Source organism: Phyllobates terribilis, unplaced genomic scaffold (genome assembly GCF_046119375.1).
Source record: "Phyllobates terribilis strain yellow unplaced genomic scaffold, ASM4611937v1 Scaffold_2__4_contigs__length_985480577, whole genome shotgun sequence".
Classification (NCBI taxonomy): Eukaryota; Metazoa; Chordata; class Amphibia; order Anura; family Dendrobatidae; genus Phyllobates; species Phyllobates terribilis.
Window position 1 is genome coordinate 661,873,799 of NW_027362762.1, and position 72,089 is coordinate 661,945,887.

The 72,089-nt window shown below is 46.1% G+C and overlaps 2 protein-coding genes across 2 annotated transcripts; one reads left to right on the forward strand and one right to left on the reverse strand.

Annotated features, from left to right (window-relative positions):
* Positions 1 to 1,972: 1,972 nt before the first annotated feature.
* On the reverse strand, positions 1,973 to 20,505 carry PSMA5 (proteasome 20S subunit alpha 5). Its single transcript, XM_073666809.1, has 9 exons — positions 20,349 to 20,505; positions 18,053 to 18,119; positions 15,907 to 16,033; positions 15,100 to 15,167; positions 14,914 to 15,021; positions 14,776 to 14,834; positions 14,015 to 14,117; positions 2,557 to 2,643; positions 1,973 to 2,191 (listed from the first exon to the last, which is right to left on the reverse strand). The coding sequence occupies exons 1-9, from the start codon at positions 20,375 to 20,377 to the stop codon at positions 2,114 to 2,116; spliced, it is 726 nt and encodes a 241-aa protein (XP_073522910.1). The 5' UTR covers positions 20,378 to 20,505; the 3' UTR covers positions 1,973 to 2,113.
* Positions 20,506 to 23,126: 2,621 nt separating this feature from the next.
* Positions 23,127 to 52,549, forward strand: SYPL2 (synaptophysin like 2). The gene is made up of 6 exons (XM_073666808.1): positions 23,127 to 23,841; positions 23,931 to 23,999; positions 42,531 to 42,661; positions 46,478 to 46,676; positions 48,625 to 48,816; positions 52,138 to 52,549. Exons 1-6 carry the CDS (start codon positions 23,776 to 23,778, stop codon positions 52,267 to 52,269), a joined length of 789 nt encoding a protein of 262 aa, XP_073522909.1. The 5' UTR covers positions 23,127 to 23,775; the 3' UTR covers positions 52,270 to 52,549.
* Positions 52,550 to 72,089: the final 19,540 nt, after the last annotated feature.

Genomic DNA, 72,089 nt, shown 5'->3' on the forward strand with positions numbered 1-72,089 from the left:
CCAGACTTCTGCACAACCCTATTTATAAGAAATACAGAAAAATCTTTAAATGAGGTGTGTCCAAACTTTTGGTCTGTACTGTACTTTTAAAGGAGAAACAGAATATAGTATTTGTGTCCCATTTGAATTGCATGTATACAGTCAGACCCCCAACCGATCTAGTACTTCTCACCAATCCTGTGGATAGGCGATACTTGTTCCTAGTGGAATATCCCTTTAACTCCACAACTATCCTATAGAATATGCCAGATTCAGGTGGATTTTTGGCACAGTATAGAATGTGTGTAGTTGACACAATGGAGCTTCTTCTGACATTTTTACAAATGGAAGATGACTGCATCATGTGAATTCATAAAAAATAAAATAAATGATTTAATAAAAAGTGGGCAAATGATTTAATAAAACATGGGTATTTTATGTGCAATGCAATGACTGATGCATGGGATGAATTTGATACATCATTTTCTGCAAACTGAAATCCTTTCCATACATGTGAATGCAGCACATGCACAGATTTTTTAATAAAACCACATCCATGTATGCAAAACAATTTCTGCAACAAAATTGCCATGTGTGAACCTGCGGTGACAGCTGTCACATTTAGAACACTTTGCATTTAATAGTCCACATTGTTCTTGCCCATATTATTAGATATGACATAAAGACAGGACCTATAGGCTGGAAACCAGCATGTAACTATACGATGGGTACTAATACTGAGCAACATCCTGGATGGCAGATCGGCTCCTTATGGGACGTGGCATTTTAACCATCCCTTGCATCGCCAAGTATGGCATTTCTCTGCGATTTGTAATTTTGTTGTCATTAAAGGTTATGTACGCACGTTAAATATTTGATTGCAGAAATTTCTGCAGCATTTCTGTATCTCTTGGCAGGAAAACACAGCCTCAAAAACGTTGCGATTTTCAGTGCATTCAATGGGTGAAATCACACAGAGAATTGACATGCTGATTATTTTCTGCACCAAATCTGCAAGTCACAAATACTCAACGTGTGTATGACACTTCAGGTTTCTCATTCACTTTGCTGGCAACAGGTTTGGTCACAAATCTGCGCAGAAAAAAACGCGACAAAAAAGCACCAAAACTGCAACGTGTGCACACAGCCAGAGTTTCCTGAAGCGATTTCCACTTGAAAACATCTTCAGTTTTATCCTGCTCAAAATACACAGCTTATATGGAAAATGCTGGTCAGACTAATACATAACATATGCATGCAATTTTTAAAGACACATTGCAATTGTTTACAATTATTTACATAGGAAAATGTACTTTGCCTTTAAATTTTAATAATTGCTGATGTATAGAAATAGGTGGCGTCACAGAAGACAATACAGAGGACTAGTCTTTATTTTATTGTAGGAACTTGGAAGACAATGAGGACCCTTGAAGTGGGTTGTGAACTTGGGTATTTTGGCCAGATTATTGACCAATATCTCATGCATTTTTTGTTCCATTTTTGTACAGGGTACAGCCAGGCCCTTTAGTGTTGTCTGGGAAAATTGGGGCCTGTCCTTGTGGGGTGCACTTATATAGTGCTGGGCAGCCCGTCTGATCGAATAGTATTGGTCTCACTGAAAAGTAAGCACACTACACGTATCAGTGTGACTGGTGCCCTACACAAGTCTTAGCCGTGTGCATTTATAATACTACCACCCCCATCATGGGTGGTCATTATGTGGTCATTATGCCTTTATCACTGGGTCTGCAGCACCTTGTAGTGCATTAGTTTTGTGACCTGGTGTTGGCAAATATAGCTGCCTTTTTTCTGTGATGTTTTTTGATGTTATGTCCTTTTCAATGAGTTGCTTTAACCAATATTAATAATACGCATTAAAAATAACATGAAGCATTAGTGCCAATGAATGCAGGTTTTGGCTTTTAGCAAAGCTACAAAAATGTAAAATGATCAGTCATAAGTTGGGTTATCCTACATGGATAAAACAAGACAGTTCTCAAGTATAAGAAAAAGGTTTATTTGAGACATCTGGAACCTGCATCTATATACAGATACAATTATATATATAAAAAAAAAAACATGGAAAATCAACTAAGGAACCGGCGTGGACCAATCAGCTGTGTGATTTCGATGCTCAGATGTCCTTGATAACCTCTTCCAGCTCTTCCTTGCAGTACATGTGAAACTTCTTCCCAGGCTCTACCGTGGCAAGCTGAAAAGGGGAGGAAGGAAAAAAAAAGGGAAAGAATGACAGTGGTGGGTGGGAGGTAAAGACCAGCAGGAGATGGACGGATCAGCTGCTGCGAGTGTGATTGATGTCAACAAAGAATCTGCCATTGCAATACCCCAAATATAGCTCCTGGCAACCAGAATAGCTCATTGGATAGCCCCCTCCTCATCCAGAGAGCATTCTGCGCTACAGCCGCTGAGAAATTAGAGCCGAGTTTTTTTACATCGGTAAAGCAATCTGGGTCCACTTCCTGAAGGCGGAGGGGTAAAACATAGAAGACATCACACTCAAGACACAGGGGAAAGTAGTGACAGCTACATTATATTCCACGGTGAAGAATAACCTACCTCAATGTTGGTGGCATTCAGCTTCTCTTCCATCACTTGCTTTAGGATTGTGAGCGATGATTTAATGGCTTCTTTTAGCGTCATTGACTTAAAAAAAAATACATATATATATTTAAGATCTCACATACTAGACATAATAATGGTAATTTTATACAATTCTTTATCATATCTGTCAATGCAGTAGTCATACTGGTTACAGCTAACCTACAGTAAGATGGAGCTCAGATAAACTGAAAAAGCCGTGTACCCAAGTCCGACTGACAAACCAGAACACTGTCACTGATAACAAGCAAAATACCTAATATATTAGAAAATACTTTCATTAAAGTGAACCGGACACGTGATACATGCTGCCCGATCTATAGGCACGATATACGGGCAACAGGCACTGGCTGTATTATCTCAGCCAGGTACGTTTAACCCCTTTACCCCCGAGGGTGGTTTGCACATTAATGACAGACCGATTTTTACAATTCTGACCACTGTCACTTTATGAGGTAATTACTCTGGAACGCTTCAATGGATCCCCCTGATTCTGAGATTGTTTTATCATGACATATTGTACTTCATGATAGTGGTAAAATTTCTTCGATATCACTTGCGTTTATTTGTGATAAAAATGGAAATTTGGCGAAAATTTAGCAATTTTCAAAATTTGAATTTTTATGCCCTTAAATCAGAGAGATATGTCACACAAAAGAGTTAATAAATAACATTTCCCACATGTCTACTTTACATCAGCACAATTTTGGAACCAAAATGTTTTTCTCATTTTTACAACAAAATTTCCAAAACCATTTTTTTTTTAGAGACCACATCACATTTGAAGTCACTTTGAGGGGTCTTTATGACAGAAAATACCCAAAAGTGACACCATTCTAAAAACTGCACCCCTCAAGGTGCTCAAAACCACATTCAAGAACTTTATTAACCCTTCAAGTGCTCCACAGGAATTTTTGGAATGTGGAAAAAAAAATCAACATTTAACTTTTTTCACAAAAATGTTATTTTAGACCCAATTTTTTTTATTTTCGCAGGGGTAACAGGAAAAAATGGACCCCAAAATTTGTTGTGCAATTTCCCCTGAGCACGCCGATACCCCATATGTGGGGGAAAACCACTGTTTGGGCGCACGGCAGAGAAGGAGCGCCATTTGACTTTTGAATGTAAAATTTGCTTGAATAATTAGCAGACGCCATGTTGCATTTGGGGAGCCCCTGATGTGCCTAAACAGTGGAATCCCCCACAAGTGACACCTTTTTGGAAACTAGACCCCTCGGAGAACTTCTGGATGTGTGGTGAGCACCTTGAACCCCCAGGTGCTTCACAGGAGTTTAGAACATTGAGCCGTAAAAATAAAATTTTCACATTTTTCCCACAAAAATGTTTTTTCAGCCCCCAATTTTGAATTTTCATAAGGAAAACAGACGAAATTTCACCATGCAGTTTGTTGCTCAATTTCTTCTGAGCAAGCAGATAACCCATATGTGGGGGAAACACCAAGGTTACTTACCGGTAGCCGGTTTTTCCTGAGCCCATGACAGCACACCTTGAGAGAGGATCCGCCCCACCAAGGACAGGAAACCGTCTGAAATAAAAGGGCGGTACCTCTCCCTCGCTTCAGTTGTTTACAGAGCATTGAGAGGACCTCCCTAAACAGGTTAGGCACATAACCAACACCACAATATACAAATACACACCACCCCACACAGTGCACACCAGGGTGTGAGAAACATAGAAAAAATAAGTGGGGGAAACTACGGGTGCTGTCATGGGCTCAGGAAAAACCGGCTACCGGTAAGTAACCTTGGTGTTTTCCCCTCCCCCATGACAGCACACCTTGAGAGAATTTTGGAGAATTTATGAGCACCCTAGGGAGGGACCACCGCCTGAAGTACCCTTCTCCCAAAGGTGAGATCAGAAGAGGATAGATCCAACCGATAGTGCTTAAAGAAGGTGGATGGTGTAGACCAAGTAGCAGCCCTACATATCTGCTCGATCGAGACGTCTGCTCTCTCTGCCCAGGAGGTTGCAACGGCTCTGGTGGAATGAGCCCTCACATTGTCCGGGGCTGGAACCCCTGTGGACGTATAGGCTAAGCAAATGGCCTCCCTGAGCCACCTAGAGATGGTACCCTTGGACACCCCATGACCTTTCCTATACCCTTGAAAGGCCAGGAACAGAGAACAGTCTTTCCTCCACAGACTAGTCATGTGAATGTACTGTAGCAGGGACCTCCTAACATCTAGGCTATGGAACCTGACTTCCCCTGGGTTCTTGGGATTGCTGCAGAACGAGGGTAGCACAATCTCCTGACTACGGTGAAATCTAGATACCACCTTGGGAAGGTATGCTGGATCTGGCCGCAAGGTGACCCTATCCTCAAAGATTTGTGTGTAAGGAGGATTAACCGAGAGGGCCTGCAGATCCCCCACCCTACGGGCTGATGTTAAGGCCACTAGAAGGATGGTCTTAAGGGTGAGAATTTTTGGAGAAACCTTGTGTAGGGGTTCGAATGGTTCACTAGTAAGAGCGTTCAAGACTAAATTCAGGTCCCAAGGAGGAACACCCATGGACCTAACCGGTCCAGCTCTGGCACAGGACTTGATAAACCTCGAGATCCACCTATTCCCAGCCAGATTACAATTGTAGAGTGCTCCCAAAGCTGAAACTTGAACCTTAAGGGTCCCTGTAGCTAGACCCAGGTCCCACCCCTTTTGCAGAAATTCCAGGATCCCTCTGATCGGAGGTTTGCTCGATAGCGGAATATCTATAACCTCTAGGAATTTACCCCAAACCCTGCTATAAATCTTAGTTGTAATCGGTTTTCTGCTCCCCAATAAAGTAGAAACTAAGCCTGGTGAAAACCCCTTGCTACTCAATAGCGACCTCTCAAATTCCATGCCGAAAGATGGAATCCCCTGGCCTGGGCATGGAATACTGGTCCCTGCATGAGAAGGTCCGGCCTCTCTGGTAGAATCCAGGGATCTGACACCGACATTAGCCGAAGCAGAGAGAACCAAGGCCTCTTGGGCCAAAAAGGGGCTATCAAAATCACCCTGGCGCCTTCCTCCCGGATCTTCCTCACCACTACTGGAATCATCACTAATGGCGGAAAGGCATAGGCCTTCCTGAACCCCCAAGGAATCTGGAGGGCATCTATGGCATGGGGATTTTCTGCCGGATTTAGGGAGCAAAATCTCTGCACCTTTCTGTTTGCCCTTGTGGCGAACAGGTCTATGTCTGGCTGCCCCCATAATTGGACAATCTGATGGAAGACCTCCGGGTTCAACCCCCACTCCCCCTGTCTTAGGGTATGGCGGCTTAGAAAATCTGCCTTCACGTTTTCTATCCCCTTTATGTGAAGGGCGCTGAGGGATAGGAGGTTTCGCTCTGCTAGACCAAGGATCCTGTCTGCCACCACCATCAGAGGGCGTGACCTTGTCCCTCCTTGGTGATTCACATAGGCTACTGCGGTCCGGTTGTCGGACCTGACCTGGACATGGTGATTTTGGATGTGAGGGAGGAAGCCCCTGAGGGATCTTTCTACTGCCCAAAGCTCCTTTAAGTTTGAGGATGATCCCCTCTCGTGGTAAGCCCAGTGACCCTGTATTGAGAGTTCTGCCAGATGACCCCCCCATCCGGAACTGCTTGCGTCGGTCGTAACTACCCGATCTATCGATCTGGACCATTGAACGCCTGTGGTCAGATTTCCCCTGACTGTCCACCACGAAAGAGAATCTACTACTTCTGGGGAGAGAGAGAGCCTGCCTTCTAAACGCCCGTTGCAGGACCTCTGTGCTGACAGGACCTCCCACTGAAGCCGCCTCATATGCCCCTGGGCCCACATTACTGCTGGGAGACAGGCCGTCATAGAACCCAGGAGGGACATTGCCTCTCTCAGAGACATCTCTGGAGCTTGAATGGCCTTCGAGACTAATGCAATTAACCTGCAGATTTTGTCCTCTGGGAGGAAGCAGGTTTGACGACGAGAGTCTAGGATTAGACCCAGAAAGGTCTGAGTCCTGGAGGGGGTTAGTCTTGATTTTTGGAAATTTACTAACCACCCCAGCTGATGCAACACTTCCGTGACCACTAGGAGCTGACTGGAGCAGTGGGCTTCTGTTTTCCCTATTATCAAGAAGTCGTCTAAATATGGCACGATCACTACATTCTTGATCCGTAGGAAGGCTGTCACTTCTGCTATTAGTTTCGTAAATATTCTCGGGGCAATGGAGAGGCCAAAGGGTAGGGCAGCAAACTGAAAATGCCTCAGCTTCCCCTGAATAAACAGGGCTACTCTCAGATACTTCTGATACTCCGGATGGATTGGGACGTGATAATATGCGTCCTTCAAGTCTATTACAGCCATAAAGCAGTTGCGATGTAAGAGCTTCACTGCCGAGCCTACTGACTCCATTTTGAAAGTCTGGTTTTCTACTACTTGGTTCAGACTCCTGAGGTTGATGATGGTCCTTAAGGACCCGTTTGGTTTTTTTATCATGAATAGTGGGGAATAGAACCCCCTCCCTCTCTGTGTTGCTGGTACTTCGAGAAGGACCTGCTTTCCTACTAACTCTAACACTTCTGTTTCCAGGGCTAATTGTTCTTCCTGGACCTTTCGTAGGGGGGTAACCACAAAGGTCCGCCAGGGGGTCTGGCTGAACTGGATCTTCAGGCCCCCACTGATAATTTTCAGAATCCATGGGTTTGTTGTTATCGCGTCCCAAGCTGGAAAAAAGTGGGAAAGCCTTCCACCCACTTCCAGCCTGGCGTCATTGGGAGGATCTCTTTGAACTCGAGGATGGTCCTCCAAACATGTAGCCCGATTCTTTTTTGGACTTGGCTTCCCATTTCTTTTTGTCTCCCGGAGGACGACCCCGGTTAAATTTTCTCCTCCGAAAACTAAATCTTCTTGGTTCCCCCGAAAATCCCGGGAACCCTTTGGTTTTATCGCCTGCTTTTTCTAACAGGTCCTCTAACTTTTGGCCAAACAGGAGTCTACCGTCACACGGGAGGGAGCACAGTTTCTGTTTCGAAGGTAGGTCGCCTGGGCAACCCTTGAGCCACAAGGCCCGCCTGGCTGCGTTGGATAGTCCCGCTGCCCTAGCTGACAGTCTGACCGAGTCAGCTGAAGAGTCGGCCAGGAAGGCCGATGCTGTTTGAATTAAAGGTAGCTCTGCAAGTATTGCCTGTCTGGAGACCTTTTTATCTTTAAGCTGGTCTTCCAGCTGTTGAAGCCACACCATCAAGGACCTCGCCACACAGGTGCTAGCCACCGCTGGTTTTAGGCCACCTGCTGCCGCCTCCCACGTGTGGCGCAGGAAGGAGTCAGCTCTTTTATCCAGGGCATCTTTTAGGACGCCAGAGTCCTCCAAGGGCAGGGAAGATCTCTTTGATGACCTTGCCACAGTCCCGTCCACCTTGGGGATCTTATCCCAAGGTTCCGCATCCTTCTCTTCGAAGGGGTACCTTCTTTTGGAGAAGGAGGGTAAAGCCCCTGATCTCTCAGGTCTCCTCCACTCCCGGTCAATGAGGCCCTGAATCTTACTGTTCACCGGAAATGAGCGTCTCTTCCGCTCTCCCAAGCCCGCAAACATGATGTCCTCCCGGGATTTAGATGCTCTCTCTTCCTCCAGACCCATGGTTGATCTTACTGCCCTAACCAGTCTGTCTGTATTCTCAATGGGGAAGCAGGGTCTACCGCCCCCCGATGAGGAAGAGGACGATGAATCCCACTGCTCCTCGGACTGGGAGGAATCAGAGACGGAGGAAACCTCTCTACGGGGCCTTTTCTTCCCTCTAAGGAACCCCTTCAGGGACCCCTGAACTTCTGCATGTACTATGGACTTTAAATTTGCAGCAAAATCCTGGGAATTCTCAGCTATGGTTTTGGTCACACAGCCCTGGCAAAGTGGTTTCTGCCACTCTACTGAGAGAGAAGCTTGGCAAAGGGCACACATCCTATGCTTTTGCTTGGCACTACTCTTCTTAGGCTCCGGATTCGGAGGCTGTCGCGGAACTGATGATTCCATTCTGGATGGTCCCGAGGCGCTCGAAGCCTTACTCCTGCGGCTGCCACTACGATTACTCGAGCGGCTGTCTGTATACGATGCATCCCTCTGCTTCTGTTGCTGAGGTGGGGGGGTAAGCTGCTGCTCCTGGCTATCTGGATCAGCCATGTCTCAGAAGCGCACCACGCTTCCAGGAAAGCTCCCCCCCCTTAAATATAGGGCCATCCAGCCTCCTCCGGTCTGTGGGTCCTCCCCCTTCACCAGGCCGGAGCTCCGTTGAAAAAAAACCGGCCTGGGACGCTCCGATGGGCGCCGCCATCTTGGATCGGCGCCGCCTCCTGACGTCACCCAGCGCGCCGCTCCCCGCGTGCCCTGCGCCGTGACGTCAGGCGCGTCACACCCGGAAGCGTTCCACACTGCAGGGGGAGGACGGCGCCGCGGTCTCCGGGAGGACAGAGCCTGCCTCACCGCGTGCGCCCCGCTCGGCGCAGAGACCCCAGGGGAAGCTGCGGACGGCGCTTCTGGGATACTGAACCCGGTGCACAGGCCAGTGCCCGCTCTTCCACACCGGGACAGCCCCAGGTAAGTCTTCTTTCTTCCAGACAGGTTCCCCATCAAGGACAGGAAACCAACTGAAGCGAGGGAGAGGTACCGCCCTTTTATTTCAGACGGTTTCCTGTCCTTGGTGGGGCGGATCCTCTCTCAAGGTGTGCTGTCATGGGGGAGGGGAAAAACCACTGTTTGGGCGCACGGCAGGATTCGGAAGGGAAGGAGCGCCATTTGACTTTTTGAATGCAAAAATTTGCTTGAATAATTTGCGGATGTGCCCCTGATGTGCCTAAACAGTGGAAAAACCCCACAAGTGACACCATTTTGGAAACTAGACCCCTCAGGGAACTTATCTAGATGTGTGGTGAGCACCCTGAACCCCCAAGTGCTTTACAGAAGTTTACAACATGGAGCCGTGAAGATAAAAAAAATATCAAACTTTTTCCACAAAAATAATGTTTTAGCCCCAATTTTTTTATTTTCACAAGGGTAAGAGGAGAAAATGGACCCCAAAAACTGTTGGCGTACTCAGGAGAAATTGCACAATACCCCATATGTGTGGAAAATACAGTGTTTGGGCGCACGGCAGAGTTCAGAAGGGAAGGAGCATTGTGTGACTTTTTGAACGCAAAATTGGCTGGAATTGAGAGCGGACGCCATGTCACGTTTGGAGAGCCCCTGATGTGCCTAAACAGTGGAAACCCCCCCACAAGTGACCCCATTTTGGAAACTAGACCCCTCAAGGATTTTATCAAGGGGTATTAGTGAACATTTTGAATCCAGAGGTACGACACAGAATTTGATAACATTAGGTCATCATATTGAATAAGTTGTCATTAGTCTTGAGTGCTCACTACTTGAGTTTGCATCGGGTACTCAGGTATGCATCATGTATCACGGGTGCTCGAGTGACAAGCTCGAGTCCCTGCTCGCATGTTTCATGGTTATTAGACACCCAAAAAAACAATGCGGGGATCGCTCATGCATGGCAGGCAATCCCCGTGAGGTTTTTTTTGGCCATGAAGCATATGGGGCAGAGACTCGAGCATGTCACTTGAGCACCCGTGATACATAGTGCATGCCAGAGCACCCGATGCAAACTCAAGTAGCGAGCACTTGCGCGCAACACTAGGCGCCATATCGTTGTAGTCTTTTTTTTTTTTTACTTTTGAAAAAAATCACAACCCTAACCCTAGAGTTTATTTTTTACGCCGTTCCTCGTGCGGTATAAGTGATTAGACAACTTTATTCTTCGGGTCGGTGTGATTACAGCGATACCAGAATGATATCGGGTTTTTATGACTGACAGCTGTCACACACTAAAAGAAGCATTTTTTTGCAAAATCTACTTTTTGCATCGCCATATTTTGAGAGCTACAATTTTTCCAGATTTTGGCCGACAGAGTCATGTGACGGCTTGTTTTTTGTGGAGTGACTTGACGTTTTTGTTGGTGCCATTTTCAGGCACGTGACATTTTTTGATCGCTTTCTATTCCGATTTTTGGGGGGCAGAATAAACAAAAAACAGCAATTACAGAATTTGTTTTTATGTTTTTTTTTTTTTTTTTATGCTGTTCCGCGTGTGGTAAAATTGATAAGACAGCATTATTCTTCGGGTCAGTACATTTACAGCGGTACCACTGTTTAGCCGCTTTTACACAATAAAAGCTATTTTATAGAAGAAAATATTTTTTAGCATCGCTTTATTCTGAGAGCTATAACTTTTTTATTTTTCGGATGATGGAGCTGTATGGCGGCTTGTTTTTTGCGGGACAAGACGACGTTTTCAGCAGTACCATTTTTATTTATATTCGTCTTTTTGATTGCGTGTTATTTCATTTTTGTTTGGCGGTATGATGATAAAGCATTGTTTTTTGCTCCATTTTTTATTTTATTTTTTTACCGTGTTCACTAAAGGGGTTAACTAGTGGGACAGTTTTATAGGTCAGGTGTCGTTCCGGACATGGCGATACCAAATATGTGTACTTTGTTTTTTTCATAATATTTATTGATGGGTACATTATATTTTTATTTTTGGTGGATTTTTTTTATATTTTTACATTTTTTTTTTCTTCATTTTTTTTAACACTTTTTGGACTTTTATTCTGTGTCCCACTCTGGGACTTTCACTTTTTTTATTCTGATCGCCTGTATAGCACAGGAATGCAGCACCATCCCTGTGCCATGCAGGCAGTCAGCGCTGCACAGGGAGAAGATAGTTTGGTCATGTACTGCGCATGACCAAAGAATCTTCCTGCTGTCTGGTGACCCGGATGTTGTCATGACGACATCGTGTTGTCATGACGACATCGTGTTGTCATGACGACATCGTGTTGTCATGACGACATCGTGTTGTCATGACGACATCGTGTTGTCATGACGACATCGGGTCATCATGGCAACATCCGGGAAGCCGCGGCAGACAACGCTGGAGACCGGAAGAGGTGAGTATTCCGATCACCTCCCCTTGCCACTGCAATGCTGCGATCGACTTCGATCGCAGCATTGAGGGGGTTAATGTGCCGGGAGCAGTGCGGGACCGCTCCCTGCACATAGTACCAGGTGTCAGCTGACACCCGGCGGTGATCGCCCCGCACCGCTTGTGTGTGGTGCAATTTCCATATGACCTAATAGTACGTCATTGGTCCAATCGGCCCAGGTCACCAAGACGTACCATTAGGTCATACGTCAGAAAGGGGTTAACTGAAAAGCTGCAAAAGTTTCAGAGGAAAATATCCTTTAAAAGCCTTCGGGGACAAAGTCCCACGGGAGACTAGTCAGACTAGTGGGTCCCCAGCGGCTTCTTCCCACCCACTGCCCTGGAGTGACTGCTCTCTCCGTATACGCACATGTAGGAATTGTCATTTTACCATTTTATTTTTCACAATAGACACAGCAGATTAGTGGTGTCCTGATATAAAATCACCAGTCTGATGGGTGCTGCTCTTATATGCAGAGCACACACACTGGTGTACAGGCTTAATAGAGACTCCATGGGTCTGTACACAGCTCTGAGAGTGGCGTACGGGCTCACGAGCGTATTATAAGCCGTATACTGCTATGTGCACACACTACATTCAAAAGCAGTGATCTTCAAAGCAGTATTTTGAGTCAAATGTGGGCTCAGGACTAGGACCACCACTGATTAGCAGTCATTTAGTGTCTATTATATATACCAAAAATGACAAGTGACAGTTACACTTTCCCTTACTTTTAACTGCTGTGTTGGGGACATGACTTTCTGACACCTAATATATAAATATGACAGGTACTTCTTGTTACAGAAGCTTTCCTTTTGGACTGCACAGCTCTGAAGAGTTAAAAATGGCTGCTGTAGGAAGACCCTGTGATCAGGCCATCAACCTCCTCCAAATGGATCATAGCTTTCTATGTGAGGTGTTATTCAGCAGCAGGAGGAGGCTGATGGGCCGATCAGGTCACCGGCTCCTCCACCAGCAGCCGCTGTGTGCAAACAAGTATAGTAGTAAGGCCATGTTCACACTCTCAGTATTTGGTCAGTATTTTACCTCAGTATGTGTAAGCCAAAACCAGGAGAGGAACAATCAGAGGAAAAGTATAATAGAAACACGTCACCACTTCTGTATTTATTACCTACTGCTGGTTTTGGCTTATAAATACTGAGCATGGCCTTGGGGCTGAAAAGTCATGTCCCCAATAAATCTGTTATAATTAAGATAGTGTTCAAGCCTTTTAAGGACGAAGCCTATTTTGACCCTAATGACCAAACTTTCTTTTTCAGTCTTTATTGTACAATACTTTTTTCCCTTTTTTGCTGATCTAGCCATATTACAGGCTGCAAAGTAAAGACTTAAAGCTCCTGCGTTGCGGGGTGTTGATGGGCTTACAGAGGGAGGGCTCCCCCCTATAACTGAGGGTTCATTCAGACATCCATTTTTTGTACACAAGTGCCATCCCCGTTTTTCATGGATAGCACTTATACCTGTGATATTCCATGGGGCCATGCACATGTGCAGTATATTCCTTGGACCGAGTGGTCAACGGAAAATATTGAAGACATGTCCGATATTGATCTGAGGGTCGGATCAAATTCAGCAATGCAAGTCAATGGGTCCATGAAAAAAAAACAAAAACAGACCGCACTCAGATGACATCCAAGTACAATCAGATTTTCACAGACTGTCAGAATGAAGACGGTGGAGAAAATTTTTTTAAAAAAAATTCTCCATGTATGAGAAAATCAGAAGACACTCTTACCACACTGATCAGAATATTTGGTCCGATTTTCTAGTACGTAAATATATATATATTGGATGTCTTTATGAGACCACTTATGTCCATGGCATCTGGGAATATAAACTGCTGCCATAAGAGCTAGCCCCAGTCCCAGCAGATGCAGCGGGAGAGGAGATGTGCATTACAACTCCTGTGATCGCGCCATCCCTGGGACGTTCATGGACGTCCTGATGCCATAAGTTAATCCACACCAGTACATACATATAAATCCATTGTTAAATCATGACAAATCTACAAACACCAAAGTGGCCTTAAACCTATATCTGACAAGAATTTTTTAACACCACACACAATTAATTATATGGTTTCAATTTTAACAATAATGTAAAAGAAATATATGTTTGGACTCCATTTTGTGTTTAAGCATTCAATGCAAGAAACTGGACCTCCTCCCTACAGCTATGTACTGATTATGTCAATCCGATTCCTTGTATCCTTGTGTTTTTTTTTTTTAAGATTTGTAGAATGTCTTAAGGGAAATATAAAATTATACTTTTCAACGAGCACATGAGACTGTTTTGGGTATTAGAATGATGAATGCCCTTTTTATGTAAACTGTGCAGTTTGGCATTTTATGTCCCTTCATGTTCTGAAAGAAAGTTACCAAGCTTTAGACTCACCTTATGATAGACCTCCTGCAAAGAGCTCTGTGCCCCTTCAGAAGCCGAGCCGATGGCACGGGCATCACACTGCACAAAAGTCCCTGAGGGATCCATATGAAAGCTGCAGAACAGGAGGACATGTCACACGAATATTGAGAAGCCGTAGGAGAATCCACAATCACGCCGATGACAGTCCAGAGTACATGGTTATGCAGAATGAAAAGCCTCGTACTTGTGCTTCATATCATGATGGCTTAGAAATGACTCTATTCCCTAAACCCACCACCATGTATGATCCTACAGGGTGACCTCCATGAATTAAATCATTCTTATGGTCTTTACAAGGGGATGTGATCACAGGGTAATATTGCAAAGCAACCTAAAGACCAGTCCATAAAATGTAGCACCAAATAAAAGCACATCTCTGAAACTGTATGGCGGATTAATAATAAAAAAAAACTGGAATGCTCCGGGAATAAATCGAGAAGAAAACAAGACAATTTGGACCTGGCGACAGGTCCTCCTAAACTTCTCAGAATCTGATATAAAAGTATCAAAACTAGAAAAAAATATTATACATGAACCCAGAAATAAAGCACAATATGCCCTACAAAAAAATAAGCTCCCATATAACTATATGGACTAAAAAAAGTGTTTGCCCTAACGGATCAAAATAGTTGGGTCCTGAAGAGGTTACATTTGAATAATGTATATAAAGGAAGAACATTTTTAAGAATTTTATATGCAGTGATGTTCTATAGTATACGCAGACAACTTACAGCTGCGGTCCTTTCTCATCTGCTCCACCAAACAGCAAAGCAACTCCAAATGGCCGACTCTAAAATACAAAAAATTGAAAATTTACACAAAAATATCAGAATGCTATGAAGAACTACCCCCCTGAGAGTAGCACTTGCCATTGCTCCAGGGTCCGCATCTTCTTCCCCAAACTGCAATGCCAGATTAGAAACAGCCTGTGTGACGCTCTCTACAGTCATGGTCTCATTATATGTGAACCAGTGATTCTAGAAGAAGAAAGAACGATGAATACTAATGCATTCAGGAAAGCCGGCACTGAAAACTGGACTGGGATATGATCTGACCTGGGTTTCAACTCTAGCTTTATCAACTAATGTCTTTGCATCTGCGATCAATCCGCTCATGGCACAGCCTGGATCGGAAAGAAATCATTATAGAGTAAAACAGAGGCTGGACAGACATCTGTCTGAGATGATCTAGTGAATCCTGCTTTGAGCAGGGGGTTGGACCAGATGACCCAGGAGGTCCCTTCCAACTCTACCATTCTATGATTCTAAAAGTCACAGGTTAGAAGATAACAGAAATGTTCATAATGGATCACACATGCACCCGTGCTTTATTAAAAGGAATTTGTCACTAGGGTTTTTCTTAACCCATCTAAGAGCACAGCATGATGTAGGAGCAGAGACCTTGATTCCAGCGATATATCACTTACTGGGTTGCTTACTTCAGGTTTTGAGGAAATCAGTTTTCTCTGCTGCAGATCTAGCAGTTCTCTAAATGCTGAGCTCTGTGTAACCCCTACACCACTGATTAGCAGCTTTCTTTGTACTCTGTGCATAGGCAGAAAGCTGCCACAGTCATGGGGGTATGGTTGGATTATCTAGCAGCAGGTTTCTAAACCTCTAGTGATAATCTCCTGCTGATAAAACAAATCTACAGCAAGCAGCCCAGTAATACACCACTGGAATCAGGGTCTCTGCCCCTACATAATGAAGTTCACAGATGAGTTGGTAAAAACCTGATGATAGATTCCCTTTACTCCTACATACAGCTGTTATCCGCTATACTCAAGGTCCCGAAACTGGGAGCACCAAGGTACAACATGGTTGGTCTGCAATTAATAAAACATGGTGGCCTATATATGTTACCTATATGAGCATCTATTTCTACAATCTTCTCAATGCTGTTTGGCTCCATCAATGGAGAGGTGATTCTCTTCTCAACAGCAAGACATACTCCCTCTGATGTCTGGATACCGATGGCGGTGGAGCCAAGCTGCGGAATACAGAGCACAATTACAGTGGCCACAGAGTCACAACAACCCACAAGGTAGTCCATTTATTCAGTCACATAGTTGTAAAGTAGAGCCAAGTTTCAGCTAAGTCACTGGCCAGAGTGGTACTCCATCAGAAACTGGTTGTCCTGCCGCACGGAGGTCAGCAGCGATGCAGCTGGGAGATGACCGGCACTAGCCGGTCATCTCCCGTCTGCTTGCAGCAGAACTACCCCGACCGGCGGCGCCGCTGATCTCCCGACGGCAAGTGTGAAGGGAGGACTGGGGAGCGGCGCCGCCGGTGGGGATACTTCTGCTGCAAGCAGCCGGTCATCTCCCAGCTGCTCGCAGCGGAAGTACCCGCACAGGCAGCGCCGCTCCCCGGTCCTCACTAATACGCCGGCTGCGACCAATCAGCGATATTGGCGCCAAAATTTAAACATGCTCTCCGGTCCTCACTAACACGGCTCGCTGATTGGTCACGGCCGCGACCAATCAGCGATATTGGCGGCAAATTTAAACACCGCTTTGCTGATTTTGCCTGGTCGGCCGCATACATATTCTAGAATACCCGATGCGTTTGAATCGGGCCACCATCTAGTTATCATATTCAAGTCATCATGACAAGGGATGACCCATGACAAGGGCGGCAGGTGTAAAATAAGTTGTAATTATGGTGCGGCTTGGTATTTTTACATAGCTGCTGTGGAGATTTTAGAGAACAAAATACTTGCCGTATGCATACCGCCGAAATGTGCCACCTACTGTGAAACCAGACATGAACAGGTAAAAAAATAAATAATAATAATAGAATATAAAAGTATGATCTTTATTAGGGTTGAGCGAGTATGTTCTGTCTGAGTATGCTCGGGCCGAGCTCCGAGTATTTACAGCTGCTCGGTGATATGGTTGAATCACTCCCGTGTACATGATTTGCAACTGTTTGACAGTTTTATTACATGTGAGGAATGTGTAAGAAATAGACATTCCTCCCATGTAATAAAACTGTCAAACAGTCACAAATCATGCACATGGGAGCGATTCAACCAGATCACCGAGCAGCTATAAATACTCGGTGCTCGGCCTGGGCATACTCGGCGAAAGGGTTAATAGAACATACTCGCTCAACACTAATCTTTATATAGAAAAACTTATACAATGAAAAAAAACACTTTAAAAACATGAATCATAGAATTAAAAAAATGAATCCACACAACAGAGAAAGGTAGAACCACCGAGACACTCGCACATACACAGCTGGTTATAAATAGCATATATGGAAAAGCACATGAATATCCAACCAAATATAGTGTCATTATAGAAGACGAGAAAACCTTCTCCTGGGAAGATTGCAGGAAACAACGTAGTACAGAAATACTGAGCAAGAACAATTATATGTAAGAGGCCATAAATTGATATCACGGAGTATGAGACCAAAGCAGTCTACCAATCAGAACAGGGCTAGGTTGTCCAGATGTTTTCACCATGCTGGTTTCGCACAATGTGCTTTGTCAGGGGGAACATAGATTTACAGGGGTAGCTATTTACAGAGCTGGCAGCCAATTAAAAAAATACAAACATACATGGGTGATGCAATAGTACCAAACATATAGGGACTGAGCCATAGGCATGGCAATATTTGTTGGCTACCATCACTATAAATAACTAATATATTGTGTGGATTTAATGTCTTTCAATTTTACAAGAAAAACTAAATCAATTATTATATTTATATATTGCATCCTATTTTTTGATCAGGTTCATTTGTTGGTAGGCATTATATTTTGGGATACACAAAATTCTCTCTCATCGTTAAAAATGACCCTTTATATTTGCAAGCTGTGGTGCTAATAAATATCCACAACAAAGCAAAGGTGGCAGCTCCTGACTAAGCTGGATCAGAGATCACTGAGAGAAATCCAGGAAGAAGAACGCCCCTCCGAGGATGACAAGCGGATTTACTTTCACTTTCTGTTCAGTAACACACAGAAGATACTACATAGAAAAAATACAATAACTACCTTTATTGCTTCAATTGCATATTCTACTTGGAAGAGTCGACCTTCTGGTGAGAAAGTATTCACCCCCCTAATGAGAGAGGAGAAAATCAGATTGCACATTATAGAGTTATAATGGATGCTGAACGCCACAAACACCAGTACATTACATAAGGATGATGATGGCGCTTTCTGGGAAACACACTGCCGCCATTTACTGCGTTTCCTATAGGATGTGTTCACACTGAGCTTTATTACATGGATTTAGTCATAACATGTTTCCGTGCCAAAATCTGTGAAGAACTCTCAAGTCGACAGCTTTGTCTACACTAAAAAGATGTCATGTGAACAGACCCTTAAGACAAATGGAGGCATATACATGGTGAGATATGTCAGGGCAGCGGACAGGTCATTTACCCCTAAATAAAACGAGAATCTGTTGCCAACTAAAGAAATTTATATGATTTTTTTTTTTATTATTATTATCTCCATTTTTTCCCCCAGAGAACCCATATAAAGTCCTAATGCGCTCACGTAGACATATACTGCTCCGTGTGCCTACATGTCACTTGACCTCAGAAGGCTGTAATTGGATGTTACAGTCATGTGACACAGCACCATCAAAGCTTTTACACACAGTGCAGTGGGGGACAAAGATCAGGAGGGTGAAAATATATAAGGCAGGTACAATGAAAGAGCTCGAGGCAATGGGATTTTCAATGCACTAGTCACACAAGTGATTGTCCACAGTGTCCCATCGCCGCGAGCGTCCCTACATTATATGCTTCTTTTCTTTACAGCTTGTTACTTAGGAGACCGACCACCACTGCTATCATGCTCCTAAGCACTGTGCTGACGCTTACCAGGATTAGGAGGTAACCGTGCACTCGAGAGATCCTTTCCAACTATAAAACAGCACTTACAAGCTCAAGGGAAAAGCTCCTGCAAGCCCTGAGCATGCTCTAGTGTCTAGCAGAGGTGGTCGATCTCCAAGGCAACGAGCTGTAAATAAAAGAGTTTATATCTCAAGAATGGCTCAAATTTTAAAAAGCAGTAAATTGGAAAAGTGCTCTCTGAAAATACCCATTTATGCACGTGGGAATAACCCTTTAAGTAACCCGGCCACCCGAGTGTGTCCAGCACCAGGGCCCATACATGTAAAGGGGGCAGATCAGCAATGCAGACAGCTTACTAAGCCCCGGCGGCAGCCCAGGACCCCAATGCAGACAGCTTACTAAGCCCCGGCTGCGGCCCAGGACCCCAATGCAGACAGCTTACTAAGCCCCGGCTGCAGCCCAGGACCCCAATGCAGACAGCTTACTAAGCCCCGGCTGCGGCCCAGGACCCCAATGCAGACAGCTTACTAAGCCCCGGCTGCGGCCCAGGACCCCAATGCAGACAGCTTACTAAGCCCCGGCTGCGGCCCAGGACCCCAATGCAGACAGCTTACTAAGCCCCCGCTGCGGCCCAGGACCCCAATGCAGACAGCTTACTAAGCCCCCGCTGCGGCCCAGGACCCCAATGCAGACAGCTTACTAAGCCCCGGCTGCAGCCCAGGACCCCAATGCAGACAGCTTACTAAGCCCCGGCTGCAGCCCAGGACCCCAATGCAGACAGCTTACTAAGCCCCGGCTGCAGCCCAGGACCCCAATGCAGACAGCTTACTAAGCCCCCGCTGCCGCCCAGGACCCAAATGCAGACAGCTTACTAAGCCCCCGCTGCCGCCCAGGACCCCAATGCAGACAGCTTACTAAGCCCCCGCTGCCGCCCAGGACCCCAATGCAGACAGCTTACTAAGCCCCCGGTGCCGCCCAGGACCCCAATGCAGACAGCTTACTAAGCCCCCGCTGCGGCCCAGGACCCCAATGCAGACAGCTTACTAAGCCCCCGCTGCCGCCCAGGACCCCAATGCAGACAGCTTACTAAGCCCCCGCTGCCGCCCAGGACCCCAATGCAGACAGCTTACTAAGCCCCCGCTGCAGCCCAGGACCCCAATGCACAGGCCACGTACATGACTTATATACAGTGCATGCTCACAGCCGCGTATCCATGGCAATGACTCAGCACCGGCCATGTTGAAAGAGAGTGAAAGCAATGGCCCCTCACTAATCCACACACGTACATGAAGGCATAGCCTGTCACCTACAGATATTCCATCCATTACAATGGCGATACCCCCACTATAAGGAACAGAAGAGCCCAGGACAGACATGGTTAACTACTTTCATTTTCTAATGTGGTTCTGGAAGCAGATGCCCAGGGTCTCCATCACGTGACCCATCCCACCGCCGCCCCCTCCTCTGCCAGCGATCACACTCACCTGTCATACTCGGACCGTGTGAGAAACATGGTGATACAGGAGACCGCGCACAGCTCAGGAAGCACCGCAGCTGCTAACTCACCGGGGCCTACTACCGCCGGCACACAGAGGGACGTCACACCGCCGCAACCTCTGATTGGACAAAAGCGGCACCACGTGGTGTAAACGTCACCAGAACGTCCGGGAGTGGGAACAAGGCATGACGGGAAGTGTAGTTTGTAGGCGAACACTAGTGCTTGTCGCACACTGATGTCTGAATGTGTGGTAGCATCGTGCTGTGGTGTGTGGCCTCTCCGCTGTGTCTGGAGAAGTCCTTGTTTATAGCCGGTATAACAGTAATAGGAAGGAATAGCAAACTCCCAGAGACGTGAAACCCAGGGTGGGGACATTTAGGCAACGTGCACACGTTCAGTGTTTGGTGAGTATTTTCCCCTCAGTATTTGTAAGTCAAAACCAGGAATGGAACAATCAGAGGAAAAGTATAATGGAAACACATCACCAATTCTGGATTTATCACCACTCCTGGTTTTGGCTTATAAATACTGATGTAAAATACTGACTGAATACTGAATGTGTGAACGTGGCCTTAGGTTATGTTCACATGTGTTTTCCAGGCTGGAAAGACTCTTCAGGAAACGCCGGCATTTTATATGAAGCATCTTTTTTAGTGTTTTGTTGTTTCCACAGCGCTAACTCCTCTCAGCAATGAAAGACATATCATCGGTTATTCAAGCACAAACGCTGAAGAAGACGGCCAGGCGTGTCCTAAGGGCCCTTTCACACTGCGCTTTGTCCCATGTTCTGTGGTCCCATCGGGGCTTACATCCGAAACACCCCTCCCCACAAAACGGGATTCGGGTGTATGTGCAGATTTGCCCTTTGTTATGGCGCCGACAGAGCGAACGTGTGTTCTGACGTGCACCGTTATTAAGTGTCTGAGTGTCTGGCATATACACCCGAAAATGATGCACGACAAAGCGCTCGCTGACTCAGCACCATTATAGTCAATGACTCCGTCAGCCAATACACCCGAATCCCATTTTGCAGGGGGCTCGCACATAAACCAACGAACGTGGGGAAGAGCGCAGTGTGAAAGGCCCCTTAGCCTTCTGATTGACTTGTATTATAAAGTATAGAACGTCTTCAGAATACCCCTGAAGTACAGTAAGGTCACTTCTTTTCAGGCCACGTTCACACGTTCAGTGTTTGATCAGTATTTTACCTCAGTATTTGTAAGCCAAATCTAGGAGTGGGTGATAAATGCAGAAGTGGTGACGTGTTTCCATTATACTTTTCTCTGATTGTTCCTCACCTGGTTTTGGCTCCCACTCCTGAGAAAAAATACTGACCGAATACTGAACGTGGCCTAACTGTTAGGTTTCTTTGGCAAAATAAAGCAATTAAAAGACATTTAAAAGCCAAAACATATGGAGAGCATATCATTTTCATATAGAAATATGTTCATTCTTTTGAGCATTTACTAGGTGCTTTTTCAGGTGAGTTTGCCAGCAAAAGACATCATGTGCAGACCCCCTTAGAGTGACGTCCCACCTAGTGGTCTACTCGTCCACATCAGGACAGTCATAGCAGCTTTCATGTTATTAGAAATTCAGTGTAAATTGATCCAAGAGCTACGTGGCCCTTAACTAAGAGAAATCAACCTACACTTAAAGGGAACCTGCCACGTGAAAAAACGCTACTAACCTGCAGAGATGGGCTTACTCCACAGGTTAACAGCGTTCTGAACCTGCCCGGCGCCCACACTGAGAGCTCCACTGCGCGGGAGGAAATTAACTTTATTCCTCGCTGTAACATTTGGGTTTCAGTCTCAGGAGTGGCGTCGGCGCGCTTACAGTCATCGATCTGTATAGAGAGTGGTGGCTGTAACTCACTAAGCGCCGACTCTAATGCTGATATTAATTGCTATATTACATTAAGGCAACCATTCTCTATATTACAGATTGTTTCTGACAAAAAAGCAGCAACAATAAATGTGAATAGCATTAATGGATAGCGATTGGTTTTATTCAATGTAAGCACTTACCATTTTTTTGCCATACATGCAGCGGGTGAAATAAGTATTGAACACGTCACCAATTTTCTAAGTAAATATATTTCTAAAAGTGCTATTGACATAAAAGTCTCCCCAGATGTTGGTAACAACCCCTCCATTCCATCCCAAATATTTTAAAGCAATTCCAGGATTTTTCTTCATTCTAGACTTCAGTGTCTTCCAGATGATGATAACTAGTATGTTTTTTGCCCAAAAAAGGAACTTTTTTTTTTAATAAAAAACAAAACAAAGCATTTAAACATTTCCATTGAGTATCTCTTTTTCTTTTTTTTCACGTGTCTTGATATTATCTTCAGCTTGACCTGTAGAATTGTTCCAAGTTTTGATCTGATGATTCTGAGGTCCATAAAGCCCACACAGCAATTATTCTGTAACCACAGTGTAATGAAGGCTGTTGGAGACAAAATCGTGTTTTCTATAACAAATCCTGAAAAGTATAGTGTGACTAAAGATAAGTATATTGTGAGAAGTGGCGTACGGTCAATGGCGGCAGGCCACGGTACTGCTGTAAGGCCAGTGAGCTGGGGCTGGGCGGCGTACCCGGCACTGTGATTGAGTTGTATGGTATATCGGCTGATCATACTTCACAATTCTGTGACAGATCATTTGCTTTTCTAGTATATAGTTAGCGATTGTATATTGATTTACTGTATTATCATTGCTGTTTAAACCTTAGGATCATGCAGCCTGCCTGTGCCCCCTGTTCCAAGTAAAGAAGCCCTGTGTGTCACCTCCTACCAGCTGGACCGATGACTGCTTATGTCCTGTTTTGGGATGGGGTGTGCGTAGGGATCAAGTGTCCTTTGCATTCTCGCAGCTCCACACTAAACTAGGATTTTTTTGTCAGTGCACAGAGAGAGAGAGGGAGCAAGTAGGTGAGTGTTAGAGAGTGGGTAGGGAGGGGGCAGAAGGTTAGATTGGCAAGGGCACTGAGCCAGGGACAGGGAATAGTTAAAATATAGCTATATACAATTTGTTGGGGAAAACCTGCTAGGATTGCTTACAGTTAGATCTATAAAGGGCACACACTCTTATCAGATATTTATAGATAAAAATACGTCTTAGTAGAAAGATCAGATCTGCGTATACCACAAGGTAATCTACACAACACAAAAGTGGAAGAAGAATTACAAAGTGGAAGTGCAAAAAAAGGATTTATAATCTGAATCCAGAAGACTAGCTAGACAAGGTTACACAATTTAGACAGGGTGAAAAGTGAACTCATACCCCAGCAAAGTTCCCAATTGTACAGAGTCGGAGGATCGGTCAAACAATCACTATCTGGGACCGGAAGCTCTTTTATTTGGATACTTGGATTTCCTTCATCTGGTTGGAAAACGGTGATTCCGGAATATGTCTACACCAGTATCATCCTCAACGATGGATAGAGAAGAGGGCCACACGGGCTTTGTCTTCAAGGTAGCTCAAGAGAGTGGACAATATGAATGATATAGTCTTTACTCAATGTGAATGATCTAGATAATCACATCTCACCCCTGATTCACTAGAATCCGCTGCCAGCTCTGCGATGGAAGCGACTGGAGGAGCCACTGGGATTCATCAAATTGCTGGAATGGGTAAGAAAAGCTACATCCAAAGATGTGCACAATTTGCATGAATATAAGAATAGTTCCCTAACTCGTTCTCATACCTGGATGCACACATTTCTGGTGGAACGTTGCATTAAACAAATAAATGTGTATATATAGCAATCTATACCATCTGTTCAAATGAAGACGCCGTTAAAATCCTGTGTATTGAATGGCCCCCACCAGTGACCTGGTAACCTTTACAGTCGGGTACGTCAGTAATTTCTTTCCTTATGTGGGGTTATACCATGAGATAGATTGGCTTGAGGTTTGTTTGTTTTATGCCATTTGGATTACATTTGTGCAGATAAAGTGTGGGTTATAACGACAGCATAAAAAGATATTGTACCTTTGGCATCCTGTCACAGTGTCAGCTGTTTCTGCACTCAAATGGTGACAAGTGCCCTGCCTGTATGCGGAGATGCCCTGTCACTACAAGGGATGTTTGCTTCAGCATTGCAGTATTCTTGTAATGGGATCCCACATCATGGGCATGACCCCATGCAAGTCACTCACTATTATTTTATTTCCCTATTAGCATTTCTTGTACAGAATATTGTATATTTCTACTCCCAGCCCCCAGCTTCGATGCATCTGTATGCCAATCACAAATAGCAGCTCTCACATTTCACTGCCGTTCAGGAATCTCTCCCAGTCAGTAACCTTTCTACCATCTCCATACCCCACATGCTTGGGATCACTCTGCACTTAACTTCTGCCAAGGAGTGTTCAGATTTCCACCGTATATTCTGTGTAGTACACATATCTTTCACATCTAATAACTGACAAAGAAATCGTACTATGAAGTAGATAGTGATCTCAGTAGCCAATTAAATGCTCGATGACACCTTCATCTATGCTGAGATCCGGGCCCTATTTGTGCGCAACGGTCATTGGGGAGGTGGCTGCGCATGCGTGGCATTCTCCATTCATCTGTATGGAAGTTGTGAAAATTGCTGAGCTGGGGACCACATTTATCAAACATTTTTGGCGTATCCTGTGGATATCCCATAAATGTAAAAGATAGACAAAAAATACATTTAAGTCAGTTGTCCACTTTTTGCTGAACGTTCTGAAATGTCTATTTGTACTGGCATAGGAATAGCTAAAACGGCTTATTGCTTACTGCAGTACAGAAGCCACAAGTACTGTGTGTAAATAGCGCACTCTGTCCATAGCTGCCATGATGACGCCAATCACATGATCTAACCACGTGACCACTTTACTGGCTTCGTCTTTTGAAAGTTTACAATGCTGGCGTAGATACAGAATCTATTGTACCTGTGCCACCCGCACTGAACACTTTTATCTTCTGTGCAGTAGACGACTAAGTCACGTGAGACAGTCACATGGGACTTGGGTAATCTTGAGAGATATGGACATGAATGGTGGGGGAGGGAGGGGTCTATTAACATACCAAACCCATTGGTAGTGTGTAGGTTCTCCATGCAATGAGTGATTCATAGGCTATTACGTAAATCTATAGCATTTGAGCAGAAAGCAGACACAACCTTTTAGGCTAGGGCAAGCCGACAACGTGTTGCGAGTCAGCAATTCTTTGAAAAGAGCTTGCTGTCGCACGACTACATTAGAGCTTTGATTTTGCTGTAAATAAAACCGACAACTCGCATGTGGTGTACAACTTGCATTGAAGTTTATAGCTAGTGGGACTTGTGACTAGCGATAGAACATCCAACACATTTGGAGACATTTACATCTCTGTGTCACAGTTGTAGAATGTCACAGGTCGCAACGCGACACCATAGAAAATCATTACATCCAATATCACACTGTGTCGCTGCGTTTTCAGTTTCACACAACACGTCACCAGGTAGCCCTAACTTAACCCCTTAGTGACCACCAATACATATTTTTACTGACCTGCGATATAGGAGACTAGTATCCCCCAACAGGTGACAATCCTGTAACTGTCACCTGTACATTATAGCTGACAACTTGCTGCATCAGCCTTGATCAGTGTTGGCACCGACCATGGCCGTTTAACCCCTTAGATGCTGCTGTCAATAGTGACTACAGAATCTAAATAGCTAACAGAGTGTGAGGGCTTCCTCTTTAACCCCATTGGCATCCTCAGATCTTGATCCTGTGGTCCTGGTGTTTGACATGGCAGTTCATGGCCAAATAACGACCTTAGAGTCTGCCGGCTATAGTGACCTATTCAGAAGTTATCAAAATTTAAGTGGTAAAAATAAACTTTTTCATTCCTGTCATGCCACTTTGCATTAATTCCTGAAAAGCACCGGAAGGGTTAATGAACTACCTGAAAGCAATTTTGAATACTTTGAGGGGTTCAGATTTTACAATGGTTTGACTTTTGTGTGGTTTCCAATATATAGGACTCACAAAGTCACTTCAAACTGAACAGGTCTCTATACAAAATAAGTTTTGTAAATTTCGTTGCAAAAAATAAAAAATTACTGCTACATTTTTAAACTTTCTAAAATGATAAAATAAAACATTTTACAAATGGGGCTGATGAAAGGCAGACATGAGGGAAATGTTATTTATTAATCTTTTTGTGAGGTATGACTATTTAGATTAAAGGGATAATCATTAAAAGTTTGAAAATTGCAAAATTTTTTACATTTTTGCCAAATTTCTGATATTTTTTTAAATAAAAACATATCAACCTAAATTTACCAATATTATAAAGTATAATGTGTCACGAAAAAAACTATCTGAAAATCAATAGGATATGTGGAAGCAGTCCAGAGTTATTACTACATAAAGTGACACATGTCATATTTCAAAAAATTGGTCCGGTCACTAAGGGGTTAAATCATACTCCATCTATAATATACTTACCTTGTAATGTCTTCACATCCTGTTCCGTCCAGATGTGTCCGGATCCCAGAATTCCAAGCAGCGGAAGTTCGTCAACCGCCATATTGGGACACTCAAGTGATGGGTGCCTCAATATGGAAACCGCTGGTGGTACCAGCCTCTTGCACGGTACCACCAGCTGAACACCGTTGCGAACACGCCGCCGCCGGAATCAGCCGAATGATTCACTGACCGCCGCCATCTTTGTACAGGAGGAGCACATGTGCAGTTTTAATGTGACCGCCGCTATTTGCCTGCACAAAGATGGCGGCGGTCTGATTTACTGCACGGAGAGACAGCTCAAACGAGAGAACACATGAGGGAAGAAGACAGCGCAGGGGTGGAGAGAGAGAGCAGACAAGGGGGAGAGCACATGGGGTACACAGGTCAAAGTAGAGATCACATGACAGGAGAAGACAGCAGATGGGGGAGAGAGAAAGCGCACAGGGGGGAGAGAGACAGAGTACAGGGGGGAGACAGCTCAAACGGGACAGCACATGAGGGGAGAACATAGCACAGGAAGGAGAGAGACAGCAGACAAGGGGGATAGCAAATGGGGTAGACAGGTCAAAGAAGAGAGCACAGACGGGAGAAGTCAGCACATGGGGGACAGAGAGAGTGAATAGGTGGGTGAGCACATGGGGGGAGAGATTCTCAACGCTGCAAAGCCTGTGCCCCCATCGTGACATTACCGCCCTCTCGATGAGATAGCATCAGGCCTCTATCTAGTGTAAAAATAAGAATCTAGGCAGAAAACATGGGCATTAGAGCTGAATTTGCAGAAAGAAAACACAAATCTGGAATGGTGATTGGCATGCTGGAGTAGAAGAGCATTCATCACACACTTTACTGTTCATTCAAACATGTTAATGCTAATACATTTATTGTGTGCTTAGATAAATCGGGGTCATCATGTGACTTAAACATCTAATTACTACTAGCAGCTACACGGTTGGACACTAGTATAGAGGGGTGCTTGAAATTGAGTGGCACAAGGCTAATGTTAGGGTTATGTTATGTCCACAGCATATGTGAGGCATTGGGATTTACCTGGGTTTTTGTGGTTATCTGTGAAAGGCATCTTTATATATTGCTCTCATTTGTAAGTGAAAATCATGAAAATGATTGCTATGATGTAAGCGTAGCAGTCTAAGCCAAATTATAAGCTATTACAATGGATTACGTCACTCACTCAACTACAAGCTTCTATTAATTAGAAATATAAAATAAAAACTACCGCACTCCTGGAGTGGTGGTGGTGCCCAGGTAGGGTTACAAGCCCAACCTTTCACCCCTCCTACCCCCTATTTAAAGACCCCTGGTGCCTTATCCTGCCACATGCTCTTGGACAAACGGTGGATACCGCGTCCTGCGTCCTTTAAAATACAGGTACTCCTCCTACCCTGGTCCCCTTATCCTTAATACTTATTGGGGCTTCATTTAATGTGCCATTTTTTTCGCTTAGCATACAACTTCCTACCGGGCTACTGCCTCTGGTTATTTATTTTCTTCTACGAGTATGTTTTCCTTTTTTGGCTCCTACTATACTTAATGCCCCTATATCTCATAGATATTATATTAATTACTCCATTCTCTATACAGCTTACGACACCGACCAGGCCATTACCTTTAAGTACCTACCGCAAGCAACGGGTACGTTTTTTATCCTCTGCCCTCACACATTATGGGCTCTTCATTGTTCCTCATCCCACAGCACCTATCGGGGTATTTCTTACCTCATAGCCACCGATTACACTAAGTGTCATCACACATCTTACATTGTTCTAGACCTCTTTACTTTAAAAAAAAAAATTTTATATGTGTTCCCTTAGTTTACAAATTTCTACAGACAGCGGCCCAAATGCATCACGCCTTTAATAAAACCGGTATGTCACTTTTTAATTTTATTTTTCCCTTTCCCTCCTAACCTAGTCCTCCTTGCCATCCCCTTTCCCCAGATCCTCTACTTTTTTTCCCGATGTTGTATTTTCTGTATGTACATTATCCATGACCAATTGAATTTTGATCTCATTCTGTCAAACCTATGTTATATGAATTGCATATTTCTATGTGGTACTCACTATTATATTTTTTTGCTTTTGTAGTACACCGATGAAGGTCTATTGTGACCGAAACGTCTGTATATTTGTTATTTACTACATTACTCTATTAAAAATCACTAAAAGAACCCATGAGTCTTCTGAGTGGCAGGTTGTTTTTCTGTATCTATTAATTAGAAAGCAGAAGTTCCCAGAGACTTTTTGATGCAAACAAGCATATTTTTCTCACAACGAGGGTAAAAAAAAAAAATCTTGGTGGTTAAAGTCACTCTAAGGCCTTATTCAGTTGTTCATGATTTTTCATGTTTTTGCCAAAAACAGTTGTAGTGTACTCAGTATTTTGGATCCGAGTTTCATCAGTGTTTGGTCAGTTTTGACCATCAGAGTTTCATCAGTGATTTTCTCATATTAAAATATAAATAAATGACTAAGTTTCTTCTATCCATTACAATGTTAATCACGGACAGCACACGGACTGCACACTGATGCCATCCATGTGCTGAATGTGAATTTTCTATGGATCCATAGACTTCTATGGGTGATTTTCACTGATGACGCCAATCAAAAATAAACAAGTCTGCGGGATTTTTTACACAAAAAACACAGACATTTGACTAGTACTATAGATTATAATAGGTATATGTTCTATCAGTGAAAATCAGGGATAGAACATGTATGTGAAAAATGGACTTCTAAATAAGACCTAAGAGTAATGGTCGCAGTCTGTATGTGAGGTGCAATGCTTGATGGTTACGTGTGGTTAGGTCGCACCCATATTGGCTGATGGCTGGTTTTGCACCAACCACTTGTATATTGAAGCTCTGCAATCTCTCTGGGTTTCTGCAGCCATTAGATCACGTTCCAGAATCACCCCTAACCATTCACAGCACATGCTTTTGAACCCTTTGGGACCGATTTTTTTCTTTTAATTTTTGCACTTTTGTTTTTATTCTCCCATTCTTCCAAAGAGCCATAACTTTTTAGTTTCCATTGATATAGCCATAAGAGGAATTGTAACTTTGAGTAAACACCATTCATTTTACCATGTCAGGTACTGAAAAATTGTACAAAAATTCAAAGTGCAAAAAAACCCCTGCAATTCTGCCATGGTTTTTCAGGTTTTGTTTGCACGGCATTTCTTATACAGTAAGAATGACTGACAACACGATTCCCTATATCAGTACAATTACGATAATACCAAATTTGTGTAGTATCTTTCTATTTTAGTAGTGAAATGAAAATTCTGAAATATGTAAAAAAAAATGTTGTATGTGTCCCCATTTGCTGACATTATTTTTCCATTAATGGAGCTTTGTGAGGGCTTGTTTTTTATTTTCCAAGCTGTAGTTTTCATTGAGACAGTTTTGGGGTACATATGACATATTGATTACTTTTTGGGGGGAACTACAGTGGCTGAAAAATCGCAAATCTGAAGTTTTGATTTTTTTTTGCTTGTTTTTTACATTTAATGTATGATTTAAATAATATAAGAGTAAATATTGGACACTTTTGACCTAGTGATAGGTGCTCTAAAAAATAGTAAAACAGCAGCATTTGTGGCTAGCTCCTGTCGCTGCTGTTACTGGCAGATGGCGGCTATGTGTTACAGCTGAACAGCCGGTATCTGCATCATATGGTACAGGTCTTGATATACATGTAAAGGCAAGGTGAACAAAGGGGTTAACAGGCATATCACTAACATTTGCAATTAACACAGGACAGTCCATCTTTAAAGGTGTTGTTCACTACTGGACAACCCCTGCTTAATCACTTCAGGACCCTATTTAAAATAAAAACAGTGGACACTCACCTCTCACAGTGGCGCCAATCCCAATGCTATTACTGTCAGGTCACGTGACATTGTGTCACAGATCTGCTGCAGCCAATGGGCAGAGGCCGCTGATCAGGTGTAGCTCATCAATATTCCGTGAGATCTAAAGTCCGCTATGATGAAATAGTAAAGGCTGCAGCCAACCAGTGGCCGCTGATAGGTTGCAAAAGACCTGCGAGTACCATTCTGAGTTTGGATTAACAGCACAACATTTAACTTAAAGTGGTTGTCCACTACTTTATCATTGATGACCTAGTCTAAGCATAGGTCATCAATGTCTGATCGGTTGGGGTCTGACACCCAGCACCCTGCCGATCAGCTGTTCCTGGTGGTGGCGGCTGCCTCCTGCTGGGGTGCTGGACCCCAACCGATCAGACATAGACAGTGATGGCCAATATTAGGGATAGGTCATCGACGATAAAGTAGTTTGACAACCTCTTTAACAGTAACCTCATTAATTACACCTCTAAGACTCTGAGTTCCACTTGCCCTTATCTGGACTTGCAAAAAGTGAGTAACTACAGGCAGTGATCCCATATTAGTAAACTTCTGCAGTGGTCCCCTGTAGACACGATCCATGTCATTCTCCATCACAGTGCATGCTTTCTTACAGTCTGAGTCTCTTAGTTGCCTTTGACAAGTCCTTGGGAAAACCAGTTCTAAAACTATGGTAAACTTATTGGAACTTAAACAATACTCTGGGACAATACACAGCAACCAGCTCCCTTTCAACAGTCTCTCTGACTCACCAGCATTTGCGATTCTCTCAATCTCCAAGTAACTCCTTTGAGGTGTGCAATTTTTGGAACTGTCTGTCTCTCACACTGTCCCCACCTAGTAGTGAGACAGGCATCACTCCTCCTCAAATTATTTATGAGCCTCTCTCTCCCATTAGTCAATGGTATGGCTCTCAGTGGCTAACTAGGCCTAGGCTTCTTCTCAGTCCCATCGCAAGTCTTACTGTGCACATACTCTCCAGACTCACAAATATACAGGCTTCCTGGACGCATATCAACTCCACCTACCAATACAGCAGTGCAATGTACACCGTCAGTTCAGAAGCGGGGCACCATTGCGCTGACCCACCTGACTGACCCTTCTACTGCAGGATAACATGTAGGAATTCCATTCTTGGTGTTATCCACTAACAGGAATGGCATCACCTGGAACAATAATTTCAAGATAAGTTCATATCTCAGTTTGATACCACCCCTCCGCAGAGCAAATGCAGAGCATTGAGCGCAGCTGGTTGAAGATGTCACTGCAGGAATATGAGGAGAATCCATTAGAATATGATATTCAAAAACAAATTACTTAAAATAAAATACCAAATCATATAAAAGGAAATCGGGGTAAAAAGTATCTAAATCAGGCAACATACCAGTATCTTCATCAGGCATGCAGATAGCTTATATACTGGTAATTACCACAAAATGCCGCAGAAACAAATGACTATTTACTGTATTAATAAACATTGTAGAGATATAATAAAATGATTGAGCAATGAAAACATATATACAGGGTGGGCCATTTATATGGATACACCTAAATTAAATGGGAATGGTTGGTGATATCAACTTCTTGTTTGTGGCACATTAGTATATGGGAGGGGGAAAACTTTTCCAGATGGGTGGTGACCATGGTGGCCATTTTGAAGTCGGCCATTTTGGATCCAACTTTATTTTTTTCAATGGGAAGAGGGTCATGTGACACATCATTGTTATTGAGAATTTCATAAGAAAAACAATGGTGTGCTTGGTTTTAACGTATCTTTATTCTTTCATGAGTTTTTTACAAGTTTATGACCACTTATAAAATGTGTTCAAAGTGCTGCCCATTGTGTTGGATTGCCAATGCAACCCTCTTCTCCCACTCTTGACACACTGATAGCAACACCGCAGAAGAAATGCTAGCACAGGCTTCCAGTATCCTTTGTTTCAGATGCTGCACATCTTGTATCTTCACAGCATAGACAATTGCCTTCAGATGACCCCAAAGATCTTGCCTCGGATGCCATACGCTAGTGGGAGTTTTTATAAATCTAAAAAAAAAAAAATCAAAAATATAAACGTTTGAATCACACCCCTTTTCTAGGTTCAAAAATAAAAACTTAAAAAAAACATATTTGGCATCGCTGCTTTCATAAAGTCCATTCTGTGAAAATTTATCATTAATTAACCAGGATGGTAATCGCTGTCAAGAGAAAAACAAAATGCCAGAATTGCTGTTTTTAAGTTGCTGCACCTCACCCAAAAAATATGAAAAAAAATCATCAAAACACTGTATGTATCTTACGTCAGTTAGCCATGCAAAAAAAACCCCAAAACTTTACACAGGTCGATCGACAGAAAAATAATAAAGCAAAAACATCTCAGAAAATATATGGTAAAAAAAGAAAGCACAAAAAGTTAAAAAAAATCAACTTTTCGAGAATGGGTAAAGGGAATTTGCCATCAGAAAATGATCTATTAAGATCAGGTTCAATGTATTTTGTGATAAAAAAAAGATAATGTTTTTTATTTTTCATATCAATATATTAAAAAATAAAATCTTGCAATTTCACACTGGCCACTAGGCCTAATTTAAGACTCTTATTTCCTCTTGGGCAAATGGGCATCAGCAGCAGTTATCTTACCCTGTTTGTATAGGAGGCCTCTGAGCCTCGTCTATACCAGGGGAAGGTCATTGTGAAAGGAAGGCAGGAGGTGAGCTGTGACACCAGCTATTGTGTTATCTTCTCTACTGCATATAGAGCTGTTACCTTTCATTGTAATCCTGTCTGTGATGAGTTTTCTGTAAAGAATTGAAGTATGGCACCAATTCATCAAGCAGTTTTTGCCAGAATTCTGGAGTAAAACCTTATGAATTGTTGCATGTTTTTATCGCAGACTTCACCGTCATTCTCGACGCAGACACCGGCGAAGCCTCGTAGCGCACAGTGCCTACGCTGGGGGGATTCACAAGTCTGCAGTCACACACAGTTATCAGACCTGTCATTCTAGGCAGGACTTTAAAGCATGACTTGCTATTTGGATATGTTCCATTTATGTATACATTATTTATTATATATTTATATAGTGCCTACATATTCCATAGCACTTTACAAATCAAAGGGTAAACATAATTCAAAAATTATACAGGAGGAGTGAGGGCTCTGCTTGCAAGCTAATAATCTAAATATAAATAGGGGGGAGAAATAAGGTAACAAGTGCTTGTAGTGTAGGGATATTCATGTAAATCTCCATGAACTGGTCAACAGCCAGTATCTTTATTTGTCCAGACACAAAGTACTAATGTGGGCACGGAAGGTGATATAAAGGACCAGATACTGGGAATTAATCGGATTGTCTGGGGTGGATCATTCCAAAGAATTGGCGCAACACGAGAGAAGTCTTAGAGACTGGAATGGGAGGTTCGGATTATGCGGGACGTTAGCCTTAGATCATTGAAAGAATATAAAGCATGGGTCGGGTGGTAGAGATGAGGGAGAAGGTGAGGGTTTGGTTGAATAGTAGACAGTATTAGTATGTTATGTTTTCATATGAGGGAGCAGTAATTGGTAATATTCATATTTCTTTTATACAGAAGGAACTTGTTATAATAAATGAGTTCTTCAGCAATGAGGGCAACATTTGTAAATCTGAGCCCTCCAAAAATATTTCTGTATGTTATGTCTGTCCACATTGTCAACTGCTTTACTAATTTCTAATTACTAACTGGTATCCAGGTTCTTTTTTTTCCAGGCTATTTTGGACATGCTAAGCAGATAAATATATTTCATCTTCAATACTGTTTAAACCATTAAAAAATGCGCTGGTCACCCAAGTCAAACTAATATCTACAGATCAGATGCATGCTACTATGTAAAGCAAAATCTTTTAAAGCGAATCTGTCACTCCCCTGGGCGATATCAGACCTCTACTATGGGCATACAGGTGATAGAAAAGTAAATCTATACATACCTGTATGGCCCATAGCAGAGGTCTGATTGCAGAGAAATCTGTTTTTATATAGTCTGTTTTCCAGAGACTTGGCGTTCGGGGGACGCCAAGCAAACTCCTCCTATCTGCTTACTATTCCCCTAAATCGCCACCTCTGTGCTAAATTACCACATCCCCCCCCCCCTCCCCTGCACGTCACAGGGCCCTGTGACAGGCCCTGCTCTGCCTCCCCTCCCATGGAGCGCGCTTTGTTTCCTTCCGACCCCGTTTGGCCGGAGGGAAAGTGCAGGGGAAGGGGGAAATATGGTAATTTAGCACAGAGGTGGCGATTTAGGGGAACAGTAAGCAGATAGGAGGGGTTTGCTTGGCGTCCTCCGGATGCCAAGCCTCTGGAAAACAGACTATATAAAACCAGATTTCTCTGCAATCAGACCTCTACTATGGGCCATACAGGTAAGTATAGATTTACTTTTCTATCATCTGTATCCCCATAGTAGAGGTCTGATATCGCCCAGGGGAGTGACAGATTCCCTTTAAAAGATTCTGCTTTACATAGTAGCATGCATCTGATCTGTAGATATTAGTTTGACTTGGGTGACCAGCGCATTTTTTTTTTTGAAGATGTACGCCCAGGGGGGTGACACATTCCCTTTAACATCTTATCTGAGCATATTAAAGAGAATCTGACATGTCCCCAAACGCTATTCTCCTGCAGATATAGGGTTACTCTGCAGGTTAATAGCATTCCAATGTTGTCCGGCCGCCTTACTGAAAGTGCGGCTACTGGGAGAAATGAACATTATTCCTCCTGGTAGCCGCCTGCTATCAGTTATAAAGGCGTGCCCAAACCGGCTGCAGTCACTCACCTTGGCACTTTGATTGACAGCTCACTCTGACATGCATTTGTGCAGAACGATCTGTCAATCAAAGTACCAGAGCATGCTTACATCCACCACTCACTGTTTACTGAGCAGAGGAATAAGGTTCATTTTCTCTTAGTAGCTGCGCTTTCTCTAAGGCAGACTTACATCTAAGGAACTCTATTAACCTACAGATTAATCTTATATCTGCAGGTTAATAGCTTTTGGGGACATGACAGGTTCCTTTTAACATGCTACATGAATATGCACGGAATGAAATGAGTAATATAATTGTAGCGCCGGCGTCCCTGCCCTCTGCTAGGCAGGGACGCTGTTCCCCTCACCCCTCTGCTCCGAGCCCAGCGTCCTCCTCCCGCTCTGCTGGCAGCGCGCGCTCCTTCCCGGCCACTGTGCTTAGGGCGCGCACGTGCGCGCTCCCTCCCTCTTAAAGGGGCCACGCGCCGTCCTAAGGAGTCCCCGGCCAATGGCCGGAGGACTTCACCATATATAAGGCACCTCCTCCAAAATGGAGGTGCCCGAGCAATGTTGTTGCACTGTTCACTACTCTGCTTCAGCCCTCAGGTCCCGTTGCCAGTTACCTGCCAGATTCCTGCCAGTTTGCTGTCTGATTCCTGCCTGATATTCTGCTTACCTGCCTGCTAGCCTGAGGTCCGACGGTCTGCCTCCCGACTCCTGTCAGTCTGTCTAAGGACCAGCTTGCCCGCTCACCTGGGAGCGCTCCTCTGCTACCTGCCTGCTAGCCTGAGGTCCGACGGTCTGCCCTCCAACTCCTGTCAGTCTGTCTATGGACCAGCTTGCCCGCTCACCTGGGAGCGCACATCTGCTACCTGCCTGCTAGCCTACCTGGAGGCTCCGCCGTCACGTGCTGTGACCACCTGCCATTCCAGAGACTCCTGCCCGCTCACCTGGAAGCGCACATCTGCTACCTGCCTGCTAGCCTACCTGGAGGCTCCGCCGTCACGTGCTGTGACCACCTGCCATTCCAGAGACTCTCGCTTGCTCACCTGGGAGCACACATCTACCATCTGCCTGCTAGCCTACCTGGAGGCTCTGCCATCACAGGTCGTACCTACCCTTTACCCAGAGACTGCCCCGGTCACTTGCCGTGACCTCCTGCCCGTTCATCCAGAGACTGCCCCGGTCACTTGCCGTGACCTCCTGCCCGTTCATCCAGAGACTGCCCCGGTCACTTGCCGTGACCTCCAGCCCGTTCACTCAGAGACTGTCCCGGTCACCTGCTGTGACTGCCTGCCCGTCTTCCCTGGTCGCCACCCGCTCCCTTACAAGGACCGCCCCCTTGTATAGTAGCTCAGAGGTTCCGCCTCCCAGACCCGTTACAGTTTGCTCGGGCCATGGAACCCGGTGGCACCCAAGCTCCCTCACTCTCGGACCTGTGTCATGAACTGTCCCGTCAGAGGTCCCAACAGGAGTCCATCCTGGGTCACCTGCGGAATGTCAATTCTCGCCTGGACACTCTGACTGCTCCGCCAGCAACCTCCGCCAGTGCCATGACTCGCAATCCGGCAGCTCCGCTGCCCACCAATACTATGATATCCTACCCCGGACCCCGGCTTTCTGCACCTCCTCGCTTCGGAGGCGACTCCGCTCAGGCTCGGGGCTTTATAAATCAGTGCACCCTGCACTTTGAACTCCTGTCCCACCAGTTTAACCCCGACCGGGCCAAAATTGCCTTCATCATGTCCCATCTCACCGGGGAGGCCCTGGCCTGGCTAAATCCTCTATGGGAGAGAGGAGACCCCCTGGTGTCCGACTTGCCTGCCTTTCTCACGGCTTTCCGGAAAGTCTTCGACGAACCTGGACGGAAGACCTCATCCGCATCATCTCTGCTACGCCTCCGTCAGGGAAGTCTCACCGTGGGCCAATATGCCATACGGTTCCGTACCCTTGCCTCGGAGCTGGCCTGGGATAACGACGCTCTGGTATCTGTCTTCTGGGAGGGTCTGTCCGGCCGTATTAAAGATGAACTTGCCGGTCGAGACATTCCTACCACTCTCTATGACCTAATAACTCTTGCCACCCGGATTGACCTACGGTTCCAGGAGCGTGCCAAAGAAGTCACCCGTGAGAGGAGGTTTCCACGTCTAGCTCCTACTTTTCAGAAATCCGTCACTCCCTCCGTTTCTCCCCAGGTACACTCTCCTGAGCCTATGCAGGTCGACCAGACCAAGATGGTCAAAACCCGTCAGGACTTACGCCGTGCCGAGGGGAGCTGCTTCTACTGTGGCAGTAAGGAGCACCGGATCCGTACCTGCCCGGAGAGGTTGGGAAACGCCTGTGTCTAGGTTCGCTCAGAGAGGTCGACCTAGACAAGAATAAATCCTCTCCATCTCTGCTGCTGTCAGTCTCAATTATCTGCGGGGAGAATCGTTATTTCGAACTAGCCCAACTTGATTCTGGAGCGGCCGGGAATCTTATTTCACTGTCCCTGGTAGAAAAATACCGCATTCCCACCAAACCTCTGGCTATACCATTATCTGTCGCTGCTGTGGATGGGGGCCTCTTACCACGTCCCATCCAACTCATCACCGAATCCGTAACTCTGCAGGTGGGAATGCTGCATTCTGAGAGCATCTCTTTTCACGTTCTGCCTGGACTCTCTCACGCCCTCTTACTAGGTCTACCTTGGCTCCAGAGACATGCACCCGTGCTTGACTGGCAGACCGGAGAAGTCCTTCGCTGGGGACAGGACTGTCATAAGACTTGTTTGGTTCCTGTTCATCCCGCCCGTCCTTCTCCTACCCCAACTAATCTACCTGGACTTCCGATTCCCTATTGGTCATTTGCTGATGTCTTTAATAAAAAGGAGGCAGAGACATTACCCCCTCATAGACCATACGACTGTCCTATCGACCTGTTACCCGGTACTACGCCTCCCCGTGGGCGTATTTACCCATTGTCCGCTGCTGAGACCCGGTCGATGTCCGAATATATTGAGGAGAATTTGGCCAGGGGATTCATCCGGAAATCTACCTCCCCGGCGGGAGCAGGCTTCTTTTTCGTAAAAAAGAAGGACGGCTCTCTCCGTCCCTGTATAGACTATAGAGGCCTTAATCAGATCAAAGTGAAGAATAAGTACCCCCTTCCGCTCATTCCAGAATTATTTGATCGTCTGATGGGGGCTAGAATCTTCACCAAACTGGACCTCCGTGGGGCGTACAACCTGGTCCGTATCCATCAAGGGGATGAATGGAAGACTGCATTCAACACCCGGGACGGCCACTATGAATATCTGGTAATGCCCTTTGGTCTCTGTAACGCTCCTGCCGTCTTTCAAGAGTTGGCCAATGACATCTTCCGGGACCTTCTCTACTCCTGCGTAGTGGTGTACCTGGACGACATCTTGGTCTTCTCTCCGGATCTCCAGACTCACCGGAGAGACGTTCGTCAGGTCCTGCTCAGGCTCAGGCAGAATCACCTCTTCGCTAAATATGAGTAGTGCCTCTTTGAGCAGACCTCGATTCCGTTTTTGGGCTACATTATTTCTCAGACCGGCCTTCGAATGGATCCAGAGAAACTGTCTGCCATCGAGAAATGGCCCCGACCGGAGGGGTTGAAGGCCATCCAGCGGTTCCTGGGCTTCGCCAACTACTACCGCCTCTTCATACCGCACTTCTCTTCCCGGACTGCCCCAATTTCCGCGCTCACCCGTAAGGGCACTAATCCCAGAGAGTGGCCGCCCGAAGCAGAGGAGGCCTTTCTTTCCTTAAAACAGACCTTCTCTTCCGCCCCTGTGCTGCATCGCCCAGATGGCAACAAGCAGTTCTTCCTGGAGGTTGACGCCTCCTCCTCTGGAGCCGGAGCGGTACTTACCCAAAAATCATCTTCCGGGAGAATGGTAACTTGTGGCTTCTTCTCCAAACTCTTCTCCTCTTCTGAGCGCAACTATTCCATAGGAGATCGAGAGTTATTGGCCATCAAGCTGGCATTGGAGGAGTGGCGTTACCTGCTCGAAGGGGCTCTTCACCCGGTAATAATTTACACTGACCACAAGAACTTGGCTTACCTCCAGCATGCCCAGAGACTTAACCCGCGCCAAGCTCGGTGGTCCTTGTTTTTTGCTCGCTTTGATTTTATTCTTCATTTTCGCCCGGCTGACAAAAACATCAAGGCGGACGCCTTGTCCCGATCCTTTCTGGTGTCTGATCTCGAGGAGGAACCGAAACACATCATCGATCCCGCCAGAGTAATGCAGGTGGCTCCCGTGAGTCTAAATCGTCTCCCTCCCGGTAAGACGTTCGTATCAGTACCTGATCGGGAGAAGATCCTACACTGGGGTCACTCGTCTAAACTATCTGGCCACGCCGGTCAGAAAAAGACCCTCCAGCTTATTACCCGGCACTACTGGTGGCCTACCCTGCACAAGGACGTAATAGACTTTGTTTCTGCCTGTGTGTCCTGCGCCCGCAACAAGGTTCTGAGACATCTGCCAGCCGGTCGCCTCCTTCCGCTCCCAGTACCTGCTGCCCCCTGGCAGCATATAGCAATGGACTTTATAACTGATCTCCCCGTCTCTGCCGGTTGTACGGTCATTTGGGTGGTCGCTGACCGCTTTTCCAAGATGGCTCATTTCGTTCCCCTGCCAGGCCTCCCGTCTGCACCCGAGCTGGCTAAAGACTTTATCCGCCACATCTTCCGTCTTCATGGCCTGCCCCTCCACATCGTGTCGGATCGTGGGGTACAGTTCACCTCACGCTTCTGGAGAGCCACTTGTAAACTGCTAGACGTCACCCTGGACTTCTCCTCCGCTTACCACCCACAGTCTAATGGTCAAGTGGAGCGGATCAATCAGAACCTGACCAGTTACCTCCGGCACTTCGTTAATGCCCACCATTCAGACTGGGTGGATCTCCTGCCATGGGCCGAATTTTCTTACAACAATCACGAGAGCGAATCTTCCTCCAAATCCCCGTTTTTTGTTGTCTTCGGTCAGCATCCTCGGATCCCATTTCCCGTCTCCACCTCGGTGGACAATCCGGCTGCGGAATCTCTTGTTAACAAATTTTCCTCCATATGGGAGAGTACCCGATCCGCACTCCTTCTGTCATCCGAGCGTATGAAAAGACTTGCTGACAAAAAACGTCTGGATCCTCCTCAATTCCGTCCAGGGGATAAGGTCTGGCTCTCGTCCAAGTATGTCCGGCTCAAGATTCCTTCCTATAAGTTAGGGCCTCGGTTCATCGGTCCTCTGGAGATCATCAGTCAGATCAACCCGGTGGCCTATAAATTGAAACTCCCGGCCAACTTGCGGATCCCTAACTCCTTCCATGTATCTCTCCTCAAACCTGTGGTACTTAACTCTTTTTCCAAGTCTACAGGTACGCCTCCTGCTCCGGTTTCCGCTGAAAACGATTTTGAGGTAGAGAACATTCTGGCCACCAAAAGGGTAAGAGGGAAGACCTTTTTTCTAGTAGATTGGAAGGGGTTTGGTCCTGAGGAGAGAACGTGGGAGCCCCGGGAGAACATCCATGCCCCTCTCATCCTAGCTAAATTTCTCTCTGGCCTAAAAAAGGGGGGGCCTAAAGGGGGGGGTACTGTAGCGCCGGCGTCCCTGCCCTCTGCTAGGCAGGGACGCTGTTCCCCTCACCCCTCTGCTCCGAGCCCGGCGTCCTCCTCCCGCTCTGCTGGCAGTGCGCGCTCCTTCCCGGGCACTGTGCTTAGGGCGCGCGCGCGCGCGCTCCCTCCCTCTTAAAGGGGCCGCTCGCCGTCCTAAGGAGTCCCCGGCCAATGGCCGGAGGACTTCACCATATATAAGGCACCTCCTCCAAAATGGAGGTGCCCGAGCAATGTTGTTGCACTGTTCACTACTCTGCTTCAGCCCTCAGGTCCCGTTGCCAGTTACCTGCCAGATTCCTGCCAGTTTGCTGTCTGATTCCTGCCTGATATTCTGCTTACCTGCCTGCTAGCCTAAGGTCCGACGGTCTGCCTACCGACTCCTGTCAGTCTGTCTAAGGACCAGCTTGCCCGCTCACCTGGGAGCGCTCCTCTGCTACCTGCCTGCTAGCCTGAGGTCCGACGGTCTGCCCTCCAACTCCTGTCAGTCTGTCTATGGACCAGCTTGCCCGCTCACCTGGGAGCGCACATCTGCTACCTGCCTGCTAGCCTACCTGGAGGCTCCGCCGTCACGTGCTGTGACCACCTGCCATTCCAGAGACTCCTGCCCGCTCACCTGGGAGCGCACATCTGCTACCTGCCTGCTAGCCTACCTGGAGGCTCCGCCGTCACAGGTCGTACCTACCCTTTACCCAGAGACTGCCCCGGTCACTTGCCGTGACCTCCTGCCCGTTCATCCAGAGACTGCCCCGGTCACTTGCCGTGACCTCCTGCCCGTTCATCCAGAGACTGCCCCGGTCACTTGCCGTGACCTCCAGCCCATTCACTCAGAGACTGTCCCGGTCACCTGCTGTGACTGCCTGCCCGTCTTCCCTGGTCGCCACCCGCTCCCTTACAAGGACCGCCCCCTTGTATAGTAGCTCAGAGGTTCCGCCTCCCAGACCCGTTACAATAATACAGATGAGTTTTGTAGTATTTTGCTTATACAGTCAGAGCCCAGTTATGTACATTGCTGTATTGTTTTGCTTTTGACAGGCTATAAGGATCTGTCTTCCTTGTACGTTCCATTTAGGGGGGACAGAGTACAAGAATACCCATCTATTAGTCATAGTTTACCTGATTTAGTATTTTCTTACGTATACATATTTGGATTACTTGAAAATGTAATACTTTTTGTATTTATGTTACATATTTTTATTTATCTTTAGTCATATAACATTAAACATTCTCTATATCGATCTTTGTCCTCAAATGCATATACGGATAGATTTATATTTGACTGCAACAGTGTAATAAATAGATATCATGTTTTGTAAATCCATTAATTTCTTTTAAGACCTTTTTCCTTAATCTACTGCTTATTAAATTTCCTGTCCACTTTTGTTTCTCAGTTGTTTGCCATCTTTGCCTTTGGAACTTGTGGTTCTTTCATTGGCGAGACAGCAGCAGTCGTGATGTGTAAGGTTTCAGAAACGCAGACAGACACAGATCTCATTTCGGTGCCTTTTTCCTACCCTTTCAGGTAATGCCTTGTCATCTACACTTGATTCCCTGCCAGTAGAATAGAATACCGAAAGTTTCTTTCTGTCTGTTTTACCTCATCATTAAAAAGTTTGTCCATGTACACCTCACTGTATACACACACCATTCAGCAGGGAAGAAGCAGGTGAAGAGAGTAAAACTCATTACAATGGCACTTGTCAAGCGATGGGCTATATTAAGTGACAAGTGAGCAGCCATGTCTGAGACGATACGTTGGAAGCAGGAGAAATAGTAAAGCATACAAATCTAACCAGCTCTAACAATGGGCACTTGTCATGACTACAATGACTGGCTATAGACACCTCAAAAATGGCAGGTCCATCTGTTCACCGGTTGTCTTTCTTTGGACCACTTTTGGCAGGTACTAACCATTGCACCCGAAACACCAGATCGGACCTGACATTTTTGAGGTGTCTATAGGAAAATGAACTCTAACCTGTCTCGTTCAACCCCACAGAAGGGTTACTGTGTCACAAATTGCTAATTGTAAGGTGTCAGAAGTGCATCACAGCTTTCTGCATGTAGGGCTGTGCAGCTACAGAGTGCCGATATTGACCCTTATCCACTGTTTGCAATGGGCCTGCTCACCTGGGGACAAGATGACACCAAGATGATGTGTGGGAAGAAGAGCCAAGGGAGGCAGTGTGGGACTCTGTGCAATGTTCTGCTGGGAAACCTTGAGTTCTTGCATTCCTATGGATGTTATTCTGACAATCAAATCTACTTATGCATTGCTGCAGACCATGTTAAACCCTTGATGGCAATAGTTTCAGCAGGATAATGTGCTTGCCGCACTGAAAAATTGCTCAGTAATGGTTTGAGTAAGGCTATGTTCACATAGTGTTTTAGCATACTTTCAATGGCTCCACCGGAGCTTACGTCTGAACCCCCGCAAAATGGGATTCAGGTGTATGGACTGATGGGGCCATAGACACTAATGATGCAGACAGAGTCACAGTGTGCTCTGTTGTACATCATTTCCGGCCGTATACGCCTAGTTGAGACTGGCAGCCTAGTTCATTACCTCCAATAGGCATATATGACTGAAAATCATGACCAACAGAGCACACTGTCACTCCGTCTGCATCATTACTGTCTATGGCCCCATCAGCGCATATGTCCGAATGCCATTTTGAGGAACTTCAGGGATAAGCCCTTAGATAGGGTAAAATGTTATGTGAACATAGCCTTGCATGACAGGGTGCTAACACTAACTTGGTCTCAGCCTCTAACTTTCACCAGATCTCGTTTCAGTCAAACACTTGTTAGATGTTCTAGAAAAACAAGTCCAATCCATGGAGGCCTCACCACGCAGCTTACAGGACTTGATCTGCTGCTATTATCTTTGTTCCACATACCAGAAGACCCCATCAGAGGTTTTTGTCAAGCTCATGCCTTAATAGATGAAAAGCTGTTTTGGCAGCGCAAGGGGGATCTGCACAATATGAGCCAGATGGTTCCAGGGTTATGGTTGATCACTGTATAGCCTAAATAAAAAGTGACATATCTCAGTACTTATACAGTGGAACTTGACTTGAATTGATTTTAATTCATAGTCCATATTATAGTCCTAAACTGCATTCTGAGTTCTACCTGTTATCATTGGATGCCTAACATCTCAGCTAAGCTCTTATACTACGCTATGAGAGTTACTGCAGTTGTTTCTACATCAGAGAACTGTACAACACCTTATGTGAAGTAAAGAAATGCATGGAGATTTTAGCTCTTAGGCTATGGCCCCACTATCAGTGTTTGGTCAGTATCTTACCTCAGTATATGTAAGTCAAAAGCAGAAGTGGAACAATCAGAGGAAAAGTATAATAGAAACACGTCACCACTTCTGTATTTATCACCCACTCCTGGTTTTGGCTTACAAATACTGAAGAAAACTACTGACCAAATACTGATAGTGGGGCCGTGACCTTAAATGGAATCTGACACCAGGTTATTGCTACCTAATTCGAGAGCAGCCTAATGTAGGGTCAGTTACCCTGATTCCAGTGATGCATCACTTACCTGGCTGCTTAGCGTAGTTTTTATAAAATCAGAGATTATTACTAGAGAACTAGCAAACCTGCTGCCAGGTAGTCCAACCATGCTCCCACCGCTGGTTGACAACTTTCTGCCTATGTAGAGTGTATACAGAAAGCTGTGTGGGTTATACAGAGATCACCATTCAAAGAATTTGTAGATCTGCAGCAGATAAAAGTTTTTAATCAAAACTGCAGTGATCGCTGAAATCAGGATCTGCCCCTATGTGATGCTGCTCTCAGTAGTGGTAACAAACACATAGAGGTAAATTCACTTTAAAGGGAACCTGTCAGGTCCCCATGCCCTCCAACTCAGCAGCAGTCACCTATGTATGATTAAACTTCCTCCCCTACCATCCCTGTATAGCGTAATTCAGTTAAATAAATGCTTTAAAAAAGCATTTATAATATTTCCATTTCCTATGCTAATTAGGGCTTTGACTAGTCGATGAGTCAATGCGTTTCTGAAGCCGGGTGTACGCTTCCCGGCATCAGAGACGCTGCCGAAATGAGCGGTGCGTAAGCGCTAGATTTGCATATGCTGCGATGACGTTGGCTCATTCAAATTATGTAATCATAGGCGAATGCTGCTGGGTTGGAAGGCATGGGGAACTGACAGCTTTAAACCAGCAGAACTGCATTCAGCTCTGGACTATCAGGCTGTTACTCTGTGTCAGTACAAGGCTCATGCACACAGCGCTAAGAATTTACAATGACACCCGGAGCCTCTTATGATTGGCATTGTACACTGATTTAATAGGTGTCATGTATGCACAACTTTGCTTCTAGTGGAGAATATTTCTGTACATACAGCAATAAGGCATCCAATGGAGCATGCTACCACTATATTTCAATAAGACTTGCACAGATTTAAGAGAAGAAACCTTTCCACCCATGTAGAGATACAAGAAAGACCCTGTACACTTCTATGGGCAACGAGTTATAGCTGCATACAAAATGAAGCCACAAGTCATCCATATAGATGGGGCTTCATGCAATATATTATAATATTGGTCAAGATTTTAATTCTATACATGAACTGTTAAAATAGGTGGACATATGCTTTAGATTTATCTTAAAGGTGTTTTCCCACAAACAAAAGTTCATTTTAATCAATAGATCTTGGAATAATAATAATTTCCAGAATTGGATGTGTTTAAATAAAATGTTCCTGTGCTGAGATAATCTTATAAATGTGCCCCTGCTGTGTACTGTGTAATCGCTGTGTCTGACTGTGCAGGAACAAGGTCTGATCATACCACATCTCCTGTGTACACAGCAGGGACACATTTATAAGATTATCTCAGCACAGGAACATTTTATTTAAATATATCTAATTGTGGATCTTATTATTATTCCAAGATGTATTGATTAAAATTAACTTTTATGGGAAAACCCCTTTAAGTGTCCACCTATATAATATATTACCATTTCATGTTCACGCCCAAATTTTATTTTTTCCTGCTGTCCCATAAATAATTGTCATAACGTCAGAATTTCAGACCTATTCATGTAAAAAGTAGTGTTTAACTGAGATTTTCCTTAAATACACTATAAATGTAAAACGTTAAAACTAGACATTTCCCCATCCTTCTGTATTTGCTTAGCTCTGTCATTCATTATTATGATAGCTTCCATATTCATTATTTGCTTATCATTTGGTTACATTAGTACATGATTACATAGTGAGGTGTAAATAATTGCTCTTGATATGCTGCTACTACTCTGCTTCATGTGTCTGATTGTATCTTTGCATATGTCTTTAGGCTGTATCGACAACGGTATGAGATGCCAGCCTGTGGGGACACCGAAAGTCGTGTCTTGCACCTCTCAGGGGATTTCTCTGCACCAGCTGAATTCTTTGTTACCTTGTCAGTGTTTGCTTTCTTGTATTCCATGTTTGCATTGGTAATTTACTTGCTCTTCCATGAACGATACACTCAGATTCGGAGAGTACCAATTGTGGTAAGTGGCTCTAATGCAGGGGTGCACAATATTTTTGGTCCAAGGGCCACAATGCCATACTGAACCAATCCCAAGGGTCTCAAAAATTTAAAGGGGTATTTACATGAATACATCACCAGAACCACAATCAGTACATTAAAACGTCACCAGACCCAAGTTTCGAGAATTTGAGGAGGATTTGGAGAGAATGCAGCATCAGGACCACCGTCAGTACATGAATTCAGCATCAGAAACACAATCAGTTAATGAATACAGTGCCAGAACCATCGTCAGTACATGAATGCAGCGCAATAACCACCATCAGTACATGAACGCAACACCAGAACCACTGTCAGTATATGTACACAGGACCAAGCTTAGTATAGTGATCAATTGTAATGTCAGGTCAGCCCCATGTATAATTGTATTGCTTGAACCTACAATTCCCAGTATGTCCTTAACAATAGTAAGGAGATGCTGGGAGTTGTTGTTACCAGACATCATCAGACTGAAGACCATACAGGAACCACAGCACTGATGAGACGCAGGCAGTATCACAAGTAAACATTTTTATCCAGGTATCTTATAGCTGCAGACTTACCTCTTCTCTGTCTTCAGCAGCACTTCCAGACACAGTACCCTTAGAAATAAAAGTATCATTATACTGCTCCATGAATAAAAATATCTCCCATGCTCCACCTCTGAATAAATAATTGCCCCTCACTGTGTATCCCCCCATACTACTCCACTCCATGATGTCCCCAACACACTGTCCATCTCCATAATGTCCGCCCACACTTACACTCTCCATAATTTCCCCCCACACTGCCCCTCTTCATAATATCCCTGAACACTGCCCCTCTCCATAATATCCCCTCCACACAGCCCTTCTCCATAATGTTCCCTCACACTGCCCTTCTCCATGTCTGCCCCAAACTGCACTTTTCCATAATATCTCCCCACACTAACTCTCTGCATAACTATATTATGCCCCCTTTCAGAATCCCCCCTAATGTCCAGTGTTTAAATGTATTCATGTCTAAAAGACGCGAATACCTTTGAAGTTAGGAAGAAGGGAGCGGCGTCTCCTAGGCTGCTCCGTGGGCTACACAATATCCTTTGGCTGGCCACATGTGGCCTGCGGGTCGTATATTATGCAGGCCTGTTCTAATGTGAAGAATTACTGGAGAACTAAATCTAGGAGGAGCAGGAGGACACTTTATAATGTTGGATGCATTAGTAGTTCTCCTGGCTGCTGTTGAAAACAGTGAGGTTCCTTTATGATGACCTGGTCCACAACAGCAATGTGTTGATTTTTTTTTTCCGCATTTAAGCACTGAAAATCCCTTTAAAGGAAACCTGTCACCGGGTTTTTGCTACCCCATCTGAGAGCAGCATGATGTAGTCGCAGAGACCCTGATTCCAGCGATGTATAACTTACAGGGCTGTATGCTGCAGCTTTGATAAAATAACTGTTTTATCTGCTACAAATCTAGCAGTTCTCTAAATGTTAAGCTCTGTATATCCCCACCCACACTACTGATTGAAAGAACTCTGTGCATAGGCATAAAACAGCCAATCGCTGGAGGCGAAGTTATACAGAGCTCATGAATATGGAGGACTATATGGCAGCAGGTTTACTAGTCCCCTAGTGATAATCTCCTGCTGATAAAACTGATTTTATTGTAACTGCAGAAAGCAGCCCAGTAAATGACACATCGCTGGAATTACGCTGCCCCTACTTCATGCTGCTCACCCAGAACCTGGTGACAGATTCCCTTTAAATGAGCAACAGTAAAATATTATAAGTATTGTATCTGAAGAACATTTTTACCCTTTTTCTTTGCATTTATTATGTTATGTTCCTATGTAGAATATGTTGTATTTTAGCATTGACTTTAGCTGCTTTACACTAGAACTACTTTACTAATCAAGCACTGATGGCCTTCATGGCAATGTCATTTTGCAGGATTTCTGTGTGACCGGTGGCTTTACCTTCTTATGGCTTGTAGCTGCTTCAGCATGGGGAAAAGGTCTCATGGATGTGAAATTAGCTACTCACCCATCTAGCATCTTGTCATCAATGCCATTGTGCCAGCTGGAAAACGCATCTTGCAGTGCCGGTGTTACCCCATACTATGGCCTTGCCAATATATCAGTGGTAAGAGTAATCCCTAAATGAAATTCTGTACCGTGTGCCAAAAGTGTTATACTCGAGAGTATATACTTTTTACTGAACTACTGTATTCCTAATAAAGTACACAAAGTAACATAATAATTATCATTAATAATAAAAAAATAAAAATTAATTTGATATACACAATAGTAGAATCTAAACACTATAAAAATAGGAAACAATTCAGTGACTACAATTGACAGAAACAAGCAAGTGTAGCGCCTGGCTATCTCCATCAGCCCCAAAGACATAAGAGGTCATGTGTGACTACCATATGTCTTTTGAGTCAAGACTGATACAAAAAGTGGTCAACATTGTCATCACTTGTCGAGCTAATGCAAAACATCAACTGGTTAAACAGAAGGGTTATATATGAAGAACAATAACTATAATCCTTGGAGGTCTACAAGTTTTGAGTTTAACAAAACGTTGCGTGCATACACTGAGCGCATGTGTTAGGAGATAGTCCTGCTACATGCATCGAATGAGCATAAAATAGCTGAACACCTAATGGATAGTTTAGCTATATCATTTGGCATCCAACAAGGAGGTACATGTAAGTAAACCTTTTTTTTCTGTATAGTTGGTCACCTACAGGTGCATCTCACTAAATTAGAATATCATCAAAAAGTTAATTTATTTCAGTTCTTCAATACAAAAAGTGGAACTCATATATTATATAGAGTCATTACAAACAGAGTGATCTATTTCACTGGTTCATTTCTGTTAATGTTGATGATTATGGCTTACTGCCAATGACAACACAAAAGTCATTATCTCAGTAAAGTAAAATAATTAACAAAAAACACCTGCAACATTTGCACAGTGACCTATTAAAGAGACAAAGATTTCCTTCAGAAAATTCTGTCAATCATTTTGTGTCAGGATAGCTAAATCACCAATGACCACTAATTTACCGCATTAAAAGGGATAGAAGTTATTCATTGTCTGACTCCACCAAACTACTCTACACTATAATATAAGAAAGAAATAGAAGAAACGTTTCAATATTTCTTATTAGTTAAATGTGTCTTTTTTAATCCACTTCTCCTTCTTCCCCTGCCCCTGAACTGATCATTTACTCAGAAATACTGCTAATATTTATTTATTTTCCATCTTGCTTAAAACAAGATGGACTGACAACTCACTGAGGGATCAAATTACAGCTGCTTATCAAAATCTATGGAGAGGGGAGGGGAAGAATGAGTGGAGTTAATGACGCAGATTTACACACACAGCGATGCTTCTTTCTATTAAGGGTTTTAGGCTATGTGCCCACGATGCAGAAATGAAGCAGAAAATTTCTGCAGCATTTCTGCATCTCCCTGGCAGAAAAAATGCACGCAGATTGTGCATGCGTTTTTCCTGCAGAATACATGCGGATCCACATGCGGATTCACATGCGTTTCCGCATGCAGATTGACAAGCGCTTTCCAGGCGATAGCATCACTTGGAAAGTGCTTGACAACTAGGTCACACTGTATAAATCCATGCAAACGGCATGGATTTATACAGTGTGACTGTAAAAATTAAAACAAATAAAGCTATACTCACCCCCGAGGCCCCGGCGTGGCTGCAGCGCTCGTTCCTGTCTGGTTCCTGGCTGCCGGCATATCGCGAGACAGAGCGGTGAAGGGCCTGCGGTCACATGACTGTGACGTCACCGCAGGTCCTCAAGCGATGCCGGCATTCAGAGAGATGCCGCCGCACAGGTGAGTATAAACTTTATTTGTTGTTTTATTCTTTTTTTACAGGTACAATGGTACCCAGGTCTGGATGAGAGTCTCCTCTCCTCCAGAACTGGGTACCATCCGCACATAGAGACGCATAGAAGCCGCTTGTACAAATGTACAGTCGCGGTTTCTATGCGTTTCAATGCAAGTCAATGGCGGGAGTTCCTCTGCGCTTCCGCAAAATTAAATGACATGCTGCGGATTTTTGTACGCAGCATAAACGCTGCGGAAAAATCCGCAGCATGTGCACAGAACATGCGGAATCCCCTTGGGGACCATGGGGTGCGGATTACCTAGCGTTTCACAAGCGTTTACGCTGCGGAAATTCCGCAGCATAAACGCTTGAAAAACGCTACGTGGGCACCCAGCCTTATCAAACCCCAGTGCTGGATTGACAGTTACACTGCTCAATACTGCGGTATAATGTTCTCCATGCTCCTCCTGTTCTGAATATGTGCTACATAGACACAGGCAATCAGGAATGAAGTCTGCATAGGTGAAAAATGTGGGATGCAAATCAGATAAAGGCCAGACATAGTGATAGCTCTCATGTACACACAAAACAAACCTGTATGTATTTGACACAATATTTGGTACCATCCATTTAAGCACTGTCTACCTTCTCTATATTTGTAGCTTATTATGAAAATTCACCCAAATTTTTTTTTTACTAAAGCCTAAAGATAAAGTATAACCACTACTGATGAATATAAATATAGTTTTATTAAATGTGAATGTATATCATAAAATACAGAAAAGTCATAAGAGAAGCTAAAAACTACACAAAAAGCTATGAGAATTACATCAGATATGGGGCCACATCTATAGGCAGGTCAACAGCATATGGTATTGTGATAGATACAGCATGAAAAATACTTTATATATATATATATATATATATATATAGTGGGGTATAGACATGGTGTTTACTTAGTGTGGACCTACCAAGAAGAGAAGCCCACACTCAGGCGTATGTTTTGCCTGAGCTTTATCAAGGAATTTTTAAGAACGTTAAACCTACCTTTAGGGTTCATTCAGATGTCCGATATTTTTGCGTATGAGAAAATCGTACTGATTATTTTTATCAGAATCTTATCATAGTTTGACCAGACTATGGTACAAGTGTCATCCGATTTTCTCATACTGGAGAAATTTAAAAAAAAACAATTCTCTACTTTCTCACTTCTGACAGTCTGTGAAGATTAGATTGCACTCAGATGTCATCTGAGTGCAGTCCATTTTTTTCACGGACCCATTGACATGCATTGCCGATTTTGATCTGACCCACAGATCAAAATTGGACTTGTCTCCGATATTCGCCGCGGATCACTCGGTCTGCAAAGAAATTCTGACATGTGAATGGTCCGATAGCATATTATGGTACGAGTGCTATCTGTGAAAAACACGGATACCACTCTTAAGCAAAAACTGGACATCTGAATGAGGCCTTAGTTTGAGCACAGTTAAGTCATCAACTTTACCTGTAATTCTGCCCTAATTTTTTCATGATTTATAAATTACAGTATTCTACCACATTTCTTCTTACTCTCACTTTTCCTTGCTTCCACCACAGCTCTTTGGATTTCTGAATTTTCTGATCTGGGCAGCGAATGCATGGTTTGTGTTCAAAGAAACTGTATGGAGCAAACCTGCAACCAGTAAAGAGGAGTCTGCTGAGCGTGGGGAGGCCGAAGATCTGCAGTGATCCCTCACCACGGTGCATCTAGATCAGGAAGTCTTTCTCTGACTGTGACTCTCTACTTGTTCCTTAGAGTGGACTTCTTAAGTGACTCTGCTTGTAATTACTTAGAATTGCTCAGCATTCTGATGTGGGTCTTAAGTCACCTTGTACCAAAAAAAGAGAAACAAATCCACTCCAATACAATAATTTTTTTTCCATCTTTCTGTTTTCCAAAGTCATTAATCCGTCTACAAGTTGTTACCTCCTCTGGTGCTATTTATTAAATAAAATGATGTCCACTTTCTCTTTATAGTCAGACTCTTGCCTCCAGTAGCCCTCCAGTAGCCCTGTCTGCCTGCCAACCACACGAATGCCATAAATCGAGGAGTAGGCAGGTTTTCTCACAACTGCAATTCAATACTTTGTCTGAAAAATAACATACAGAATACTAATTCTCCGTCTGTAGCAGAAAGCTGAGACTAATCCTTGGATTTTTGATGAGGATTTTCAGTTTGAACTCCAGAGGGTCTGCACACGGGTTACCCTATTGATTGGGGCTAGTCTATTCTTGGCTACCTTCAGCAGTTTCCTCACAGAAATTGCTTCAATAAGTGACCCATCACTTTTTTATGTAATTCTCAAAAATAAAAACTGTGTTGCCTTAAGCAATCCATACCTTCCATTGGTCCTCTGTTTCTCTTTGCTTCTTAAATGAGTTTTCCATTTTTAGGAAGTTGTGTCCCTAAAAATACAAATTGTGCTTTACCCACCCTACCCAGGTCCAAAACTGCCTCTCCTACGAAAGTCAGTGAGTTCATCAGCTCGTCCTTTTTACATGGGCATAGCATTCAGCTCAGTGATTGGCTGCAGCGCTGTCGACATGATGTCAGCTCCGCAGACAACAACCGCGGAGGGTCAGTATGTACATTCGGAAATAGAAAAAACATAGTAGATTTTCTGTTCAGATTCTCCAGATGGAAAATCTGCTACTTTCTACAATACAAGCATGGTGATACTATGAAATGGAACACCATTTTTGCATCAATTTCTATAAAAAAAATATTCAATCGTAGCATAACAGATAGAAACATAAATCTTTCAGTGAACCTTAAAAGGAACCTGTCAGCTGCGGGATCCATGGCGGCTGCATGATTCCAGCCACTCTTCTCCGTGCCCACTGCCCTTGAGTGATAGGTCTCTACCTATACACGCACACAGAGAGAGACCTGTCACTCCAGGGCAGTGGACGGGGATATGCCGGTCGCCTGTCCAACTAGTCTCCAGCGTGACTAAGACCACAGTGGCTATTAAGCTATGTTTTTCTCTGAATCGCTGTAGCATTTCAGAGTTAAACATATATCTCTGGAATCATGCAGCCAATGACTGATATATGCCCTATGAATCAGGTAGCATTTATCAACTGTCAGGTTCCCTTTAACCATCCAAAAAATAAGGAGTTATTAGCAGCCAATCACAGTGCAGCTTTCATTGTTCATAGTTCTCTTGAGAAATGAAATGTGACCTGTGATTGAATTCTGTGAGCAACAAATACAGTTTTTGCAGTAGATAGTTGCATAATTCTGCACTATAGACATGTGCCCTATACATTTTCCAATAACAACCTCACCGCCTGCCGCTATGACTTACCACATCCCTGGCCGCTCTGCATTTGTGCTTCATGTCAAATCAATTGAAACAAAGTTATTCCCTTATCTTTTAAATTGAATCTGTCACCAGGTTTTTGCTACCTAATCTGAGCACAGCATAATGTAGAAGCAGAGATCCTGATTCCAGCAATATGTCACTTACTGGGCTGTTTAGTGTCATTTTTATACAATCACAGTTGTATCAGTAGGAGATTATCACTAAAGGACTAGTAAAACTGCTGCCATGTAGTCCTCCATATTCATGAGCTCTGTATAACCCTGCTCCCAATACCGACTGACAGCTTTCTGCCCATACATAGTGTACACAGCAAGCTGCCAATCAGTGGTGTGGACGGGGTTACACAGAGCTCAGCATTCAGAGAACTGCTAGATCTGCAGCAGATAAACACAGTGATTTTATCAACATGACAGCAAGCAGCCCAGTAATTAATACAGTGTTGGAAACAGGGTATCAAGCAGGAGGCGGCGCTGGGTGGGAAATAGAGGAACGGACTGGTCATGTAAGGGTATTGCGGACTTGTCTTTGAAAGAGTTACATGGTCATATACATAGTTGGGGGGTGAAATCCTGCTGACAGATTCCCTTTAATGCAACTTATACAGACAAGAGCAACATCTCATCATTTATTTAACAAACTACCCAGTTTATTATTTGATAGAAGCATAGATATAATTGTGAACAAGGTTCAGGTAGTATTGTATATTGCTGAGGAGTGGGCCCAGAATCACTTTCACTGGTGCGCCCCTGTCCAACACAATAGTAGCCACATTGCTGACTGTCTCCACTGTAGTATCTATACATTTGTACTCAGAGGTGTTTTATAGCTGTATCACACAATTACAGCCAAAACACAGTACTGTCAGAGTAGCCACATAGTAGTGCTGTACAGCACAACCAGCCGGAGTGTAATAGTATTTATGGAGACTATTAATAAACGTGGACTAGTGTTCATGGTCACACGTAAAGGGGTTGTCTGGTCTAAAATGACTCTATGTGACTGCAGACTTGAGAATCCCCACATCATGAGCACTGCATGTTGTGAGGATTCTCCGGTGTCAGCTCCGGGAACGGTGGTCATGTGACCATAAGTTTGTGCTGTGCATATTCCTGGCCACAATCCGACTAGACTGTTTCCAGCCTTGTGCAATACAGTACACTTGCATTCAGCAAGGCCGCGCACATCTACTTGGAATGTGGCTGGGAGTATGCCTAGCACAGACTTATAGTCACATGACCACTGTTCCCAGCGCTGACACTGGAGAATCCTCACAACCTGCAGTGCTCATGATTTGAGGACTCACAAGTCTGCAGTCACATGGAGTTACATAGAGTAACTGCAGACTTGTCATTTTAGACCGGACAACCCCTTTCCTGTCATACAGTTGACGCGCCCCCTGGGGCCGTGGGGTACTCGGTAGCCGGGCCAGTCGGTTCTATTTGGGGTAGTCACCTTGGCAGTGACCTGGTCCATGGCCCAGGGTGGTCAATAAATAAAGAAAAGAGGGGAAATAAAGTTTTGGGGATAAGGTTTTGTGACGCCACCCGTGGTATGCGGCTATAGGTGGCCGCCGCTGCTGTTCAGATCTACTGGGGCTGTTGATGACGCAGCAGAGATGGTTCAGCTCTCCACGGGTAGAGCTAGGCCCCAGGACAGTTAAATAGGAGAATTTTGGATGTTGTTGTTATAGTGCAAGGCAGGTGACGCAGCAATTAAGTCTAGGACACAGCGGGTTGCAGTCTTGAAATGTTTACTCACAGTTTTTATGGTGTTCCAGATTACAACTGCCAGCAGGTTATAACAGCCCACCGAGTCCTCTGTCCTCAGGGGAAGTGATCCAGCCAACTCTCAGATAACTTGGGTGCACTTGATCGGGACCCCCTTCTTATGTACCTTTCCGGGTCATCTCTCTGCGCTGGCTCTCGCCCTCCTGCCCTGCGCCTCACACACAGTGTCCCGAGCCAGTGGCCCCGGGCCTTGTTGGGCGACGTCCTCTCTGTCCCCTTGGTCCTATATGGCCACCTTTTCAGCGAATGTGTGTGGTTTTTGGCTACGGCATACCGCAACCTCCGGTTTGCTAGTTGAGTCTTGTAGTCCTCCACTAGTCTAGGGCCGGTCCCCTACTGCGACCTGATCTGTTCACGGTTGGCGTGAACTCGGGCACACGGTTGGACTCCGCACTTCCCGTGCCCCTAAAATCCTTTCTCTCTCTGGAGCCCTTCTCACTGCTCCGGTCCTCTCTCCTCACTCTCCTACTGGGCCCCTTTGACTGGGTCCTCACTCCGCCTGGACCCTACTCCTCAACGGTCCTCACTTACTGGCTGCTTCTAGATAGCAGCATCAGCGTCTCTGTCTCCTGCCGGGCAGAGACGCCGTTCCCCTCATCGCCGCGGTCCCGGTCCGGCGTCCTACAGCTCCCCTGCTCCTGCTGTTGTTCGCACCGCGCGCAGCTTCCCGGGCACTGTGCTAAGGGCGCGCGCTCCCTCCCTCTTAAAGGGTCCCCGCTCTGTCCTAAAGAGTCCCCGGCAAATGTCCGGAGGACCACTCCTATATAAAGCACCTCCTCCAAAATGGAGGTGCCAGTGCAAGGTCGTTTTTTGTGTGCTAACACTATCCTCAGGCCTCAGGTTCCAGTACCTGCCAGCATGTCTGTTAGCTGTGCCCGCCAGCCTGTCTATCAGTCGTGCCCTCTCGCCTGTCTATCAGCCATGCCCGCCAGCCTGTCTATCTGCCGTGCTCGCCAGCCTGTCTGTCAGTCATGCCTTACAGCCTGTCTGTCAGCCGTGCCCGCCTGCCTGTCTACCCGGATCACCTGTCAGGCCATCTGCCGTGTCTGCCTGCTTGCCTACCTGGATCACCTGTCAGGCCACCTGCCGAGTCCGCCTGCCTGTCTACCCGGATCACCTGTCAGGCCACCTGCCGTATCCGCCTGCTTGCCTACCTGGATCACGTGTCTGGCTACCTGCTGAGCCCGCCTGCCTGCCTACCCGGATCACCCGTCAAGCTATCTGTCGTGCTCATCCGCTGTACCGGTCAGCTTCTGCCATCTGACCTGTGGGAGTCGCCTGCTCTCACACAAGGTCGGTCCCAGAGTGGCACCTGGTCCACCAGCCCATGGTTCACGGAATCGATTAAGCTGCCGTGTGACCAGGGTCGGTCCGAGTTGGCACTTAGTTACGCCCCTCTGGTCCCTCCTTGCATCTCAGCACAGAGGTTCCACCACCCAGATCCGTAACAGTTTGCACAGGCCATGGAACCCGGTGACTCCCAGGCTCCTTCGCTCTTAGACCTGTACCAAGAGGCCTCTCGCCAGAGATCCCAACTGGATACTATCCTCAACCCAGTGGGGCACCCAGCTTTGGACCCCGGCTCTCTGCGCCTCCATGTTTTGGTGGTGACCCCGTCCTATGACGGGGCTTCATAAATCAGTGCACGCTGTTCTTTGAACTCCTGGCACACCAGTTCACCTCCGACCGGGCCAAGGTGGCATTCATCATGTCTCACCTCACCGGAGAGGCGTTGGCGTGGCTTAACCCTCTGTGGGAGAGAGGGGATCCCCTGGTGTCCGATCTTCAGGCTTTCCTCGCTGCCTTCCGTAAGGTGTTCAATGAGCCCGGACGAAAATCTTCTACAGCCTCCTCACTTCTCCGTCTCCGCCAAGGGAGTCTCATTATGGGCCAGTATGCCATACGTTTCCGAACCCTCGCATCTGAACTTGCCTGGAACAATGAGGCCCTGGTGTCCACCTTTTGGGAGGGCTTTTCCGGACGGATCAAGGATGAGCTAGCCGGTCGTGACATACCTCCCACCCTGGACGACCTGGTGTCATTAGCTACCCAAATTGACATCCGTTTCCTGGAACACACTAAGGAGATAACCCGTGAGAGGAAACCTCCGCGCCTCGCTCCCGTCTTCCAAAGTCCAGTCTCGCAACCTGCACTCCCCCAGGTGTCTTCTCCAGAGCCGATGCAAATTGACCAAGTCAAGATGGTCAAGTCTCGCCAGGAGACCCGTCGTTGCTTCTATTGTGGCAATATAGAGCATCAGATCTGCTCTTGCCTGGTGAGACCGGGAAACTCCAGTGTCTAGGACCGCTCGGAGAGGTCGTCCTAGGCAAGAGTTCTTCCTCTCCGCCCTTGACTCTGTCCATTTCCATTACCAGTGGTGAGACGCGCTTCTTTGAGACTGCCCATCTGGATTCCAGAGCTGCTGGGAATCTCATCCAACAGGCCATTGTGGAGCGTTTTCAGATTACTACCATACGTCTGGCGGATCCTTTAGCAGTTTCCTCCGTGGATGGAAAAGTTCTCCCTGAAACCATCTTGTTGGTCACTGAGCCGGTAACTCTTCAGGTGGGAATGCTGCACTCGCAGAAGATCTCCTTTTATGTACTGTCCGGTCTCTCTCATCCCATCTTGCTTGGTGTTATGAACTGCTACAAACACTAAGGAAAGATAGGAAAACTGTCCCTACAATAGGACTAAGCTGATTCCCTACGATGCAGCGGGGGACCTGTTCCTTGTGAACAGACCCGCCTAAGTCCTCAGCTAGTCTGAACGCAGACCTATAGATATAAGGGAGGGGTCCCTACAAGAACTAAGGACTGGGATATAGTTGGACACCTCCTAGCAGAAATTGTAGCAGAGCAAAGACAAACAAACAAACAGAAGTACTAGTGGTCAAAAGACCAAGCAAACTACAGAGTAAGGTACAAGGCACCTGGCTAGCTTAAGAGTAAATGTAACATTGAAGTCTAGCAAGGCCAGGAGGGCGGAGCTGGATTAAATAGGCAAATAGTAATGTGACCAGCAAAATAGAAAAAACTAACAGGAGGGTTCTAACAGTACCCCCTCTTCTATGAGGATCCTCCGGATCCTCCAGGCCCAGGTCTATCAGGAAACCTCCTGTGAAACGCTCTGACAAGTCTAGGAGCAGAGACATCATCCGCCCTTACCCAGGAGTTATCCTTGGGACCGAAACCTTTCCAAGCGACGAGATACTGCAATCTCCCTCTAAGGCATCTAGAATTAAGAATGAGAGAAATTTCATATTCACCGTCTTACTCCACCGGAGGAACAGAGACAGTGGCGTCCCTATCAGAAACTTCAGCTTTTTTCAATAAGGAAACATGAAACACCGGATTAATCTTCCAGGAGGTAGGAACCTCCAACCTAACAGCAGATTGGTTAACTACCTGAAGCACCTTAAATGGACCCACAAACTTCGGGCCCAATTTCTTAGAAGGAATCCTCAACCGCAGATTCCTAGAGGACAACCAAACCATGTCACCAACAGTAAACAAAACCTCTTGACGTTTCCTGTCAAAGTACCTCTTGGATTTTTTGATAGCCTCTTGAAGGTTACGACGTACATCAGTCCAAACTCTCTCCAAATCACCGGAAAAATTCTCCTCCTCCGGCACAGCCGATACCAATTTGGATAATGACCCAAACGACGGATGTCTCCCAGTACAACAAAAAAAAGGAGAACACCCAGCAGAAGAGGATGTATGGTTGTTAAGAGCAAATTCAGCCAGTGGCAGAAACTCAGACCACACCTCTTGATTGTCAGCCACAAAACAACGCAAAAACTGTTCAACATCCTGGTTCTTTCTTTCTGTCTGTTCATTAGACTCAGGATGATAACCAGATGAAAATGACAAATGGACTCCCAACCTGTCACAAAAGGCACGCCAAAAACGAGCCATAATCTGAGGTCCCCTATCGGAAACAATGTCGGTAGGAACGCCATGGAGCCTGACAATTTCTTTAACAAAAGCCTTAGCGAGTGTCTTTGCGCAGGGCAGTTTGATGAAGGGAACCAAGTGACACATCTTGCTAAAACGGTCCACGACCACCCAGATTACAGTGAAACCCTCAGAGGCAGGAAAGTCAGTAATAAAATCCATAGCAAGATGCGTCCAAGGAGCACTAGGAACCTCCAGAGGGCAAAACAACCCCGCAGCAGGAGCATGTGAAGACTTAGATCTAGCACACACAGTACATTGACGCACCCACTTAATGACTTCCTTCTGCCACCCAGGCCACCAAAAACTGCGACCTACAAGTCTCTTAGTCTCCGAAATTCCTGGATGACCTGCCAACTGAGACTCATGACACTCCACAAACAAATCTCTCCTAAAGTTCCTAGGCACAAACAACCTCCCATGGGGAGTGTTAGATGGGGCTTCCTCCTGGGCTTTCAGAATCCCATCTTCCAAAACGGAGTCCAATAATGCTATCACAACACCTTCCTGTAAAATGCTCTCCTCCTCTTCGGGACCAACCATGGGAGAAAAACTGCGAGATAAAACATCAGCTTTTACATTCTTGGTACCCGGAATGTAAGTAACAGAAAAATTAAACCGCGAAAAAAAAAGTGCCCACCTAGCCTGACGGGCATTCAAGCGCTTGGCAGCATCAAGATAGATCAGATTCTTATGATCAGTAAAAACCTGAATGGGAAATTTAGCACCTTCCAAGAGATGACGCTAATGTTCAAATGCGAGTTTAATCGCCAGCAATTCCCGATTACCGACATCGTAATTAAGTTCGGTCTCAGAAATTTTTTTTTAAAAAAAAGCACAGGGATGTACTCCATCCTTGTTTTCCTGAGACAAAACAGCACCGACCCCCACCGAAGAAGCATCAACCTCGACCAAAAAAGGCTTGGTCTTATCAGGCTGCATAAGGATAGGGGCAGAACTGAACCTCTCCTTGAGATACACAAAAGCTTCAATGGCCTCCGTAGTCCACTGAACCGTATTCGCACCTTTCCTGATGAGATCGGTCAGCGGCTTAACAATTATAGAAAAATTCTTAATGAATTTCCTGTAATAATTGGCGAAACCCAAAAATCTCTGTATTGGTTTCAAACCAATAGGCCTAGGCCATTCCTGAACCGCCTGAACCTTCACCGGGTCCATCTCAAAGCCCTCACTGGAGATAATGTAGCCCAAAAAACGAATTCTCTGCACAGCGAACTCACATTTCTCCAGCTTAGCAAAAAGTGAATTGTCGCTGAACAACTGCAATACCTCACGTACGCTCTGCCAATGAGACTCCAGATCCGGCGCAAAAATCAAAATGTCATCCAAATACACCACCACATTCTTACCGATCAACGGTCTCAGGATGTCATTAATAAGGTTCTGAAAAAACGCTGGTGCGTTGGTAAGACCAAAGGGCATAACCAGATTCTCAAAATGACCCACTGGAGTGTTAAAAGCAGTTTTCCACTCATCACCTTCCTTCATACTTAACAAATTGTATGCCCCCCGGAGATCAATCTTAGAGAACCACTTGGCCCCCACTAACTGGTTGAACAAGTCAGGAATTAATGGCAATGGGTAGGAATTGCGTACTGTAATTTTATTAATTTCGCGAAAGTCCAGACATGGACGTAAACCGCCGTCCTTTTTTTTTACAAAAAAGAATCCAACAGCCACAGGTGACTTAGAAGGTCTAATGTGACCGGCGGCCAAGCTTGTCTGTATGTATTCCTCCAAGGCCTTTCTCTCAGTGATAGTAAGATTAAATAAGCGACTCTTGGGAAGAGTTGCTCCAGGGACAAACTCAATAGTACAATCATAGTCCCCATGAGGAGGCAAAACTTGCGACTCCTCCTCAGAAAAAACCTTCCAAAAACCCTGAATAGGTACAGGTAATTCCCCTCTTTCCACAGCAGCAATGCGACCGTTGCAACATCTATCATAACACTTAGGACTCCAAGACTTAATTTCATTGAAGACCAGTCCAGTACAGGATTGTGCAATTTTAACCAAGGTAACCCCAAAACCACCGGAGCAGGCAAATTATTTAATACCGCCAAATCCAAATTCTCTTGGTGGATACCATTAATGGTGAGGGGAAATTCAAAAACCTTGTGAGTAATACCTTTCAAGGGAGAGCCATCAACAGCAACCACAGAAATAGGAGATGACAAAAGTTTGGATTCTAATTTAAATTTTTCCAAAAAACCCTCATCAATCACACTGAGTGTAGAACCACAATCCACAAATACCCGAAATTTAATCAACTCCTCCTGGAATGAGGTGCTTCCAGAAAGAAATACTCCTTTTGAGTTTAAACAAGCTATGCGGGCGTAACTGACCTCTTTTTTTTTTTTTTGTTCAAACGAAGCACACAGTTCTTAATAAAGTGGTCAGATTTACCGCAATAAAAACACAATCCTTTAGCAAACCTGCGGTCTTTTTCCTGAGAGTGGGGTGACATCGCCCCAATCTCCATCGGTTCTCCACCCTCCGAACAGACCCTCTGAAAACTAGGAGCTGCCATAGCAGTAGATTTCTCTTCATTACTCCTAGCACGCAGTCTCCTGTCCACACGTATGGCTAATTGCATTGCCTCCTGCAAGGTTCCAGGTTTTGGGAAGGCAATCAGCAGATCCTTAACCCTTTCACCTAGACCATTAAGAAACAAACATTTTAATGCTGAGTCATTCCATTCCACTTAAGCCGACCATCTTCTGAAGTATGTACAATAATTTTCCACATCACCTGATCCCTGCTTCAAACGTCTTAATTCGGTTTCAGCAGATGAGACTCGATCAGGATCATCATACAACAACCCCATAGCAGAAAAAAAATCTTCCACAGATCTAAAACACGGATCATTAGGTTGTAGAGAAAAGACCCATCCCTGTGGTTCTTTGCGCAAAAGTGACATTATAAACCCAATGCGCTGTGATTCATTCCCCGAGGATCTGGGTCTTAAACAAAAATATAATAAACAAGCGTTTTTAAAGGAAAAAAAATCTTGCCGTTTACCATAAAATAAATCTGGCAGTCCTACCTTCAGTTCGACAAAATGCGCTCCAGGACAGCTACTCACGTGTTGCTGGAGCTCGGCCACCTCCAAAGACAGTCCCTGCAGGCGTTGAGCCAACTCCTGAACCGACACCATGCTGAAATCAGGATTTCTTTCCTTAGTGTGTTTTATTTTTTGGGCTGGACTTACTGTTATGAACTGCTACAAACACTAAGGAAAGATAGGAAAACTGTCCCTACAATAGGACTAAGCTGATTCCCTACGATGCAGCGGGGAACCTGTTCCTTGTGAACAGACCCGCCTAAGTCCTCAGCTAGTCTGAACGCAGACCTATAGATATAAGGGAGGGGTCCCTACAAGAACTAAGGACTGGGATATAGTTGGACACCTCCTAGCAGAAATTGTAGCAGAGCAAAGACAAACAAACTAACAGAAGTACTAGTGGTCAAAAGACCAAGCAAACTACAGAGTAAGGTACAAGGCACCTGGCTAGCTTAAGAGTAAATGTAACACTGAAGTCCAGCAAGGCCAGGAGGGCGGAGCTGGATTAAATAGGCAAAAAGTCATGTGACCAGCAAAATAGAAAAAACTAACAGGAGGGTTCTAACACTTGGCCTACCTTGGTTACAGAGACATGAGCCCGTCCTGAATTGGAGCTCGGGAGAGGTGCTCCGTTGGGGGCAGGAATGCCATAAGACCTGTCTGGTTCCAGTTCGTCCTGCTCGACCCTCGTCTACTCCGGCTAACCTACGCGGCCTGCATGCACCCTACTGGTCCTATGCGGACGTTTTTGATAAAAAGGAGGCAGAGACACTACCACCTCATAGGCCATATGATTGCCCCATCGACCTAATACCTGGTGCTTCACCTCCTCGTGGGCGAATCAACCCCCTGTCGCTGGCCGAAACCCGTGCCATGTCTGAATATATTGAAGAAAATCTTGCTAGGGGATTTATCCAGAAATCCACCTCTCCGGCTGGAGCAGGATTCTTCTTCGTCAAGAAGAAAGACGGCTCTCTTCGTCCTTGTATCGACTATAAGGGCCAAAACCAGATTACCATCAAGAATAAGTACCCCCTGCCTCTCATCTCAAAGCTGTTTGACCGCCTAAAGGACGCCAAGGTCTTCACTAAGCTTGACCTGCATGGGGTGTACAATGTGGTCCGGATCCGCCAGGGAGACGAGTGGAAGACGACATTCAACACCCGGGATGGTCACTACGAGTACCGCGTGATGCCCTTCGGTCTCTGTAATGCTCCAGCCGTCTTCCAGGAGTTGGTAAACGATATCTTTCGATATCTCCTGTATTCCTGCGTGGTGGTGTACCTGGACGATATCTTGGTGTTCTCCCCTGATCTGCCCTCTCACCGGAGGGATATTCGTCAGGTACTGCTGAGGCTCCGGAAGAATCGCCTGTATGCTAAGTACGAGAAATGCCTCTTTGAGCAGACCTCCCTGCCATTTCTGGGGTATATCATCTCAGAGACCAGACTGCGGATGGATCCCGAGAAGGTGTCTGCCGTGGCCCCAACCTGAGGGGATGAAGGCTATTCAGCGGTTTCTGGGATTCGCTAACTATTACCGCCTCTTCAGTCCTCATTTCTCCTCCTGGACAGCTCCCATCTCTGCTCTTACCTGTAAGGGAGCAAATCCCAGGGAGTGGTCTCCCGAGGCAGAGAATGCCTTTATCTCTCTTAAACAAACCTTCTCCTCGCTCCTGTGCTACACTGTCCTGATGGCAATAAACAGTTCTTCCTGGAGGTTGATACCTCTTCCTCCACAGCCGGAGCGGTGCTCACCCAGAAATCCTCGTCCCAGCGAGTGGTGACTTGCGGCTTCTTCTCCAAACTCTTCTCTCCGGCCGAGCGTAATTACTCCATAGGAGATTGAGAACTGCTGGCCATCAAATTAGCGCTGGAGGAGTGGCGCTACTTGCTTGAGGGGGCTCTGCACCCTGTGGTCATCTACACTGACTATAAAAACCTTGCGTATTTGCAGACCGCGCAGAGACTAAACCCGTGTGAGGCCAGATGGTCTTTGTTCTTTGCTCGATTCTGCTTTAACCTCCATTACCACCCGACAGACAATAACATTAAAGCCGATGCTCTATCCCGCTCTTTTCTGTCTTCCGACCTGGAGAAGGAGCCTCTGCACATCATTGATCCCTCCAGAATAATGACTGTTGCTCCGTTTGACCTGTCTCATCTTCCTCCTGGTAAGACCTTTGTAGCGGCTCAGGATCGGAAGAGGGTCTTACTCGGGGGCCATTTGTCCAAACTGGCTGGCCATGCCGGCCAGAGGAAGACACTTCTGCTCATTACCCGGCACTATTGGTAGCCCACCCTGTGCAAGGATGTTGCGAATTTTGTCGCGGCTTGTTCCTAGGCACCTTCCAGCCAATCGTCTCCTTCCTCTTCCCGTGCCTTCCGTTCCGTGGCAACATATCACAATGGATTTCATCATGGATCTTCCTGTATCGGCCGGTTGTACTGTCATTTGGGTGGTCGCCGACTGCTTCTCCAAGATGGCTCACTTCATTCCTCTGCCTGGTCTTCCGTCTGCACCTGACTTTATCCGTCACATCTTCCGTCTCCACGACTTACCCCTCCACATTGTCTCGGACCAAGGATTTCAGTTCACTTCTCGCTTCTGGAGAGCCACATGCAAGCTGCTGGATGTCTGTTTGGATTTTTCTTCGGCCTATCATCCTCAGGTCAATGGTCAAGTGGAACGTATCAATCAGATCCTTACCAGCTTTCTTCGGCACTTTGTCAATGCTCACCATAGCGATTGGGTTGAGCTCCTGCCCTGGGCCGAGTTTTCCTATAACAACCATGTGAGTGAGTCCTCTGCTAAGTCTCCGTTTCAACACCCCCGGATTCCGTTTCCTGTCTCCGCTTCAGTGGACAATCCTGCCTCGGAGTCTCTCGTCAGTGAATTTTCTGCAATTTGGGAGGACAATAGATCTGCGCTTCTTCAGTCCTCCGAGCGGATGAAGAAGCATGCTGATAAGAGACGTCTGGATCCGCCTCAAATCCGTCCGGGAGACGCGGTCTGGCTTTCCTCCAAATATGTCCGTCTCAAAATACCATCGTATAAGTTGGGTCCGCGGTTCACAGGTCCATTCGAGATTCTGAACCAAATAAATAAAGTGGATTACAAGCTGAAACTCACGGCCTCCTTACGGATTCTCAACTCCTTTCACGTGTCTCTCCTCAAACCTGTTGTCCTTAATTCTTTCTCTGACGATCCAGGTACCGCTCTAGCTCCAGTCTCTGCTGAGGACGTCTTTGAGGTAGAGAACATTTTGGCCATCAAGAGGGTAAGAGGAAAGACTTTCTTTCTTGTGGATTGGAAGGGGTTTGGTCCTGAGGAGAGATCTTGGGAGCCCAGGAAGAACATTCATGCCCCTCGTCTTGAAAAATTTCTTGCGGGCCTAAAGAAGAGGGGGCGTAAAAGGGGGGGTACTGTAGCGTCGGCGTCTCTGCCGGGCAGAGACGCCGTTTCCCTCCTCCAGCTCCCCTGCTCCTGCTGCTACTGTTGCGCGCACCCCACGCAGCTTCCCGGGCGCTGTGCTTAGGGCGTGCGCGCCCTCCCTCTTAAAGGGGCCGAACGTGCCGTCCTAAAGAGTCCCCGGCCAATGGCCGGAGGACCACTCCTATATAAAGCACCTCCTCCAAAATGGAGGTGCCTGTGCAAGGTTGTTGTTTGTGTGCTAACTGTAATGCACACGCCCGGACTGACTGGCGTGTGCGTGTATATGTAGTGATTCCACTGGACAGTACCGGAGAGTGAATGCCTGGAGGGGCGTAACTAAGTATCCACCCGATCAGACCAAGGTCGCACGACGGCATACGACGCCAGTGCACCAAGGAGGAACCGAGCAGAGGGACCAGTTGCTACTCCAGGTCAGACCCCGGACACGGCTGTTGACCCACACCGGGGAATACAGGAACAGGCAGGTTAGGCTGGCACACAGACTGGTGGGTATAGGCAGACACGGCTGGTATGCAGACGAGTGGATGCAGGCAAGCACGACTGGTATGCAGGCGGGGAGGTACTGGCAGGTACGACAGGTTGGAGCACAGAGTGGATAGGACCCAGTACAGACTGGGACTCAGGAACAGAACCGTAGATGCGGTGGACAAACACAGCAGAGTGAGACCGCCCGGAGCGGCGAGCAAGAGCAGAGCAAGACGAGACCGCCTGGAGCGGTGAGCGAGAGTAGAGCAGGACGAGGCCGCCTGGAGCGGTGAGCAAGAGTGAAGCAGGACGAGACTGCCGGAGCAGTGAGCAAAGGATCAGAGCAGAGCGAGACTGCCGGAGCAGTGAGCAAAGGGTCAGAGCACAGCGAGACTGCCGAAGCAGTGAGCAAAGGGTCAGAGCAGAGCGAGACTGCCGGAGCAGTGAGCAAAGGGTCAGAGCAGAGCAAGACTGCCTTAGCAGTGAGCAAAGGGTCAGAGCAGAGCGAGACTGCCGGAGCAGTGAGGAAATGGTCAGAGCAAAGCGAGACTGCCGGAGCAGTGAGCAAAGGGTCAGAGCAGGTTTAAATACCAGGTGACAGACAGCAATAGGCTGAAGACGCATTAGGGGTGTGTCTGCAGCAGCTACAAGAAACAGGAAGTTCAGCGGGCGTCGCCCTTATCAGCCAGAGCAGAGCAAAGCAGACAGTATGGAAAGAAGCCAGGGTGGCAGTCTGGACTGGAAATCAAGTGCGCGCTCTTGCACAGTGGAAGATGGACCACTATGCAAGGACTCCGCCAGGTATGTTACAGTACCCCCCCTTACGCCCCCTCTTCTTCAGGCCTGCCAGAATCTTCCGCAGGGAATTTGAGGGCCAATCCTTCTCTTCAAGGAGATTACTTCTACTGTCCACAGGAAGAGACAAAACTGGTCTCATCTGGGTAGCTAGGATGCTACCTCCTATCCAGCCATCCTCAGCACCAGACGAATCGGGTGGAGTACCAGGAACAGCACACAAGGAAGTCTCTCTCCACCTATTATCAGGTAGCACCCCAGAGGGTTCAGGAGACAACTGGAGGTCCTCCGCCTGGTCGGAAGGGTGTAGAGACTCGGGGGTAACCTCTGCTTCGGAGTACACTAGGTCGGACTCACTGGACGAAGCGGGCGAGGTATCAGGTACCGGGTGTAGGGAAGTCTCTCTCCATTTGTCATCAAGTGGTATCCCGGAGGATTCAGGAGGCAACAGGGGGTCCTCCGCCAGGTTGTAGAGGTGCATGGACTCGGAGGTAATCACTGCTTCGGAGTACCCTTGGACAGGCTCACCGGGTAAAGTGGGTGAAGTATCAGATACCGGGTGCAGGAAGTCCTCCTGTGTGGATTCTGGGTGGGCAGCAGTCTCTTCGGGCAGGAGAACTGGTGCGCTACCCACGCACATTACCCGTCGGGGCTGCTCTGGGATACTGGGAAGTGAAGCTTCAGCAGGGACTTCAAGGTTGGGGTCAGGAGGTCTTTGGGAGGACAGACCCTGGCGTGACGGCTTGCCTCTACGCCTAGCACGTCTGGACTGCCTCTTGAGGTTGTGAGAAGTATTCCAGGGATCGTAGTCATCCTGTGTGGATTCTGGGTGGGCAGTAGTCTCTTCGGGCAGGAGGACTAGTGCGCTACCCACACACATTACCCATCGGGGCTGCTCCGGGATATTGGGAAGTGAAGCTTCAGCAGGGGCTTCCGGGTTAGGGTCATCGAAGACCATTAGAAAGGCCACCAGGAAGGCCTGCAGGTCCAGGACGATAGGATCCTGTGCGTCCCATAGGGGGGTGATCCATTTCAAGGCATCACCCGCTAGGTAAGACATCATGAATCCCACCTTAACCCGATCGGTGGGAAAATAAAGAGGGTAGAACTTGAAGTGTAGCATGCATTGCGCCACAAATGCACGACTCTGTCTTGGATCCCCATAGTAACGTGGCGGATCCGCAGGAACGGGTGCAGAAAGCTCCATCTGGACGGTTGCGTAATTCGCCTGGAACTCAGCTAGTAGCAAAAAAAAAAAAATTTCTTCTAGATGCACGTATTCGCTGGAAAACGTCTCAGAGAGCGAAGGCCGTGGGGCTCAACGGGAACCATGGCCTGAACATGCTGTAATGCACACGCCCGGACTGATTGGTGTGTGCGTGTATATGTAGTGATTCCACTGGACCGTACCGGAGAGTGAATGCCTGGAGGGGTGTAACTAAGTATCCACCCGATCCGACCAAGGTCGCACGACGGCATACGACGCCAGTGCACCAAGGAGGAACCGAGCAGAAGGACCAGGTGCTACTCCAGGTCAGACCCCGGACACGGCTGTTGACCCACACCGGGGAATACAGGAACAGGCAGGTTAAGCTGGCACACAGACTGGTGGGTATAGGCAGACACGGCTGGTATGCAGACGGGTGGATGCAGGCAAGCACGACTGGTATGCAGGCGGGGAGGTACTGGCAGGTACGACAGGTTGGAGCACAGAGTGGATAGGACCCAGTACAGACTGGGACTCAGGAACAGAACCGCAGATGCGGTGGACAAACACAGCAGAGTGAGGCCACCCGGAGCGGCGAGCAAGAGCAGAGCAAGACGAGACCGCCTGGAGCGGTGAGCGAGAGTAGAGCAGGACGAGGCCGCCTGGAGCGGTGAGCAAGAGTGGAGCAGGACGAGACTGCCGGAGCAGTGAGCAAAGGGTCAGAGCAGAGCGAGACTGCCGGAGCAGTGAGCAAAGGGTCAGAGCAGAGCGAGACTGCCGGAGCAGTGAGCAAAGGGTCAGAGCAGAGCGAGACTGCCGGAGCAGTGAGCAAAGGGTCAGAGCAGAGCGAGACTGCCGGAGCAGTGAGCAAAGGGTCAGAGCACAGCGAGACTGCCGAAGCAGTGAGCAAAGGGTCAGAGCAGAGCGAGACTGCCGGAGCAGTGAGCAAAGGGTCAGAGCAGAGCGAGACTGCCGGAGCAGTGAGCAAAGGGTCAGAGCAGAGCGAGACTGCCGGAGCAGTGAGCAAAGGGTCAGAGCAGAGCGAGACTGCCGGAGCAGTGAGCAAAGGGTCAGAGCAGAGCGAGACTGCCGGAGCAGTGAGCAAAGGGTCAGAGCAGAGCGAGACTGCCGGAGCAGTGAGCAAAGGCAGAGCAGGCAAGAACCGCCGGAGCGGTGAGCAAGGCAGAGCAGGCAGAAACCGCCGGAGCGGCAAGCTAGGCAGGGCAGAGGGGACAGGGCTCTGTTCACACGGAACAGACAGGAAGGGAAAGGCAGAACCAGATACCCACAGGGTACTTGCAGTGAAGTAGCGAGTGGACCACAAACTCACAAACGGAAGTACAGTCACAACGAGCAGGAGTTAGGTACGAGTTCAGACTCTGCAGAAAAAGGGAAGATATGGGCGTGGAGAGAAACGGGAAACAGGCTGGAAGATAGTTAGGGTAGGAACAGACACTGGGAAAAGACACAGACAACAGATCTAGGTATGCGGCCCCTAGAGGGCAGGAGGAACAGGCTAAGAGCATGTTCACACGGGCCTGGAAATACAGCCTCCAGGAAATGCAGAAAGACAGCTGACTAGAGTACACAGACAGGACACAGTTCAGACACGAGAACTGATACTGCAAGGCAGGAAACATAGACAGGACCTGGCACATCAGTGACTAGAAGCCAACTGACAGAACAAGATGCTCAGGCATGGATTCCAAGGAGGAGCTGGTTTAAATACCAGGTGACAGACAGCAATAGGCTGAGGACGCATTAGGGGTGTGTCTGCAGCAGCTACAAGAAACAGGAAGTTCAGCGGGCGTCGCCCTAAGCAGCCAGAGCAGAGCAAAGCAGACAGTATGGAAAGAAGCCAGGGTGGCAGTCTGGACTGGAAATCAAGTGCGCGCTCTTGCACAGTGGGAGATGGACCACTATGCAAGGACGCCGCCAGGTATGTTACACTAACACTCTCCTCAGCCCTCAAGTTCCAGTACCTGCCAGCCTGTCTGTTAGCCATGCCCGCCAGCCTGTCTATCAGTCGTGCCTGCCAGCCTATCAGCCGTGCCCGATAGCTTGTCTATTTGCCGTGCCCGCCAACCTGTCTGTCAGCTGTACTCGCCAGCCTGTCTGTCAGCCGTGCCCCCCTGCCTGTCTACCCAGATCACCTGTCAGGCCACCTGTCGTGTTTATCAGCTATACAGGTCAGCTTCTGCCATCTGACCCGTGGGAGTCGCCTGCTCTCACACAAGGTCGGTCCCAGAGTGGCGCCTGGTGCACCTGCCCCATCCCTCCCTGGTTCACGGAGTCGATTAAGCCCCCATGTGACCAGGGTTAGTCCGAGTTGGCACTTAGTTACGCCCCTCTGGTCCCTCCTTGCATCTCAGCACAGAGGTTCCACCACCCGGATCCGTAACATAGATCTTTCTACCTGTCTTTTATATTCTCTGTCATGTGACCCACGTCACTAACTGTCACTCTATGTGGTCCCTTCTACCTTCAGTCCTTACTTTAGTGCTCCCCTAAACTACTTCCTCCACCCACCTCCTCTACTTAGTTCCATCCTTCAGACAGGGACCGGGTCTGTGCTCTCCCTTAGGAGCAATCTTGCCCTTCCCTGAAGGAGTGGTGTAGTGTTGGATGTGAGTGTGTGGGTCCCAGGTAGTGCTCCCTCCTTACCTGAGAGTGAGGTACCACACCTCTGGCTAAGATGCAGTACCTCTGTGGCAACTGGACCCGCAGGAGCACCACATCCCCCCCCCCTTCCGTTAAACACAGCACGTCCACAGGCTGGAACTGAGTAGAAAACAAGGATTTAAGACATGCAAAATTTTTTAGAATGCTTAAGCAGATAGGAATGGTAAGTAAATAACTTTTTCGTCCTTTTATGGGAGGTACTTTTTCTTAAACGTACATATAACTACCGAATATATAAAACAATATAAGATCACTTTAAATAACACTTTGTCAAACAAGTTCAAAAGGCTCCAGTGAGATCCCTATCAGGGTGTCCATCTCACTGCTTCAAGTGCAATATGGGGGACCCATTCTAAAACCCCCAACGTAGGCCCTGGGCGTGGCTGCAGGGCATAGCTGATCCAATCGTTGGACCACGTGTTCGGCCACGCCAAACAGGTTTTTGTTCAGTGGCCTATAAAACCAACAAGAAGCACATTAAGAAGTGCCAACTTTATACAATAAAAGTTTGGGCTGTTCAACGTCCACAACCACAGTGTCCTTTCTTTCTTAACCGGGTACTACACAGTTATTAACTTACAAATTTCTATAATAACACCCAACCAGGTAACTATTTTACATTAGTTTGCTCTGTGACTTATCAGCTCTATGGCTCCTGCCGCTTCCGGGTTGAAACTTGTGGTTGCTTCCACAGCAAAAGCTGAGGGTGAGTTCTTTCTCCCTGTCCGGGGAGTTCATTTGTT

Excerpts from the sequence above, each read along its gene's own strand:
- PSMA5 (XM_073666809.1), bottom strand. The coding sequence starts at position 20,377 with ATGTTTCTCACACGGTCCGAGTATGACAG. Across the intron at positions 18,120-20,348 it reads ACACGGTCCGAGTATGACAG|GGGGGTGAATACTTTCTCAC; the intron begins GTGAGTGTGATC and ends CTCTCTCATTAG. Across the intron at positions 2,192-2,556 it reads TGAATGCCACCAACATTGAG|CTTGCCACGGTAGAGCCTGG; the intron begins GTAGGTTATTCT and ends TCCCCTTTTCAG.
- SYPL2 (XM_073666808.1), top strand. The coding sequence starts at position 23,776 with ATGTCTACACCAGTATCATCCTCAACGATGGATAGAGAAGAGGGCCAC. Across the intron at positions 23,842-23,930 it reads ACACGGGCTTTGTCTTCAAG|AATCCGCTGCCAGCTCTGCG; the intron begins GTAGCTCAAGAG and ends CTGATTCACTAG. Across the intron at positions 42,662-46,477 it reads CCTTTTTCCTACCCTTTCAG|GCTGTATCGACAACGGTATG; the intron begins GTAATGCCTTGT and ends ATATGTCTTTAG.